Genomic DNA, 72,089 nt, shown 5'->3' on the forward strand with positions numbered 1-72,089 from the left:
TAACCTAAGGACAACACACACATCCATGCCCGAGACAGGATTCGAACCCGCGACCGTAATGGTCGCGTAGTTCCAGACTGCAGCGCCTAGAACCGCTCGGCCACTCCGGCCAGCGACGTTGTAGTTATTTTGTCACATGGTGCGAATGGATACCCACTACAGGAGGTGCTGCATGTTCTGTCCACATTCATCGAGGCACGCCTAACGCCGATGCCTCATTGAACGGCGCACCTTCTCCAAGATACCTGTTGTAGCTCGGAGGCATCCTGCTGCCGCATCAATCCTGCCCTCTAGGTTCTCCAGCGATGTAGCAGGTATTTCACGCATAAGGCTCTTCAGAGACCCCCGATATGAAAGAATCGACTGGGGACAGCTAGGGTGAGCGTGGTGGTCTTACGACTGGACCACCGCGACCAACCCAACAGCTGGGAAAGGTTTCCCACAGATGTACCTTCACTTGTCTGCTGGAATGCCTGGGGACTACGTCATGCTGAAATCAAATGCGGCGACGAACAGGCATAGGAACATCATTCAGCATGTCCGGCGCCACATCTCTCAGGAATCCGAGATATGTGCGACCGTGTACAGCCCAAATTAACAGTCTTAGATGCTTCCAGCCCGCATACTAAATTTGCGTTGTGAGACGCGCGTAAATGTAGCATGTGGCTTCACATCCGCCAACGTATGCATGCTGTGAACGTTCTTCTCACCCTCGAGTACGAAAGCAGCCTCAATGGTAAAGAGAACACTCGCTGTGAAGTTTCGGTCAACAGCGTATTCCTGCAAAAGCCACCACGCAAATCCCATGCGCTTGTTGCAGTCCCGCGGCTGCAATGAATGGGCACGTTGGAAATGAAACGGATGCTGTCCTTTGTAACGCCGGAAATGCATATCCTCCTATTTCCATCTATTGTACTATAATTTGTTTTCCTTATTTTTGCTACCTGAATATATGATATTTCTGTGTCTTTACATATTGTAATTGTTTTACTATTTGTATATATATATTTATGCATTTATGTCGATGTATAACTGGTTTGTTGTGTAAAGATTATTTGTATTTTTACGCTGGGTCTTGCCTAGGGAAAACTGCTATCGAACGATTACATCGATAGGTCGTGTGAAGAATCAAAGCGTGTAGGATCTTTGGTAGTGTTAACTCTGCCGCGTGGAGCGCGGGCAGAGCATGAGAGAGTCTGGCTGGAGTAGCGAGTGGAGCAGGTGTGTGGTGTGAAGCTCCCGCGAGTTGCCGCGCTTTCGGGGTTTGGCAGCATGTAATTGCGCTCGACTTGCGATGATAGTTTCTGACATGGTGTCGCGGACGGGAAGCATTAGCTGGCGCACATCAAGAGCCCATTTCGTCTGGTGACCGTGTCGAGAAGAAGGCGCGCCAACATCCAGCTTCTGCAACAGCGACGGCCGACAATGAGTGACTGTCGCCACCTCCTCGATCGACGGCTTTAAACCTTCAATCAACCAACAAGGAAGACTGGAAGCACGGAAAATTTTAGAACTGTATGGCAGACCTCAGCTTTTCAAACTTTTAAAATTGTTGCATCACAAAATTACAGCTACTTAGCATGAACCTTTGTTGCTCATTGTCCCAATTGCATTACCAAGCAGGGTCCCTTCCTTTTCCGAAATGAACCCGAGTGTCGTTGAAATTCAAACGCCAGCATAATTCCATTTCAGTGCTTTAATTTCAAAGTTCAGTTAAAGTATTCATAGCTGGCTACAATACTTAGATTACACAAGCACAGATTAAGAGTGCTAGTTTTGTTACCATATTTTAGCTTACCTGTGACTGCAGCTCAGCTTGGCACGTACTAAATTTTACTATTGTTAATTGTTCAGAATCATTTAATTCAAGTTCAAAGTTAAATCTCTTATTTCTAGATTGCGTAGATTCAAGTAGCTTTTGAAATGATCGTTGAGGTAGTCCAAGACTAACCGTATTTTACTGAATTTCGATGTGCTTCAGAAAGAAAGCTCACTATTAACTTCAGTCACTAAATTAACTTTCGATTTTCCGGTTTTGTTAATTCTTTTGCTAAATTAAGACAGAGTGTAGCGAAATTTATTACTTCTGACAAACTTTCAGTTTTCACACTACACGTGTCAACCTCCAGTTGCCACGCTTCTAGTGCTAATTATATGTGTAATAACCTTTCTTTTTCAGTTACTATAGTAATTGTCCTTAGGACTGGCGACCGTAATTTCCCCCAAATCTCAAATATCTAATTACCGCTAGTTAATTGTTAACGTAACGGCCGCACATTTGCTTTCTTTATTAACTTTACCCCTTTTCAAAATTAATTTCCACCAATTTCATTTGCTTTTTTCCTTTCATTTAGATGTAACCCTTTCCTCCCTCTTTACCGACAGATTAACTTCGGTGACGATTGCTTTTCCCAAATTTCCATTAGGCACACGCGGTTTAATTTCTCACTGTCATTAAGGTCGATAAGTGAGGGGGAGGTTACACCTTCATCGTATACAATGCCCCAGACCGAGGGTTGGTGAATGTCAGTGGTGCGAGGTACACCTCGTGTACTTTTTGATGGCGTACGCTGCACCCTTTCGAGAACGCTTTCTTTAGCGCAACGGTCCATGTTGTTCGTTGGCGACCAGCATCCGGCTTGTGCATAGGGAACGAGCTGGTTTCGCACAATCGGAGATGCGGGATGGCGAATGACGTGTGGCACGACACCTATCTGTCGGGATATTTCGCACGACACAATCGCACGGCTTCTCTTCCATTGTAGTTTGTCGCGCCATAAATCAAAAGCATCTGGGCCGTTTCGCGGTAGGTGTGGGTAGCCGTGTTACTTCCAAAGCTTCCACGGTGTGGATGCGCTCCGTCCGTGTTTGTACAGCAACGCATTCTCGTGACAGTAGCGCCCTCTCGAGGCGTTCGCGTCTGTCCGTTCCTACGTGATTACTGATCCTTGTAGTGTGCCCTATGCGCCACGTCAGTTTGTAAACATTGTTTAACCGGCCCTACAGAAGGAAACAGTTAAACTTTAACTAACTAATGCGTGAAATAATTTGTAAAACTAAATGTAATGAAATTCATATGTTTTTGCTCGATTCCAAAACAGCACACACATCACTAGTTGTCATTAATAAATTTTGTTACGTTTGAATAATGCAAATGTATGATATTTTTTTTAAGAAATGTAGAAGTCCGACATCCTTGAAGAACACTCTTTAATTATTATTATTATTATTATTTTCGATTATTCCCATTTAAGAGAGCGTTTGAACTTGAATTCCTTTTTGATGATTGTTTATGTTTTCTCTGAGCCCAAATTTTCTTCATGTGTTCACTGTGTTGTTTCTTTCGCTCCGCTGTCCATTTGCACCCTGATCTCTTCTGTGTTGTGGTGTCAAATTTACGTTTTTTGATGATGTTCCTGAATTCAGTTCTATTTTCTGCATCGTTTACTGTTATGTGTGCTTGTCTGAGGTCCTCTTCAACTTCTTTTATCCATTTTGTTTTTCCCTTGTCTGAGTTGATGACTTTAAGAATTCGCTTTGAAATTCTGTTTTCATTCATCCTGTGGATATGTCCGTATAACTGCATTCTTCTTTTCCTTATCGTATCCGTAATCTTGTCTGTGTATTTACATAATTCTGATGTTGGTCTCTTCTTCCAGATTCCTTGCTCTTGTATCGGGCCAAAAATTTTCCTGACAATTTACCTTTCTTGTTTCTCTATTTCTTTGATTTTAGTTTTCCCACCTATTTGTGTTGTTTCAGATGCATACAGTGCCTCCGGAAGTACGACAGTGTTGTAGTGCCTTAATTTTGCGTTAATGGATATGGACTTTTTGTTATAATAGTTCCACGTGAGTTTATATGCTTTCTGTAGTTTTTTTTTATTCTTTCCTCATTGGTCTTTAGGTTGATCCCTGATGGCTGGATGATTTCTCCCAGGTACTTAAAATGTGGTACTTGTACGATTTTCCCATGGGTTGCCACAATAGGCAATTTGTCTTGTGGCACTCTTTCTATGTACTGGGTTTTCTCATATGAGATTTGCAAGCCAGTTCTTTGTGCAATTTCGTGTAACTTCTCTATGGCGTTAGTGGCTTCTTTTCAATTATTATTATATATCTTTAATTATTATTATTACTATTATTATTATTGCTACAACTGACAGATGCAAAAATTAGAGAGGAGTAAATAGATATAGTGCACCCATTTCATGCCAATTATGGGAAACGCTGAGGAAGGGAAGGAAAGTAGGCGGTGGGGGAGGGGGGGGGGACAAGTTACGTTTCAGGAGAAGGGGGGCATGATCCAAAATGTTTTAGAACTCCTGTTGTAGTAGAAGGGAAAACTGCAGATTATTAAAAATACTATTTTAATGATATAAAATTAGATAATCGTTTTGCGAGCATGAATCTGAGTGTAAGTCTTACAGACAGAATTCTTCGCCATAATTGGAACCCAAATAACTTAGTGTCACCTGAAACCGTACATCATCGTTGAAACAGAACCTTCAGAATCTGGCTCGAAAAGTTGCGGCCTCGAAACAACATCCTCCATAAACTGTGCGGAGCTACCTGGAGTTCTTCAGCAACCATCTCGCGATGTTCAGCCTGAGTTTGGTGTACTCAAGTGCCGAGTATTGTAGCATATGTTTGGATGAATGGTCGCCATACCGGGTTTGTCGTCACTCAGCCAAATACTGAAATACGCATAACATCTGCCGCAGTCAGATCTACTCCAGTTCATTGGATTCTATTCTGAAAGGTATAATGCCTCCTTTTCATCAAATTTGATTACTGAAGAAATAAAATAATGGTTCATCATAAACAAAATGAAGATCAATGAAGAAAAAACCCAACATTTGATATGCAGTCTAACCAACATTGAAGACCAAGAAAATATGGAGACTGTCAGATCACTGGGCTTCAAGATTGACAGCAAACTCTCCATGAATGATCACATTGCGTATGTATGCACCAAACTTTCTCGTGTGATATACCTCCTGAGGATGCTGAAGAGGGTAATAACCGACCAGTTTCTGACAATAGTCTACCATGCACTCTTCCACAGCCACATTAGCTATGGAGTGTTGTTGTCGGGACACTCCTCAGGCTGCAAAGATGTGTTGCTATTACAAAAAAAAAAAAAAAAAAGCCATCAGGATCATATCCTCTAGCAAAATACTGGACCGCAGTAAGCCTATTTTCACCAGGCTGGGCATAATGACTGTTTTTAGCCAGTATGTGTTTTCCTGCCTCATTTATATAAAAGAAAATCAAAGGAATTTTAGAAAAGACAAGAAATACATAATCATGACACTCGATGTAAGAGGAACATTGAAGTGCCATGGTGTCGCCTATGAAGAACACAAGACAGCTTTCCAACAGTCGCCCTAAAAATGTACAATCAACTGCCTCCAGAAGTGAAACCACTGCCACCTGAATTATTTCGGAAAAAAATTGCTCAGGACTTGAAACAACATCCACTATATTCCTTGGAAGAGTTTTTCAACAGTGGTTCTAGTGAATGGACAAAATAATAAATATTGTTATGTTTTGTATATAATTTTGCCTAAATTTAATCTTCTTTTTATGTTCTCAGTTAACTGCACATTTAATTGTGTGTTTTACTTAAAGTACACATTTTGTCAAAACGAAACTTTATGTGTGTGATCCATATGGTTGTGCAAACATTTTGCTTTATGGTATTTTCATTTGCTGCTATGAAGTTTTACCTTCCTGTTTAGTTGTATTTCATTTTCTCTATGTTCTATGTGTTTTTGTGCACTGCATAAATATTTTCTATTATTTGTAATATAAATTTTGTATGTGGTGTTGTATAAATGTTAGTTGATAAACATTGTATTTGTGACGCAGTCTGTCCAGCCATAGCCAGTAAACGACGAAGATATAGTAATAAAGTAATAAAGTGATGTGCTGTCCTTATGAGGGAATTCTACAGTATGTCCAAGACTGCTAGTCTACCTGTGTTTAGTGACCTGGCACGATTTAACCTTAAAACATTCAAATCGCGGCACTCAACCCTGGGTGAGGATGCTGAGTGGATGCCCAGCATTTTAAATCTCTGGAAGAATGGAAAGGTCGACGGGAAGCAGTAGCAGATGACATCTTTACAGGTGCTAGACTTCCAAGAAGGTCACACAAGATCTGGCCTACCCTGAACAGAGTCAGAACGGGCTACGGCCTGTGCGCAAATGCTCTCCACAAGTCGCCTAATCCAGGTTGCGACACCATACTATTCACCGCATTGTCAGTGGCTGCAAGATTCGAACCTTTCTGCTGGCAACTCGAGATTCTGTGAGCTGGACTGAAGGACTGGATATCCAGCACAACCAATACAAAGTTTCTCATCTGTAAAAATATATATGTATGTATAGTATATGTAATCACTGATATGTCTGTTCTAGACACACGCTAGATAAAAAAAAATGTGTTTCTAAATGAAGGGGACAGTTACAAATTTAAAATGTGTTTGCCACATCTAAACGCATTACAACTTACTAAAGAATAATTTATGTTCTGCGAGTGTAACAGAATGGAGGAAGTGGGGGTGGACGGTAAAAGTTTGCTCCTCTTCTTTGTAGATCTAAGAAATGAAGAGCAGCGAGTAGACAAGTCCCCACTCTCTCTGCTTCATTACGCTACAAAAAACCACTGCAGGGTGGTTCACAAAGTTTTATTAACTTTTCCGCAGCTCGTTTTCTGAATCATTGGCGCCGCAGTGCCCGACATTCTCAGCTGTTTATTTTCCTCAAAGTTTTTTAGCACAACGTTCAAAACAAATATTAGATATTAGTTGCTAATAACAGTAACACACGAACAGCATATTGACAGATGCTGTGTGGACCTCTGCACACTGTTCTACGCTGCTAGAGGGGAAATTGATTCTCAGTGATCCTGTTCGGATGTTGTAGCGTTCTTCCGGGAAAAACTGTTTCCTCCGCCGCGAGTGCTGCTCGCTTTTCAGTTTACAGACACACTATAATTTTCAGCTTGTGTGTGTGTGTTTGTGTGTGTTTGTATGTGTGTGTGTGTGTGTGTGTGTGTGTGTGTGTGTGTGTGTGTGTGTGTGTGTAATTTCAAAGGGACCAAAGTGCCGAGGTCATACTTTTCAGCATTCCCTGGCCAGTTCGGCTATGTGAGTAGGCAAAATAAATTCAATGAGCTCGTATTTATATGGTGGAATTATTTCCAGTTTGTTATAAGAGTACTCATCGCAGATGTTCAGATAAATGTTATCTAAAATACACTGAAGAGCCAAACAAACCAGTACAACTACCTAATATCGTGTATGACCCCCGTGAGTGTGCAGGAGTACCGCAACACGACGTGGTATGGACTCCACTAATGACTGAAGTAGTGGTGGAGGGAAATTACACCATGAATCCTGCCGCGCTGTCCATAAGTCCGTAAGAGTACGGGTGGATGGAGATCTCTTCTGAACAACACGTTGCAAGTCATCCCAGATATGCTCAATAATGTTCATGTCTGGGGATTTTAGTGGCCAGCGAAAGTGTTTAAACTCAGAACAGTGTTCCTGGAGCCACTCTGTAGCAATTGGCCGGTCGGTGTGGCCGAGCGGTTGTAGGCGCTACAGTCTGGAACCGCGCTGCCGCTACGGTCGCAGGTTCGAATCCTGCCTCGGGCATGGATATGTGTGATGTCCTTACGTTAGTTAGGTTTAAGTAGTTCCAAGTTCTAGGGGACTGATCACCACTGCAGTTAAGTCCCATAGTGCTCAGAGCCATTTGAACCATTTGAATTTGTCTTATACAGGCATTGCCGGCGGCAGCGTCATATTCTGCTTCTTTACGTATCTCTGTATTTGAAGAAGCATGCCTATACCAGTTTCCTTGGCGCTTCAGTGCACGTTCCTGTAAAAAATGGTTGAGAAGTGTTTAACTTGTTTGATGTTGTCAGTGGCCTACGTAAATATCGCGTCTTGCTGTTATCAACCGTTGATAACGTGTTGTAAAGTCGTGTGACAGTGCTGTAGCCACTTGGTGGTGAATCGACGAATCACCAGAAAGGTACTGCACTTCTCTCGCACTGAATAGTGTTACTAGTAGGTTACATAAATCTTTTCTATTCAGAAATTGCGGCATTTGTAGAGTAGGCTGTACTGAGTGGAGCCACTTACCAAACGTCCGCAGTACATCTTGCAGTGTGGATGTGGATGTGTCTGACGGATTAGAAATCTTGAAGTTCCAAACACCTAGGTAACGTACTTCTCTTACAGAGGGATCCAATTTAAGCCTGTTATTCTCATCAAGTGCTGGAAGAACTGAGGCTGAGGTCAAGTATCTGTTATCTCTCATTCAGCGTTAATTATTCTGCCATTGACAATGGAGACAATGAAACCAAATTTGTCGAATGCATATTGCCAGAATGTTACACTAGCTGTAGGCGCTTCAGTGTCGTACACAGTTGAGAGCCCCACTGAGGAGCTTTCGTACATTAAAGCTCACTAACACCTGCAAATAAATACTTACTTAATAAACTGGAAATAATGGCACTATATAAACAAGAGCTCAGTTAAGGTAGCCGGCCGCGGTGGCCAAGCGGTTCTAGGCGCTTCAGTTCGGAGCCGCGCGACTGCTACTGTCGCAGATTCGAATCCTGCCTCGGGCATGGATCTGTGTGATGTCCTTAGGTTAGTTAGGTTTAAGTAGTTCTAGGGGACTGATGACCTCCGATGTTAAGTCCCATAGTGCTCAGAGCCATTTGAACCATTTTTTTCAGTTAAGGTATTTTGTCTGTTTACTTGACAGAATTGGGCGGGAAATGCTGGGTAGGTATAGTCTGTCTGGGAAATCGAACAGCGCTTGTGGCGGGGGAAGTTCCCTTTTCCGGTAGAACGTTACAGCTGCAGTACAGGATGACAAACAATCAATTTCCCTCTAGCAGTATAAAATTGCACGCGGAGACGTATGTAGAATCTGTCTACATGCCTTTATCGGATTAACATTATCAGTAATTCATATTTTTATTCCTTATAGTACTATAGCACTTTGTGGAAAATAATCACCCGAGGACATGACCGCACAGTGCGAGCCAATGATTCATAAAGCGAGCTGCGGAAGGGTTGGTTAAACTTTGTGAAATAGCCTGTAGTGACTCCTTGTGACGTAGTGCAATGGAGAAATGGTTCAAATAGCTCTAAGCACTATGGGACTTAACATCTGAGATCATCAGTCACCTAGACTTAGAACTACTTAAACCTAAATAACCTAAGGACATCACACACATCCATGCCGGAGGCAGGATTCGAACCTGCAACCGTAACAGCAACGTGGTTCCGAACTAAAGCACCTAGAACCGCTCGGTCACAGCAGCCGGCTGCAATGGAGAGAATGGAGAGTCGCCTATTTATTCTTCAATTTGCAGACCTATGAAGGAGGGACCGCATGACTGCAATCAGGAGGCCTACGCTTCCCTCACGCCTCTAGCCATCACTCTACCCCTTTCCACACTATTATTCCACCGTCACATTACTTTTTCCCTCTCTTAATACGGTTCTTCTGCGTTTAGCTGTGGTAACCATATTTAATATTTGTTCTTAACGCACTTAATTTGACAGTGAACATTATTTTTATATCATTAAACACTATTTTTAATAATCTGCTATTTTTTCATGCCCTATAACACGGGAAAAGTCCTAGAGGAAAATGCGTAGGACCATTTTATAGGAAATGTAATGTAGTATAATATCTCACTGGGAAATGTTTTTTTGCTAGACGCCGGGGTTTTCGAGCTTTTCAAGAAAAACGTAAAAAAATTGCCTTTAAACTCCCTCACACCGACGCTCGTACCCCACCGGTCATAATTTTTAGTATGTTGTTCATTACATTTCCTCCTACCACTCCACAAAGATTGGCAACTACGTGCTGAAATACAACGCAGCATAGATTAATCCAATTTTGTTCTCTTACTTTATTGCAGATTCACCATTCATTTTCGGACTACAAAGCCTGACCAAAAAAGGTAAGCACTTACACACCATCGGTGGATAGATAAAAAAACCTAAAAACTAAACTCCGTCCGAACAGGCCTCCGAAGATCTAACGGTACCGACCGGCTGCCGTGTCATCCTCAGCCGATAGGCGCCACTGGATGCCTATATGGTCAGCACACCACTCTCCCGGCCGTTGTCAATTTTCGTGACTGGAGCCGCTGTTTCTCTCTGAAGTAGTTCCTCACCTGTCCCCACTAAAGAGCTAGTGCAACCCGCTTGCCAACAGCACTCGGCAGACTCGGACCAATCCAAATGCTAGCCAAGCTCGACAATGCGTAACTTCGGTTATCTGACGGGAACCGGCGTTACCACAAGACCGTTGGTCTAGGTAAATAACTAGATTTGCAATTCGCCGCTGCAGGTAGAACGGCCACCAGAGTGCATTGCTGTTGCTCGCGTTTAGTGCTGTTACCGACTGTGGTAGGACATACAAGGGGTGTTAACAGTGTCAGTTGTTGAGTGGTCACTGCGAAGGACACATCGCTAACCCTCCGCATCTGCGCTGCCAGCGGAGGACAAGAACGGACTCCCTGCGACATTCTATTTCATCCGACACCATTCGTCGGATACTAGCAGCAGCCGGTCTAGGAAATCACCACCACGTGAACCACAACTTAAACGGCAGCGGTTGGAGTGGGGCGTGGACTACTGATAAATGGAGTCACATTGTGTTCAGCGATAAATCGCGGTTCTGAACTACCTTGGATAATCATCGGCGAGCATAGCGGCGACCAACGTTTGGAAGGGTGTACGAGGTGTGGCTAGAAAAAAACCGGACTAGTACTGGTGAAACAATAAAACGAATGCAATAAGGCTGAAAGTCGCGTGGCCTGTCACGTGACTCTCGCTCCGCCTACTGCTCGAGTTTTATCTGCCTCCTGCACTCAGTCTGCCCGTGGCGTCTGTTTTAAGTAGTTGGCGTTTTGTCTGTGCGTCGGAAAATGTTGAGTGTACAGAAAGAACAGCGTGTTAACATCAAATTTTGTTTCAAACTAGGAAAATCTGCAAGTGAAACGTTTGTAATGTTACAACAAGTGTACGGCGATGATTGTTTATCGGGAACACAAGTGTTTGAGTGGTTTAAACGATTTAAAGATGGCCGCGAAGACACCAGTGATGACACTCGCACTGGCAGACCATTGTCAGCAAAAACTGATGCAAACATTGAAAAAATCGGTAAACTTGTTCGACAAGATCGCCGTTTAACAATCAGAGCAGTGTCTGAGTTAACAGGAGCTGACAAGGAAAGTGTTAGGCAGATTCTTCATGAAAGTTTCAACATGAGCAAAGTGTGTTCAAAAATGGTTCCAAAGTGTCTCACAATTGAACAGAAGGAACGCCGAAGAATGATTTGTTCTGACATCCTGGAAAACATTGAAAGTGATCCCACCTTCTTACAAAATGTTATTACTTGCGATGAATCGTGGTTTTTTACTTACGATCCCGAAACTAAACGCCAATCGATGCATTGGAAAACTCCTGGTTCTCCACGACAAAAAAAAGCACGAATGTCAAAATCGAAATTCAAGGCAATGATGATTGTTTTTTTTTTTTTTGACATCAAAGGGATTGTGCACATTGATTGGGTACCAGAGGGACAAACAGTAAATCAGCATTACTACATTAGCGTCCTGGCTACCCTACGTGAGCGAGTACGGAGAAAACGGAACGATTTGTGGAGAAAAAAGTCATGGATCCTTCACCAAGACAATGCCCCAGCTCACAGTGCGTTGTCAGTGAAGACGTTTTTGGCAAAACACAACATTCCCATCTTAGATCATCCACCCTACTCACCTGATTTGGCCCCCTGTGACTTTTTTCTTTTCCCTAAAGTCAAGTCGGCTTTGAAAGGAACTAGATTTGAGACTGTTGAAGCAGTAAAAGAAAAAGCGACGGAAGTAATGTATGGACTTACCGAAAATGATCTGCAGCATTGCTATGAACAGTGGAAAATTCGTATGGAGCGGTGTAGAGACCGAGGAGGAGAGTACATTGAAGGAGATAACATGAAATTGTAAATAATTGTAAATAAATGTTTTTTCCAGCATCAGTCCGGTTTTTTTCTAGCCGCACCTCGTAGTAGTGTTACCCCTGGCGTCGTTGTGTGAGGAGCCATCGGGTATGACTTCACAGTGATTCAGGGAACTCTGAGGCATCTCGCCAGTCATTCTCCATCCCAATATGTGACCCTTCACTTGACAGTATAGTGGAGCCATTATTTTAACATAACTATACTCATCCACACATGGCACGTTTGTCTATGAAATATCTGCGTGATGTTGAGGTACTCCCTTGTCTAACGAGATGCGCAGACATCGGGGGATGAGACATCTGCGGGACCAGCTGGGATGTCAACTACGGCCCAGAGCCAGTATCCAGTTGTGTGCCATATTGCCTCAGGATATCATAAAACGGCTTTATGACACTTTTCCCAACCAAATCAATGCACGTATCCAGACCAATTGGAGTGCAAAGTAGTACTGAACAGTGGGCTCATACTGCCAAGTTATTTGTAAACGTGATACGATTATGTAACCTCAGAAACAGCATGAAATACCCTCTCAATTCATGAATTTTTACTTCGTTCCCTTCTCCCTTTCTGGTTGATTCAATTTTTTTCTCTTGTAGCGTATACTGACGTGATATTTTTTATTTTATTCCTTTTCCTCTCAAGAACCACCTCCTGAATTTTGTCTCCGTACTAAATATTCGCCTTGTATAAGCTGACGAATTTTTAATCTGAGTGACTCCACACCAAGCTCCACACCACAATTTGCACAGTGGTATGAATTGTCAACCCCATCAGCCACTTGAGTCCCACTACCGGATGAAAGCCTCTCCAAGACTATTCAGTTTATGGCGGCATTCAGTTGTAAACATCGACATCGCTAATGCCTGTTTTGTAATCTCATCCCTTCACTTTTCATTATCTCTGCGCCTAAATTTTTTTTCTCTTGGGATGTAGCGAAGAACTACCTTTAAAAATTTACTGTCTACTCACATGGTTACATGTCCCCCCTCACCCCCTTCTCAACGACCACCGTTTCATTTTCACTTGGTAGTAAGTTACACATCATTCTGTTCCCTTATCAACATCTTTCTTTTCGCGTCTCTGCTATTAATTACGAACACGTATCAAATGATTGCTCGCTCTCCACCCGTCATATACTGGATACTCCGTACCTCACTTTGGTAAAAAAAAGAGAGAACTGATAGTAAAAGCTATTCACAAAACTTCGTTTTTCGATATATGGGGAACCTTGCTTTTGAAGACAATATAAATTGCCTAGAGCAATCGATGACATGTTTACTCTCATCAATTTATTTTGCTACCCATCTACCTACTGTCTTTTATTGTCTTACGTAGAAAAACCACATCAACTTGCTCCAAGCATTCGTGGTTAATTTCTAGTACTTTCTTTTAGATGTGATGGATACACACTATTATAGCCTATTTTCTGAATTCCTTTACTTGGAGGTTCCATTCGTTGTTGAAGTTTATTCTGCACCAGAAAAACAAAATTGGTTCGGGTATGTTCCATTGACACGTGTTCTGTTTTAGTTTTCACAATTTGTGGAGCTAAAGAATTTCTCTAGAAGGGCTAATAACAATTTTAGCGATTTGTGATCTCCTTGCCTGTATCCTGTTTCGATTCTGAGTTTCCCACTAGCCTGATTAAGTCTTCCAGCACAGATGAGCAGGGCGAGTCTGCACTGAAAATATCTTTTTGTGTGTCAAAATCTGCACACTTCGCTAGATGCTATCAGTAAACGAATTGTTTTCATTCAACAGTTTGACTACTGGACTGTTTCACCACACTGTAAGCTTGTGTGCCACCTAACCACTTTCTCCAAAGCTGCATATATTGTTCCAATGTTTTTCTCCTCCAGATGCAGCAAACGAAATACCGCATGATATTCCACCTAATCAATGGGCGCTGAAATTTTGTTACGGCGGCATTTTACGACACTTTGGTGTGAGGGGTTTCAGTGTCTAGCTGTACTACGCAATAAATAATTACATGATTTCATTTTTTGAGGTGATAATTAGAACATCATTAATCTTTTATGCATGAGGTCATTCTACCCAGTTAGATCTCGACAAAATATTGGTCTGAAATAAAGACCGACATCACGAAACACAAAAGAATGGTATTTAGTGACACACATATTCAGTTATTGTCGCCCATCCTCAATATTCTCTGCTCCTTCGTCCCCACAACGCTCAATGCCATTTTACATTGATAAAAACAGACCCGCTTTTGTTCTCACTGCTTCGACGGACTGAAATCTGGTTCCTTTTAATGCAGATTTGACCTTGTGGAATAGATAAAAGTCACATAGTGCTAGGTTAGGTGAGTAAGGTGGAGGGATAATACTGGCATGCTGTACCTCGCTAGAAACCTCGTAACAGATAATGCGATATGAGCCAGCGCGATGTGTTGACGCTAATTTGAGCTCTTTTTTTTTAATCTCCGTGAAGTTAGGTGCTTACACTGCATGGCCTGGCGCTTAGTTTGTGTATCATAAATGAAATATCAATATTCGTCGTATTTCATCACTCTTTACAGAAAATTAGTATCATTTTCAGTGATATTCTAACTGTCAGTACAAACATTTCCGCGACCTTCTTTTTATTCGATCGTGAGAATTTCCGGCACCAGCTTCGCTCATACTTTTTTCAAGTCATGTAAAATTTACGTTACGCATTCTTTTTCAGTTCCTACCATTTCATCACTCGTTTGAATACTCAGTTGATTGTCAGATCGAATCAGATTACCTCCGTTTTTGATCTGGAAAGGCGTCCGAGGCATGGGTCATCCTCAACGTCTTCTCGACCATTTTGGAACGTTTGAACCACTCAGCAACTCGTGGACATGGTAAATAGTCTAGGCTATACTCTTCTTTTAGTAAAAGATAGGATTCAGTCTCAGTTTCTCCAAGTTTCGCGTAAAACTTCACGACAATTCGTTGCTCTATTACTACTCTCATCATTTTTTGGCAAAACAAAATAACAGCCCTTGCACAAACGAAACCCATGGCCACAGTGATTTGTCTATAGATGCCAGAGATGCCTCATTCGACTGACAAGGCTGCACAATTCATCTTTGTCACATGTGTACTTACTCTCTGAGTACATCAGTCCTTCAGTCCTGTTCTTAAATAGCTACATCTCGTATATATATACTGCTTATGGTATGGAATGAAGTACTGTGAATCACAGAGAACCCATGGCAGTGGGATGAAAATGTTTGGCAACCCCTGATATCTAGGCTGCCCTGCATGATGATTGTGCTATGCAGTTAGTATCAGAATGTGTTCCACGGGATATACATGCAGATGGACATGACAGAGCAGACGGAGGGGAGGAGGAAATGGATAATTAAAGCGAGAGAGTGAGATGACAGAGAAAGGGGGAGGAAAAGATGGACTGCTACAGGTGAGAGTAGGAGATGGAAAGAGAGAGATGGGGAGGAGGAGATGGATGGGAGATGATGTACAGTCTCAGGTGACAAGGAGATAAAAAAAGAGATGGGGAAAGACCAGATGGACATAGATGGGGCTACAAAGACTGAAATAAATCAATACCTGGACAATGCTGGATATTCAGTTAGTATATAAAATTTGGGGAATCACTAAATGTGTAGATATGAATTGAGAAGACCACATAGTCTCGGCTGTAGCTAAAATAAGTCGTATGTTACGATTCATTTGTAGAATTTGTGGAAAATAACATATCTTTACAAAAGATATTTCACACAAAACTCTAGCATACCCATATTTGAGCACTGCTCCAACTAACATGATCCATATCAGATCAAACAGGGAACACATTGCGTATATGAAGAAGGGTGGTGCAAATGTTTGCAGGCTTGTTTGTCTGGTGACAGAGTGTAACAGAAATAATGCAAAACTTTTAGTCTGGTATACTCGTATAAAGACGCTGTGCATCTCGTGATAACCTGCTTAGAAAATTTCAAGAACCAAATCTCTGAGACGAAAGTATGAGTATTATACAACTCCTAACCATATAGATATTCTGCAGATAATATTCGAGAAAGAAAAGCTTCCATTGAGGTGTAAATGCGTGAATAAAACGGGAAAAACCCAAATATATAGAACAATAAAATGTACACTTTTCGCACTTCACACTGATCCATGCAATACAGTTTTAGGTGTAATGAGAAAAGCCACTTGTGTCATGCGATTGCTAAGCCATACATCCCTCGCAATTATGCGCTTGCCTTTCTTAATAGGTGCCCTGCCTCTGTTTGTAGGAATGTAGTGCCGACAACATTGAGAGTTTTGTTTTTAGAAACAACATCGACTGTATTAACTGGAAGTATTTCTCTATGGATGAAAGGCGTGTTCCGCCTGTTGTAAACGCGCAAGTGGCTCTACCAAATAGAACTCAGTATAAATTGAGCTGCCTTGGCAGTTTGCATTTTCAGCAGGAAATTGCGAAACCGCGGCGATGCTTCACGAAGTGCACAGTACCTCAAATACATCTCCAGCGCACTGAGCAACGGATGAGGCGGGGCTGCTTGGATGAGGCGGGGTTTCTGCTCTGACAAATCACCAAAGCAGTCCCCCAGCCACTTCCGGCACTAAATTTGTGGCTGTAGAACACTTCATCGCTAACAGTGATGGACTGCGATGCTTTGCGGTGACATACAGGGTATTTACAAAAGATTTCTTTGATTTTAACCAATTACTTTTCTTAGAAAACATTACAGAGAACAAGGACAAACTGCAAAATTTTCGCTACATTATTCAAAATACTACGTGAGTCCACCACAAGCAGCAACGTCATCATTTAGACGATAGCAGAATTTGTCATACATACTACGAAAGTTTTCTTCACAAGGGGGGCCTAAAACAAGTTATAGACGTATCCCCGTACGAAAAAGCTGTGTGTCGTTGAGAAATTGTTGTATGAACCAGTGTGGTGGGGTTTCACCCTAGTGGAACATGAAATTATTAGCTTCAACCTAAAGTTGTGGAAATATCACTTCTGTAGGATTTCGAAATAGGTTACTGCAGTAAAAAATATATGACTGGAACATGATCACTTTCGGAGAATGTACTTAATTCATTGGACAATAAATTATGGATTACTGGGATATTCTGTGATCTGTAGACGGCATTTGACTGTGTAAATTACTATATTCTTTTAGGTACATTAGAATATTATAATATAAGAGGAAATGTTACCGAGTCGTTCAGATCTTATATCGCTGAAGCGTAACAAAGGATTTCCGTACTGAACTATCAGTCATCCTCCAACTAGGAACGGATTACAGGTGATGTTCACAAGGCTCCATCTTAGGCCCCTTATTTTTTCTTGATTGTATTAATTACCTTCCATCAGTAACATTATTTGATGTCACCTTTCTTTTAGCTGCAGACGATACAAACATTACAATAAATAGCAAATTAAGTAAAATCTTAGAAAGATCACGTAATGGCCATTTATTTGCCATTAAACTGAAAAGACATGCAACATGCAGTTCAAAACTTGTAACACGTTTCCCCTTAGTACATACCTAACAACGACAGGCAGGTAGAAGACATTCATAGAGTTAAATTCTTAAATTACTGGGATTACAAACTGACAATAAATGCAATTAGGATTAGCATACCACAGAGCTGCTGCAGCGCCTAAACAAATATTAATTTCGATGTGGATGTTGACAAATATAGCTGATGTAAAATAAGAAAAGGCAGTATACTTCGCTTACTTTAATTCTGTGAAGTAATAAAAGATCATTTTTTGGGGTAACTCGGCATGGCAAGCTAAAGTTTTCGGAGTCTATAGCGCGTAATGCGAATTACTTACGATGTGAATTCATGAACGTCTTGGAGAGATTTTTTCAAGGAAATGTGAACCCAAACTATTGTTTCCCAATATCCTTATTCCTTAATGAAATTTGTCATAAATAAAATACCTCTATTTCCAACCAACGGCTCAATCATGAAGTCAGTACTAGAAGTAAAATAAATCTGCACAGATATTTAATGTCAGCCACTGTGGTCCAGAAAGACGTGTATTATTACGGTGCTCACATTATCAATAACTTGCCAGCAGAGGTAAAAATTTTAGTTATTTGTGAAGTTCAGTATAACTGGAGCCCAAAGGACTCTTCTTAGCAGAACCAAGTGGTGCATGACAACAAACAATGTGAGTGTTACAGAAAATCTAATTTTGTACATCTTGGTCAATGCATATGAGTATTGTAAACTGCTTTCTATTTGATGATACGTGGTACAACATGCTAAGAATTATATTCTGCTCCTCTGTCTACATACATTTACGTATCTTTTATATAATGAATTTAATTCTGCTGAAGAGTTTGAGCTAATCTGAAAGTTTCTGTGAGTTTAAAACTCTTGCAGGTAGTGACTCGACCCAGAAAGTTACTGGCGGAAGTGAGTCTGTGAGGAGGAATCGCAAGTCTCGCACGAATAGGTCAGTAGGTAGGCAAAGGTTCCGTCAGACAGCTTCGATTTGCAGGAAGTTCTAAGTTTGTTATTAACTCTTAAATGAATATATACTACAGATTTTTTCAAGTATTCAACGTAAAAGAGGACCATTTCAGGTACATTAATAGATCCCACGTTTTTAAAATGTGTATTATTGTAATTCTTGTTTTATGAAATGTTGGCATGATTGAGGATCTATCACTACAGACCAATGTAATTAAAACTTTACTTATTTAATATTCCGTGAACAACGATTACCTGAAGGTTGCAGAGTCCCCATACGGGGGTGCTATGTAGGTTAACTTTATCGCTAACATACGTAATTGTATAATTACTGAAAACCAGCCGCGGTAAAAATCTATCATCCTCAAAGAGAGGACAGCTGTTGTAACACCTTTCCTTTTATCACGAACACGAAAAGTATAGAGATTCTACCGTAGGTATGGTTTGTAGACTGAAAGTCACCTTAACATCCTTCAGAAAGTAGTATGAAGAGTGCCAAGTTTTCTGCTTGCACGGCTAGTGGACTTTGGAGGGCCCCCCTGATCAGCTTCCCAAGTGCTCTCGACTGTATCATTAGAAATGCGAAATCCATTTGGACCGTTAGCTTTGCACAGACATCTTTTCTCTTCCAATTGCCGCTACCAGTGACAAATGTTTTTGACTATGGGTGGGAGAATACCGAAACGCCAACGAAAATCATGTTAGGCAGTAAGCACTGTCTCACACTTGTTAAACTACAGCACGAAAATAGAATTCTGTTGTGGAAATGGTATCTTACTTTGGACTGTTGCTAGAAATGCAGGAAGTGGTTTGTAGGCCACGTCTTTTCTGTTAACACACATTCCTTTCTCAGAAAATTGTAGTGTTACAATTTTTTTTACGTTTGTAATCGTATCATAGCGCTATTGTAGTAATACAGCCTTACGTTGCAAAATAATATCCGAAATGACGTTAAGACTCTGTGAGTATTTTACACCTCTCCCATTTATAGCATATGCCTATCAATAAATAAAAAACAGATCATTTTCCTTGAAGCAACTTGTATAATGCCTTGAACTTGCCACTTATTAGTATACTGAGAACTGTAGCAAGCACTTGAGCTATATCTTGATTGTTTATTGATTAAAAGTTCTTTGTTTCTATACCTGTAATTTTCAAATACTAAAATTTGTTTGTGATGTAGTGTAACATACACCTTCGGCTACAGATCTGTAATGATCAGTGCCTAACCTACATCGTAATTTGAAATTTTCTGTTTTCTTTTCATATTTATCATTATAGTTACATTTACTCTATCAGTCAGTCGCCGGTTCATCTGCTTCCGGCAGGAAAAGGCCTGTTAAGCTGCCGACAGGGGCAGATAGAGAGAGCTAAAGGCTACAAGAATATGTGGAGAGGTGGCAAACTCATGCGGTTATAGCCTCAGGAAGTGTACGCCGATCGTTGAAGAGTGTAATTAACATGTAGCCGGCTCGTAGGCACCTCCTGCTAACTTTCGTGTGCGAACTGCATGCTTCTGACTGGTAAACAGAGTAGATGTCTCCGACAATCTACATAAATTCGACGAAATGAATTCATTCCACCTTCGATTTCACCTATACTTCGAAATTAGTGGAAACCGTAATACCGTTGATCACTCCTGAGATTACACCAAAGCAGCCAAAGTACTCTTGTGCACAAATGCATATAACTACGAACCAGATCTAAATGGCGATAGATAGTACACAGTTTGCAGCAGTTGTTGGTAGCAGTCACATATTTGTATTAGGTCTGGTTTCTGTGGGAAAGCGATTTTAATTAATATAGAATCAATTAATCAAGGCAGAACACACATAATTGTACAGAAACAGCACATATTATGAAAGCAGATCTGTAACGATCTGCACATAACCTACATCCTCACGTATTCACATAATTGCGAGTTAATGTAGTGAATGAAATTAATGACTGACTAATTCGCTATTAATATAATTGACTGTTACTGAAATTTGTCGGCAGTTAGAATAAATGTGGATTACTATGCATGGGAGCGGTCAACGTTTGGATGTCTGCCCGGTACGAGAGCGCAAATTTTCAACTGACAGAATTGTTTTCGTGTTTCGGACGTTGCCGGATTGTCATTGGTTACGATGTAAAAATCTCACATGAAGTCTGGACGAACTTTGGAAGACTATTTGGCAGTTTTATAATCCTTTGGACTTGGAATAATCTCGATATTTCGGAAACTGAAGTTATATTCCATTTCATTATATGCTACAGGCCCTATAATACATAGTAGCATTTCATTATGTTAATTTTTTCTGCGTTAAGACGATTGAGACATTGTATTTAAGAGCCTATCATATGAATCAAGGCTGGGGATTCTGTACATATTTTAAAATATTAAACTTTTCTGTATGCTGATTCAGTTCTGCGAATTCGTAACGTTGTCCGTTTCCACACAAGTAAATTTATAATAGGAGCCGTTAGTGTCATTTCTATTGCTTGCTAAGTAAATAGAATATGTTATTTCAATTTTTAATTAGTTCAATTTCGTATTATTTTCTATTGAATAAACTTTTCCCACATTTTATTAAAAGCAGTTACAAAATTACACAAACTGTCTCTGAGATGTTTATTGTCTGCTACAGTACAAATAGTGGAGCTCAGACTAAGAGCATGCAAACAGCTTCTCAGGTATAAATTATGTTTGAGGTTCATTAATACAGTGTCTGAAATATGCCCCGTTTCTTATGCAGCTTGGTAGAGGGATCTGTTCTCAACGATTTCCATTTATAAAATGAAGAAAAATCACCTTGAGTCACACTTGTGATTTTATTTCAATTCACAATGCATTCCAAGCGCTTGGAGCTCATAGTCATGCACTTTAACAGTCCACATCAATTTTCTTTCCTCTTCACACATTTAGATTAATTCTGGTCCTGTAATAGTATAATACAAAGTGGAACATTTTGAATATAAGTTTACAAAGCTCAGACAAATCGAAAAATAACTTAATGTTTCCAGTATTGAAGACAAGGTTTTGAAGCACAGTATGAGTAAATATGTCCATGTACGTATATATACTTTGTGAGATGGCACAGCACTCTCTCACTTAAATAATACTGCCAGTCAGATTAAATATTCGTATTTGAGGTCATGATCTTGGTGCTCCCAGTTACTACCTTTGGTATATGTGGTTTATGACTTTTTACATCAGGAAATGCATCTGTATCCTGTAGAGAACTTGTACCCAAGGGGCCGTAGTGGACGCCACGGGGAACAGGGACAGAGATGGATTACAGGCCATAAATGCTGAATGCTTCGACATGGCTGTGTGGGTGATTTTGGGAAGCAGCGCCCTGTAGATTGCACATGTAGAGAGACCTCTGGCCATAGCACTCCCCTCTCTCTGCTTAGGCTCAGAGCAGGAGGGTGCCAGCTCACAAAATGTTCTACCTGGGCCAGCCAGTACTCCATCGTGGAGGTGGCCAGCTGGGATAAAGTGGGTAGAGGAAGTCATTTAAGAGATACCGCTGTAAACTGAGCCCTTGTGCAAACACTGGGAAGGTCATAAAACCCATTCGTTCTAATGTTAGAGGCTGGGGCGATATGACAGAATGGCTGCTGCATGTATTTAGTAGAGGCAAGACTGTAACTCCCCTGACATCAGAAAGTCACCAGGTTCTTTTAGCGAGAGGCAATGAACCTAATATTTCACGGGCATGACTGTCAGGGAAGCTTAATAGCCCTCTTTCAGAAATTGGAAATGCTCGGTCTTGAAGGATCTCTCTGTAAATGAGGGACTATGGTCCCATCTAGGTAGATGGTTTTCTCCAATAACATGGCCACGCTTACCATGAGAACCACACATTCCTAGTCTAAAATATTCTTTCTTCAGTCGAGAGATTTTGAGTCACTGATTGGCACCTCTCAGAATTTACAAAGTAGAGGCTTGCTCCCATCGTGTGGAAATCCCTGCGCTGTGTCTGGCTTGACATAACAGTCAAGAGGGCAGATACAATGGATAGGGGATAGTTCACTTGGTTTTTTCAATGTGAGGGCGGTTTCGTTTTTGCTAATTCGGCTCCCGTACTGAGGCTTGGTGGAAAGTGGTTGTGATTCTTTGCCTTCTTTGTCTTCTGGTCCTCGCTTGGTGAAGAACTTCGAGTCTTTCGCTAGTGGGTGAGACTTGTGGTCTGTATCCCGTGGTGGAGTAAGAGCCAGTGGCAGCTTCCAACTGTACCGATAGTGGGACTGCGTATCACCTCAGGCATATCTTGTGTCAAGAGGGTGAACTTACTTGTCCTGAGTCAACCGTCTCCCGTTTGACAATTCCAGCATGCGCCGTCGTGCCTTTGAGTCAAACTGATTTAACCATACCAGCGAACGGGTGCACCTCACACTGAAAATCTGCTGGGATTTCAGGGCTCTAATAGGGAAGTTTTCAGCATTTTGATAATGAGATCACCAGTCCGTGTAGTTCGCAGATTTTCGTGGACGCGTGAGAATTAAAGTTGCCGCAGCGGGCCGCTCCTCGCCCACAGCGCACCGTTTTCTGCCGCCACCTGAGTCGAGGTGAAACGGTAAAATAGCGCTGCACTGGCGTAGGGTTGTTAAGTGAGATTCACAGCTCCCTGTTCTCCGGTAAACCATACTTTGTGATATACTTAGTTGTAGTTAATTCCGTTTGAATAGAGTTGGGCCTCGCTGAGGATTTATGAAAATAAAGTGAGATTGCGTTGTAAAGAGATTAATACAGGAGAAAACTTGTATAGCTTCCATCCCAAAGAATAGTTTGCCAGTCAAGCACCATTCCTTTTCTGATATTTTTTTGTGTAAGATTTCTCAGTTCGTTGTAGTTATAAAGGGATTAATAAAAATTGTCAATTTTTTGTAAACTTAAATACGCCATTGTTCTCATTCATACTCAATCAACTATTCACTGTTTTTATTTTATTGTGCTGGTACATGGGTACACCAGCAATTCGAGGTTCAATCTTATTAAATTAATTAATTTGATTATTAATTTCAGTTCCGAAAATGCCGCAGGCACAGCCAACAAAAGTGCCATGAGTAAGTTCACTAATATCATACATATAAGAATTGAGGGTGTAACTTATGGTTTGAAGGTTACTGAGAAGATAATGTTTTTCTTTATGTGAGTATAATAACATTTAGCGTCACTCAGACATATATTTAAGATTAAAAGCAAGCAGTTTACCACTCTACAGCACAGTGCAGTCCAGTATATCTCTGCTTTAATTGTCGTGTTAATTTGGTGTGAGTCCAGAGCTAGCTTAATAGTGCAATCTGTTTTAGGAACCGCTAAAAGTGGACAATTATACAAACAAACTACTGGCTCAATTACACCCTGGTCGATCATTGCCCATACCCACTCAAAAACCCTTCGCTTGTAAGCCACCGGTATTGTGTATGGACGAACATAAAACTTCATTTGGTTTTGACCTTAAATTTATATTGAAATTCGTTTATCGATCCCAATGACGGTAAAATATTCATACATTCTCCCAAAAAACCCTTAATAACTTTTTTATCATTCACACTGATATTCTATATCCTATCAACCTTCTCTTTAACTTTCTTTTCAGCTCCTACTATCCTTTGTAATTCCCACTCCGTGCACTCATCTGATGAACTACCAAAGTTCTTCCAGCCTCGCCATCTGCCCCACCGATCTCTGTATAAAGCTTCAGACAACCAGGCAGGATCTGTGTACGAACTGAATCGGCACTTCCTTCCATAAAAGAACTCACTGCACTCTGGATCTAACAATGCCTGATATTCCCACATAAAATCCATTCTGAAAATTAATCTTGTTGTGTCTAGACAAGACAGCCTAGACACAATGAGAGGAAGCCAAAAGGCACGCGCTTAAACTCACGCAGGCTGGCGTGAGGTCTGAAACAGGATACGTAATGAATGCTATAAAGAAAAGTACGTAGCTGCTGGAATACTTAACTTTAATCCACAATTGGTGAACATTGGTCTAGTTGATACAGTATTATCATCTCAATATAACTTGGTGATGGCGCCTTGCTAGGTCGTAGCAATTGACTTAGCTGAAGGCTATGCTAACTATCGTCTCGGCAAATGAGAGCGTATTTGTCAGTGTGGCGTCGCTAGCAAAGTCGGCTGTACAACTGGGGCGAGTGCTAGTACGTCTCTCTAGACCTGCCGTGTGGTGGCGCTCGGTCTGCTATCACTGACAGTGGCGACACGCGGGTCCGCCGTATACAAACGGACCGCGGCCGATTTAAAGGCTACCACCTAGCAAGTGTGGTGTCTGGCGGTGACACCACAAATCTAACAGGCAGTTTTGATACTATCAGAAAAGTCCACATTTAAGTATGTCTTTGACACTCAAATTCTAACCATAGCTGTTGACTCGCATCAATACTTCTTTCTACTCGTTCCCCTATTACTTTTGTTCTTTGTAGCCTCAACACTGGCCAGTCACATTTTATGGAACACTGTAGAAATTCCATCAGCCATCATGTTGGTGGATGGGCATTTTATTCTCTTTATGCTCTAATAAATTCTCTCTCGTATCATCATAACATAGCGAATGGATATTGTGTATTTCAAATAAATCCACAGCTTCATCCTGCTCTTTCTTCCCCATCTCATTCTCCCTCCACTGTGCTGGGATTTTGCTCCCTTGTTAGATCTCGAGGTTGGATTTTATGGATTTTGGCTAATGGCCTATTGATTTTGTAGCCATCATCTCTTGGCTCTTCTATATCCTCATTCCTGTGAAAATCATTCCAATTTCGCCTATGTGGCTAATTGGTTTGATGTGGTGCTCAACTAACTTTTTCCGTCGCTCCTAATACTATTGTTGAGGTGTCAAAATAAACTGTTCGGTTTTTCCTTGGCCGCATTGCCATCACTGTTAATGTGCTTCAAGAATTGCGATAGTGATTTGAAATCCTCTACATCTTCCACACACTATCCTACTATAACACAATCACATTAAGCCAGCAGGACTAAATGGAATATCCAGAAACCGATTTTTTCAATATCATCAGTTCAAGATGTGTCATTAGGCCGCGAAAACCAGAAGTCACCAGATTCTCCCCATCGTCAGATGACATGTAACTGGATAAGAATGTGTCTCTGAATTCCTCATACACAGAGTTATTCAAAGCTATCAAACGTATTACCACAGCAGATTCTCTTTCTAAATAACCACATGGGAACTCTAATTGAAAGCACAGTGGCCGTGTTATAGGTAAAAAATGATCACCCAGTTCCACCCAAGCTTTAGCATGAAGGATATTATCATTTTCTCTGAATCTCTGAAATATCCCAACCTTAAGAAAGTATTTTTAATGAAACAAGTTTATCCGCCGATGGTTTGTTTATAATACTAATTGTGAGTGGTGATGATCCGTCCAGTGTGGAAGATTGCTCCAGTAATGATTGACCAATGGACACGTTGGCTCTACTCCCACAGAAAAATCGCTAGGAGAGTGCACACCCCAATGCAGTCCACCTGCAGTTTCCTTCAAGCCTAGCACGTGCATGATCTTTGCCTTAAAATTTCTTAGATCTCCTGTTATCACCGCATCCTGCTGATGATGCCTCTGGCTGATGTGCTTTTGCTGTCATTTAAATGTGAGAAACTCTTGTACCTAGGCTGTTCCAGATGGTGGCAGTGGATACACGTTGTCTTACCTCTCATGCTCATTTTTCATCACATCTGTTAGACTTCACGACTGCTAACTTCAAGTTGCTCCATGGCTTTGCACAGTTTCACCATGTCATCTGGACTTTTGCTAACGAGCGTTCAACCCCCTCAGTTCTCTTCTCTTCACTTGCTATTCAGTTATTTTGTGCTTCTTGGCGGCGCTCCTTATCCTGCAAGTCTCCTTCTTGCAGTCCTCGAGCATCCATCGCATCCTGGAGCTCTCGCCTCCAGCTCCCCCTAGGTCGCCCTCCCTTTCTTCTTTCTACAGGGGTCAGCTGTCACACTTTATTTGGCCATCGGCTATCGTCCATTCTCTTGAGATGTCCATAATACCATTTTATTCGTTTCATCTCTATGGTGCTTATCTATCGACACCTATAGCCTCTCTTACATAGGCGTTTTGTACATTTTCCCCTTTGGAGATGCCACAACTTCGAATGCAAAAGTCCATCTCTAGGGCAATCAATTCGTTTGTGTGACGCTTGTTTTTATTAACAACGTTTCTGCTCCGTGCTGTATCCTCCTGCAAACTTAACAGGCTATAGCGGACCTCCGAAGACTTGACAGTTGCCAACCCTTCATGTACCACTCTTTCCATCTAAAGAGAAAGTAGTTTCTTGAAACAAGTAATTAATGGTCTGATTTACATTCAAAGCCCTGCAAAACTGACTTCCTTAATAAACGGCCTTGTTTTCTGCCGTTGTATCACATAATAATTCATCTTAACTTACGAGTCGGTTGTTTCCGTACATACTGACGTACTAACTTATACCTAAACCATCCGTTCATTATCTGCGAAGCATTTTGCTGACATAAGTCTGTCAGTCTACCGCGATTGTCGTTTAACGCATTTTCCCCATACTGGCCAACAAGGGGGTCATTAGTTCTCCGTCCAGTACGTGCGTTCAAGTCGTCAGCAACTAAAATTTCTTTTCTGTCTCTTATCTTCTCGAGTGATCCTATGAACTCCACATAAAATTTTTCTCTTTCCTCCATTTGGCCTTGTTACTCGCCGCATATACTGCCGTTATCACGACTGAGTGGATTAATAATTCCGTTAGCAGGATCCTTGCATTACTTTGATCTCAGAATTATATATATGAAATTTTTTTCCTAACAGCTATGAAGATCTCACCTCTGGCTCTCTTCTCTTTAGGCACCCCACTGTGAATTTGGACACAGCTATTGTGTTCTTCCGTACCTTTGCCTCTTTTCTTTGTTTCAGTTAGGAAACTATGTCCGTATTATCTCCTCATTTCATGAAAAACCTCCTCAGTTTTAGTGTCTAAGAAATATGTGCTGATATTCATTGCCCTTGTTCGTGCTAAATTTAGTTTTCCAGAAAGACCAGTCTGTTCATCTGAGGCTACTTTAAAGTGAAATTTTGCCTTTGCAATTTTTACAGTTGATGGGGTGCCAGCCCGATGTCCCAGCTCCTATCCTAGAGGACCGGGTGACTTTTACTCATTGTTTTCTTCCATTGACTGCCTTTCTAGGAAGCAGGGCTCGGTCTGTCCCCGCCTCTAGAACTCCTCTTGGCCTCTGGGACACTGCTGGTCCTCCTCTGTCCTTTAGGCAGTTGGCTTCTGTATGCCGAATTGCTCTAGTTATTTAAAGGCGCAAGAGAATCGCCTTGCAACCTCTTCCATTGGCTGAATAACGCACATGCATTGTCCGCCATGCATCGTCCATGGGATACTAAACTCATGTCTTGTTGGACGTGGAAGAAGGACTTATGAGCGCAGCTGACTTGAATCTTGAGCCTTCAAGTTATGACCCTTCGCCATATATCGACGCACATTAGTCGGTGTCTTATCCTACCCAACCAAACTTTCCCAAAATTTGCGATACCACATCAAAACTAACCATGATGTCCGAATCTGTGATTTGCAGTTGCTTGAGACGTTGCAGGAAATCTTCTGAGTTGCGGATGTGGTGAATACATTTCCCCACATATGGAGACAGGAGACCTATCAAGTACTTGGCTGTTGTGTACGTAGGTGCCCCAATATTACTGAAAATAGGACGTAGGGGCACGCCCTACTTGTGTATTTTGGGCAGACCATACAGTCTGGGTGGCACTGGCGCTTGTTCCCAAAGTTGTCTCATGATCTTATCGGGCATTCCTGTTTCCTTCAAGAGAGAACTAGTCTTCTTGACCACCTTGTCCGTGGGGTCACACTCCAGAATTCTGTATGCAGGGTCCTCCAGAAGTTGGCGTACTTTCTCATCATAATCCACCTGCTGAAAGATGACAGTGGAGTTCCCTTTGTCTGCTGGCAGTACCACAATGCTGTTGTCTTCCCGTAGTTTCTTGAGTGCAAGCCTCTCCTCGGTTGTGATGTTCGATTTCGGCGGCCTGGCCTTGGTGAGGGTTGGCTCTGAGCACTATGGGACTCAACTGCTGTGGTCATCAGTCCCCCAGAACTTAGAACTACTTAAACCTAACTAACCTAAGGACATCACGCACATCCATGCCCGAGGCAGGATTCGAACCTGCGACCGTAGCAGTCGCACGGTTCCGGACTGCGCGCCTAGAACCGCGAGACCACCGCGGCCGGCCCTTGGTGAGGCCCCTGCAGGTCTCTCGGCGGACTTCCTCTGCCACATTAGGTGGAAGTGTGGCTGCAACTTGCTCTACTGCACTGACTAAACCTGAAATGGGTATGTTTCTAGGGGTCGTAGCAAAGTTCAGACCGTTGCTGAGTACCTTTAAGGTTGTATCATCAAACTGTATGCCACTCAGATTCGTCACAGTGCGTGTCTCTTCCATCTGCTGTGCTTTCTTACTCATGCGGTCAAACTTTGCAGATTGGCAAGATGAGGTGTTCCTTCTAGCACACTCAGCTAAAGACCAGGAGGCACGGTCTACCCAACCCCAAACTTCTCTTGTTAAGGAGGCTGCCATGTACAGATGAATGTGTAACAGCTCCCTGGCCACAACATCTAACCTGTGGCGCATATCTCGAATCCACTCTCTCACCAGTGCCATACTGGCTCTGCGTTTTATCTTGTTCGCCGCTCTGGAGTTGATGTGATGTTTAATTCTGGCAACGGGGCCAGCTGCAACACTACACAAACAGAAGAACCAGAGACATGGAGATGGAAAACGAGCCCCTGACGGACTGCCATGCGCACCAGACCGAAGATGGAACACCCAGAAGGGGGACTGGTGGGCGCGGACCGCAGAGGGAACATCCATAGCCGCTGCGGACGAAAAACGGAGCGGCAACGCTCCAACAGGTCGTGGTGAGCGGGCGCGGACCGCAGGGGGAACGCTTGGTACCCCAGACCGTAGATGAAACCCCCAGGAGCGGGTGTGGTGAGCGCGGACCGCAAAGGGAACACCTAGAAACGCAGCGGACGGAAAACGGGGCAGCAACGCTCCATCAGGTCGCAGGGGATGGGCGCGGACCACAGAGGAAGCGCCTGCAGCCGTTGGTGGAGGGGGAAGGCCATAAGCATAAATACTGGACCAGGTCCACTCGAGGAGCAGTCTCAGGTCGCACCTGATGAAGGTCACGAGCTACGTGACCGAAATATCGTGCAAGTACGACGCTCATATCCGGCAGAACACCCGACATCCCAAGATGTCATTAGATCGCCGGGAAAGCCTGAAGAGTTACATCAAGTTCAGTATAATTATTAACGAACACTCTAGATTGATATGATGAAACTAAATTGAAAGAAAAAGTGTATTACATGTTTTCTGCTATCAAAACAATGAAGTTGGTTAAGAAGTTATTTACATGAAACATAACTGCGGTCTTCCGCTGTGATAACGTTTGTGCTACTTACTGCAAAGGTAAGATATACTTTCTCAGGGCAAAAAAAAACGACGTACTGCCCATACACATGACTGCCTTTTACATTAATTTTAATAAGATGTACCTTCTCGGGGAAAAATACATCACATACCATCATACACATGGTTGTCTTTCAAATTAATATGAAGCTACTTTTAACATTTCTATGAGCGTTTTCTCTTTCTTTCTCTGTCTCTTATTCACTCTCTCTTTCTCTCTTGCTTCATTTCTATCACTCTCTCTATCTCACTCTTTATTTCATTCTTTCTCTTCTATCCCTCCCTCTTTTTCTCTCTCCGTCTCAAAACACACACACTTATAGTATTATACGACGATCATTCTATAATTAAACAGACAAATTGGTCTCGGGAAAAAACTGTTAGTAGGGCAAGTTTGGTACTTTTATTGCTTTAAGTTTCCATCACTGGGATGAGCCCTGATCAATTGATGTATCAGTATTGTTTTCTTTATGACCTCAAAAATTGATTTCTAGATGGCAAGTCCGCCTGAAACGTCCACATTAGTTGAACAACGTTCTGTTATTCATTTTTACTTGCTGAAGGCGAGAAACTAGTGAATATATACTGTAGAATGTCTAAATTTTATGGTCAACCTTGTATGAATCGTGCAAATTTTTAGAAGTGTGTAGGGCAGTTCAGAACTGTTTGGGACTCAGTGACTGACGAACACCGTTCTGACCGACCACTTGCAATTTCAATTCACTCACTTGGAAGTCAAATTGATGACATTATTTGTGCCGACCGCCATGTGACTGTGGAAATGATAGTTGGTAAGGCTCAAGTTAGTACTGTTACAGTTCATAGCATTATCTGTAACAAGCTGAAGTTCCGCAAGACATGTGCAAGATGAGTCCCAAAGGAGTTGACGCGGATACACAAGGAAACAAGGTTTAGAGTGTGCACAGAGCTAAAGGAACATTATGAAAGAGAAGGTGAGGAATTTCTCAACAAAATTTTAACTTTTGATGAAACTTGGGTTCACTATTATGAGATAGAATCAAAAAGATAAAGCATGAAATGGAAGCACACCAACTCACCTGTCAAGAAAAAATTCAAAACCCAAGCATCAGCAGCAAAAGTCATGTAGGTGGTGTTTTGGAATGCAGGAGATCCAGTTTTTTGTGATTATCTCGAAGAGCAGCGTACAATGAACAGCAAATACTACTCTGCTTTGCTTTTAAACAAGGCGAATCCAGCCATGAGAGAGAGACGTCGTGGATCCCAGAGGAGATGTGTGATTATCCAGCAAGACAACACACGTCCTCTTTTGCTCAACTAAACCTAGAAACCACCGACAAAATGGGTGGGAATTTTGCATCTAGTGATTTCCATTTCTTTGGTGCATTGAAGGAAGTATTACGTGGGACGAGGTTCCAGGACAATGAGGACGAGAAAACGTTTGTGGGAAATTGGTTCAAACATCAGGATAAAGAGTTCTTTGCAACTGCAATAAAACTGCTTGTAGCCCGTTGGAACAAATGCATAAATGTTCAAGGGGATTATGTTGAATAGTATAAAAAGTATTTTTGTAAAAATAAACGCTTTTTTCACCAGACCAATTTGTCTCTTTATTTATTGAATGACCTTCGTACATCCATAAATTCTTCTTGGCACAAAAAGAGTTGCCAAGTAAATGTAATTTCAGTTTGTGGTTGAAGGTAAATGTTATATTCTTCATTACACTGAATAATAGCTCAACGAACTTTGTATCTGAATATCTCCTTTCTCCCAGTGCACACTTACAATGATTGATGAAGACTGTAAGCCACTACTGCTTCCAGTGTTTTCTTAGTTAATACTTCTGTTCCTCGAAGTGCAAGTAACACTTGTTTGTGTGTAGTTATGCCGTAATTTACAAAAAATAATAATTTATGGATTGTCGCGTCATAACGTGTATCCTTACAGGTACCTTATTGTCCCTTTCCCGATAATTTTGTATTTACTACATGATAAATGGATTTTTTTGTTGAGGTGCATTTTACTGGTACTTTTCTGGTCGCAGGTCACACTTTCCTTTGTCTTACCCTGCATAAGGGCTACGTATCACATACAGGTACACGGCTTTCGTTGTTCTGATCATGATGAATGTCGATCTAACATACTGTGTATGTATTTCATTACTCTTCTTTAGACTTACTTTATAGTTCATAGTTTGGTATACTGCGTAGCCACATAGCTATCTACTAACAAACTTTTCATTTTTATGCGAATCTTGGTTGTGATCTCTTCTATATGATATTTCAGTACTTCCAGCTTAGCAGGAATACGATAGGGTATATAATATTAGAGTCTCAGGTTGAATAATTAAATATTTTTATTAAGTAGGTGACACCTTATGAATCTGTAATAGACAGATGACGTTGACGTAACTTTATATTTTTGTTTTATTAGTTATTGTTAGTATGTGAAACATGGTGATACTGGTAGTTAACGGGGGGTTGATCTACAGTAAGTTGTTTTACGTTTTGCTAGTATATGACAACATAGAAATAAATATTTTACCTTCAGATTGAATTAATCAGTATACGACTGTGGTCGTTTTGCTCCAGAAGATTCACGGGCATTAACATTACCATTACACCGTGGTTATCTATGCGTAACGTACAACGTTGACCTCCGATTAGTATCTTCTCTTTTACCATTATATAACACATATTTTGTTTCCTAGTTTATATTAATACGATTTGCAACTGTCCTCCTATTTTTGTCTTCAACTGACCGTTAACTTTGGTGTCACTCCGTGTACAGTTTGGTTTTTTTATATGTTTACTACGTATTAGCACAGCATTTAATTTGATTTCTTAAAATATTTACACCGCCTCTTTTGTCGTGTATTTTACACTGTTATTATTATTGTCTGTACACAGGGGTCTGACGACTGCTTAATGTAACAGTAAAAGTGCTAGCACAAGTAAAATAAAACTGGAAATTACAAGACTGAACGTGTTCTGACTTGATATTTTATACCGAAGAGCTGAGATCCCCGGACTAACTTGTATAAAGATGGACTTACAGAGCATTACTGAAGGTGTTGTCAATTAAAATAATCTAGCACAACTAACACAGGTTTGTATCAAGATGAACCGACAAATCCTACACTTCAGAAACAGTTCTGTGGAAAAAGTCAGAGCATTCAGTCGATATCGACTTAGACTGTTTAGGTAAAGGGCTTTTAGTGTTTGGTATAAGAGATGAAACTCGTCCAGAGCTATTGACCGCTTTTATAGAGGTAGATATTAAAGACAAACAAGCGCCGAGTAAGAAAAGCCAGAGGAGGAAGTTCCTGTCTGTAGCAGACTATAACCATAATGAAATTCGATATCGAAAAAAAGTTTAACGAAGTTCGAAAACCAAACAGAAAATAATGGGGCCCGACCTCTAAAACGCGTGCTTCTTTTACGAACAGTATTAGATGGGAGACATAAAATCCAGTGGTAACGTAACACACTGTACACACCGAAGCGATACTTTGGCTTTATTGAAATGTCACCACAAGCGTAAATAGCAACAGCAAATATTATTATGATTAATCATTTTTCTATCACGGAAATTTATGTAAGTGTGAGGTAAGCTAATCAGGTTCAAACACAGCTTATAAATATATTATCAATTCAAAAGTATTCGGGTACTGTTATGTAATGTGACATGCGGATGTCAGAGGAGGAGGATTCGCCAGTATAAACGGAGGAGTGGGAGCATTGCGTTGTAAGTAGAGGAATAGTAATAGCAGAACTGATCGTTCGTGAGAGCTCGGTGATTTTGAAACACTCCCTTATTAAACCAACCGTTATTGACTAGTGGGTTATAGCCTAGCAGTTTAGAATAGTTGGACCGTATGCAACTGATAAGGCTGATCGGTAAATATTTGATCGGGAGTTGTTTCGTATCAAGTCCAACAAAGCTAATTAGGATATCAAGTAGCAATAATCTGTTCATACTTTGTTGTTAATGTTCTGTATCTATTGTCTAAACAATACGAATGGGGCAGTTACCCCCTTCGTCTGACAAAGTAATAACGGTTGACTCGTCACAGGTCACCTATTGATGTCGTCACACGCCAATACTCTTCATGTAGCGCTGAATGCACAATCCTCACTGCAATCCAAATCGTGGGTGCCCGACGCGGTTGTCGCGTAATCACGGTGCACAAATGAACAAATCACTCAATTATTGCCATTTACGTATTTTCTAGAGGTCAGGCCCACGACGTTGGGTGACACACACAGCCGTTAAACAATTGTAAATGCGGTCGGCCGTCCTGCCGAAATCGGCCCTGCTCGCAGGTCGTAGGTTGTCTTCGAAAAATGAACAGCATAGAGACAGAAGTGATGACACTTTCTGCAGGACCTGACCATCGTTTTACAGGACAATGCTCAAGCAGGTACAGTGCAAGCTGTTACTGATCTATTTGACTGATGGGGCTGCTAAATGCTATACCACCTACTGCACTCCCCTGACTTAAACTCTCGTGAGTTCAACTAGATTTCTAATCTGAAGGAAACACTTCACGGCATTCGCTTCAGTACTGCTACAAATTCGTCGGGCAATAGACCGCGCCGCTCGAACTGCCAACACAACTGGCACTGCTTGATCCTCTGTTGCCTTCAATATTTCATCTTGCAAAGCTATCCATTCGTCTTGTACTATATTACATTCCCATGTTTTGTCAATCGTTCCCTAAAGCTCCCTCTGAGACCCTCTACAATCTCCGGTTCTTTCGGTTTATCCAGATCACATCTCCATTACTTTCTGCCTTTTCACAGGTTCTTCAGTTTTAATCTGCAGTTCTTAACCAATAAATTGTGGTCAGAGTCAACATCGGCCACTGGTAATGTCTTAAAATTTAAAATCTGTCTTAAAATTTAAAATCTGGTCGTTAAATCTCTATCTAACCATTATATTATCAATCTGAGACCCCCTGGTGTCTCCCGGTCTCTTCCATGTGTACAACATTTATCCACGTCCGCCCCCGGTAGCTGAATGAACAACAAGGGGGCCAAGAACAAAGCACCAGGACCGAATGGTCTCCCCGCAGAGTTTTACCGGGCGTTCACCACGTTAAGGCTTCCTCTCTGGACGGAAATCATTCAGGAACTCTTTACTCCGTCCTTCCCAATTCCACCTGAATTCGTCACTGGCATTCTCCTTTTTTTTTTTTTTTTTTTTTTTTTTTTTTTGTCATCAGTCTACTGACTGGTTTAATGCGGCCCGCCACGAATTCCTTTCCTGTGCTAACCTCTTCATCTCAGGGTAGCACTTGCAACCTACGCCCTCAATTATTTGCTTGACGTATTCCAATCTCTGTCTTCCTCTACAGTTTTGCCCTCTACAGCTCCCTCTAGTACCATGGAAGTCATTCCCTCATGTCTTAGCAGATGTCCTATCATCCTATCCCTTCTCCTTATCAGTGTTTTCCACATATTCCTTTCCTCTCCGATTCTGCGTAGAACCTCCTCATTCCTTACCTTATCAGTCCACCTAATTTTCAACATTCGTCTATAGCACCACATCTCAAATGCTTCGTTTCTCTTCTGTTCCGGTTTTCCCACAGTCCATGTTTCACTACCATACAATGCTGTACTCCAGACGTACATCCTCAGAAATTTCTTCCTCAAATTAAGGCCGGTATTTGATATTGGTAGACTTCTCTTGGCCAGAAATGCCTTTTTTGCCATAGCGAGTCTGCTTTTGATGTCCTCCTTGCTCCGTCCGTCATTGGTTATTTTACTGCCTAGGTAGCAGAATTCCTTAACTTCATTGACTTCGTGACCATCAATCCTGATGTTCAGTTTCTCGCTGTTCTCATTTCTACTACTTCTCATTACCTTCGTCTTTCTCCAATTTACTCTTAAACCATACTGTGTACTCATTAGACTGTTCATTCCGTTCAGCAGATCATTTAATTCTTCTTCACTTTCACTCAGGATAGCAATGTCATCAGCGAATCGTATCATTGATATCATTTCACCTTGTATTTTAATTCCACTCCTGAACCTTTCTTTTATTTCCATCATTGCTTCCTCGATGTACAGATTGAAGAGTAGGGGCGAAAGGCTACAGCCTTGTCTTACACTCTTCTTAGAACGAGCACTTCGTTCTTGATCGTCCACTCTTATTATTCCCTCTTGGTTGTTGTACATATTGTATATGACCCGTCTCTCCCTATAGCTTACCCCTACTTTTTTCAGAATCTCGAACAGCTTGCACCATTTTATATTGTCGAACGCTTTTTCCAGGTCGACAAATCCTATGAAAGTGTCTTGATTTTTCTTTAGCCTTGCTTCCATTATTAGCCGTAACGTCAGAATTGCGTCTCTCGTCACTTTACTTTTCCTAAAGCTAAACTGATCGTCACCTAGCGCATTCTCAATTTTCTTTTCCATTCGTCTGTATATTACTCTTGTAAGCAGCTTCGATGCATGAGCTGTTAAGCTGCTTGTGCGATAATTCTCGCACTTGTCAGCTCTTGCCGTCTTCGGAATTGTGTGGATGATGCTTTTCCGAAAGTCAGATGGTATATCGCCAGACTCATATATTCTACACACCAACGTGAATAGTCGTTTTGTTACCACTTCCCCCAATGATTTTAGAAATTCTGATGGAATGTTATCTATCCCTTCTGCCTTATTTGACCGTAAGTCCTCCAAAGCTCTTTTAAATTCCGATTCTAATACTGGATCCCCTATCTCTTCTAAATCGACTCCTGTTTCATCTTCTATCACATCAGACAAATCTTCACCCTCATAGAGGCTTTCAATGTATTCTTTCCACCTATCTGCTGTCTCCTCTGCATTTAACAGTGGAATTCCCCTTGCACTCTTAATGTTACCACCGTTGCTTTTAATGCCACCAAAGGCTGTTTTGACTTTCCTGTATGCTGAGTCTGTCCTTCCGACAATCATATCTTTTTCGATGTCTTCACATTTTTCCTGCAGCCATTTCGTCTTAGCTTCCCTGCACTTCCTATTTATTTCATTCCTCAGCGACTTGTATTTCTGTATTCCTGATTTTCCCGGAACATGTTTGTACTTCCTCCTTTCATCAATCAGCTGAAGTATTTCTTCTGTTACCCATGGTTTCTTCGCAGCTACCTTCTTTGTACCTATGTTTTCCTTCTCAACTTCTGTGATGGCCCTTTTTATAGATGTCCATTCCTCTTCAACTGTACTGCCTACTGCGCTATTCCTTATTGCTGTATCTATACCGTTAGAGAATTTCAAACGTATCTCGTCATTCTTTAGTACTTTCGTATCCCACTTCTTTGCGTATTGATTCTTCCTGACTAATGTCTTGAACTTCAGTCTACTCTTCATCACTACTATATTGTGATCTGAGTCTATATCTGCTCCTGGGTACGCCTTACAATCCAGTATCTGATTTCGGAATCTCTGTATGACCATGATGTAATCTAATTGAAATCTTCCCGTATCTCCCGGCCTTTTCCAAGTATACCTCCTCCTCTTGTGATTCTTGAACAGGGTATTCGCTATTACTAGCTGAAACTTGTTACAGAACTCAATTAGTCTTTCTCCTCTTTCATTCCTTGTCCCAAGCCCATATTCTCCTGTAACCTTTTCTTCTACTCCTTCCCCTACAACCGCATTCCAGTCGCCCATGACTATTAGATTTTCGTCCCCCTTTACATACTGCATTACCCTTTCAATATCCTCATACACTTTCTCAATCTGTTCATCTTCAGCTTGCGACGTTGGCATGTATATCTGAACTATCGTTGTCGGTGTTCGTCTGCTGCCGATTCTGATTAGAACAACCCGGTCACTGAACTGTTCACAGTAACACACCCTCTGCCCTACCTTCCTATTCATAACTAATCCTACACCTGTTATACCATTTTCTGCAGCTCTTGATATTACCCGATACTCCTCTGACCAGAAATCCTTGTCTTCCTTCCACTTCACTTCACTTACCCCTACTATATCTAGATTGAGCCTTTGCATTTCCCCTTTCAGATTTTCTAGTTTCCCTACCACGTTCAAGCTTCTAACATGCCACGCCCCGACTCGTAGAACGTTATGCTTTCGTTGATTATTCAATCTTTTTCTCATGGTAACCTCCCCCTAGGCAGTCCCCTCCCGGAGATCCGAATGGGGGACTATTCCGGAATCTTTTGCCAATGGAGAGATCATCATGACACTTCTTCGATTACAGGCCACATGTCCGGTGGATACACGTTACGTGTCTTTAATGCAGTGGTTTCCAATGCCTTCTGCATCCTCATGTCGTTGATCATTGCTGATTCTTCCGCCTTTAGGGGCAATTTCCCACCCCCAGGACAAGAGAGTGCCCTGAACCTCTATCCGCTCCTCCGCCCTCTTTGACAAGGCCGTTGGTAGAATAAGGCTGACTTCTTATGCCGGAAGCCTTCGGCCGCCAATGCTGATTATTTATCAAAGTTTAGGCAGTGGCGGGGATCGAACCCGGGACCGACGACGTTTTGATTATGAATAAAAGACGCTACCCCTAGACCACGGCATTCTTCTACCCGTGCCTAAACCGAAGGGAGGGTCTCATGTCTCTGCATATCGCCCCCTTACATTAATGAATGCAGACTATAAAATCTACGCATGCCTCTTTGCAGCGCGCATACGCACCGTCTTACCTACGGTCCTTTCACCGCAGCAGACTGCACGTGGTTGTGGGGCCACCTTACAAACAGCCCTAGGAGAATGCCGTGACGTCATCGCGCTGGCGGCAGTTTGTCGCCTTCGTACGGTACTGGTATCCATCGATTTCACGCGTGACTTTGATCGCGTTCGACACCCATTCCTTCTCATAGTGGCGACACGTATGGGGTTCCCATTACTCTCTGTCGATGCCATTCGCCGGTTACTACTTCCCGTGGTCTCCATGGTACAAGTTAGTGGGAGGCTTGTCGGAGCGATTCCTATACGCCGCTCTGTGCGTCAAGGATGCCCTATGTCTCCTTTACTATATTCCATTGCACTTGAGCTCCTCATCACTGGTCTTACCTCTAGACTGCAGGGTCTCACTTCACGTGACAACACCTTTCACTGCAGGGCTTATGTGGACGATCTCCTCTTTCTCACCTCCACCTCCACGGAACTCAATGACGCCATCCAATGGATCCACCAGTATGGATGTCTTTCGGGTGGCATTCTTAATGTCCACAAATCGACTATGATGCACGTTGGGTGCGACCTCCCGGTTATAGTGCCGACCCCACTCCCAGTCAGTACCACCTTCGTTACTTGGGTATCGAATTTACGAGCTGCACACACCGCACAAAGGCCTCCACTTACCGACGGCTTTTGCAATCGGTTCTGAACTATGCCCGCGGTCAAGTGCACCGTGACTTAAACCAACTCCAACGTGTGTCCTATGTCAACACGTATAACGTCCCTAAACTGGTACACGTCGCCCAGATCCTCCCAATGCCGTTACTCATTGGCCGCCGCATCCAATCAGCCTTTCGACATTTAGTGTCAGCAGGGGCACTTTACAAAGTCCGCTACAACACTCTAACACTGCCTCCCGCAAAAAGTGGCCTCGGACTCGTCAACGTGCGGGCATGATCTTCTGCACTCTTTGTCCATACTATGTTGCGTCACTGGCGGGGGCCGATCCCGTCCTTAACACGCAGTCTCTTAGACATCCTCCGACCAGATTCTCTCGATCCACCGATCAATGTGGCACCTATTTCTCCATTACTGTACCATGTCGTCAATTGTTTCATAGAACTCAGCTACGGTTGGGTCGATTTTCCAGTCACCCGTTCTCCCGGTACAAAAGACTATTATCGTTTGTTTATGGTATCCAACCCTTGCGACCCCATGGTGCTACAGCACCCTGACATCAACTGGCGAACGGTTTAGGAATTAGTGCATGCACCCTTTTTACCGTCGTCTGTGTCTGCACTCTGGTATGTTTTAGTCTACGGCAAATTGCCGACTATAGTCGACTTTATCGCATAGGACTGGCCACCTCCCCACTCTGCCCTATCTGTCAGCTAAAAGACACCGACGAGCACCGTCTTACGTGCCCCCTAAAACGAAACGTTTGGCTTCTCATCCAGCGAATCGTGGGCTTTTACTTACGTGCCGCTCCAGCGACGGTAACCCCAGATTTCTTGTTGTTGCCCCAGACATTTCACTACCCTCTCGCTAAGCACCATACACTCATCTGGTTTCGAGAACAGGCTTTAGAATACCTCTTCCAGAGTGATCCGCATACGGTCGTCGACTTCTGGTACAAAGTTGTGACAGCTCATAGCACCATCACCCGAAAACTATCTTACCGACAAACTTTTGCCGGTTATCTCCGCAGCGTCCTCCTTGACACCCCTCAAAGTTGGGGTGTGAAATGCCTACCCATCACATGATGCAACACCTTTATCCACGTTCTCATGCATCGAAAAAAAGGGAAGAAGGCAGAATGTGTTATATTTTGTTGTATTTAATTTTTTTCTAATAATTCTTCCTAAACTAACAGTCATTTGTATACGTTTAAATTGTACCTTGAACAACTGTTGCATTGTGTATATATATGTACTGTGAGTTTGTTCAATAAAGATTAAAAATAAAGTAAGCGAGGAGACCCGGGTTCGAGCCCTGGCCACCGCACAAATTCTAAAAAAAAAAAAAAAAAAAAAAAAAAGAAAGAAAGAAAGAAAGAAAGAAAAGGTCAGCGCGACAGAATGTCAATCCTAAGGGCCCGGGTTCGATTTCCGGCTGGGTCAGAGATTTTCTCCGCTCGGGGTCTGGGTGTTGTGTTGTCCTAATTTTCATCATTTCATCCCCATCGACGTGCAAGTCGCCGAAGTGGCGATAAATGGAAAGACTTGCAAAATCGAAAGACTTGCACCCAGCGAACGGTCTAAGCGACGGGAGGCCCTAGTCACACATTTACATTTTTAGCTTCCTTCATGATTCTTAAACCAAGTGTTAGCTACGATTAAATTATGCTCTGTGCAAAATTCTACAAGGCGACTTCCTCCTTCATTCCTTTCCCCCAGTCCATATTCACCTACTACTTTTCCTTCTCTACTTTTTCCTGCTGCCGGATTCCAGTATCCCATGACTATTAAATTTTCAGTTGCCTTAACTATCTGACTAATTTCTTTTTCTCATCATACATTTCCTCAATCTCCTCCTCATCTGCGGAGTTAATTAGCGCATAAACCTGTGCTACCGTGGTGAGTGTCGGCTTCGTGTTCATCTTGGCTACAACAATTCGTTCACTATGCTTTTCCTAGTAGCTTATCCACATTTCTATTTTTTTACTCATTGTTGAACCTACTCCTGCATTACCCCTATTTGATTTTGTATTTATAACCCTGTATTCACCTGAACAAAATCTTGTTGCTCCTGCCACCGAACTTGACTAATTCCCACTATATCTAACTTTAACCTATCCATTTCCCTTTTCAAATTTTCTAACCGACCACCTCGAGTAAGGGATCTGACATTCCACGCTTCGATCTGTAGAACGCCAGTTTTGTTTCTCCTGATAACGATGCCCTTCTGAATAGTCCCCGCCCAGAGATCCGAAAGGGGGACTATTTTACCTAAAAGGTTGCTATCATCATTTAACCACACAGCAGAGCTGTATGCCCTCGGGAAAAATTACGGCTGTAGTTTCCTCTTGCTTTGGAAACGAACTGCTTTCAAATAATAGAAGGGCCGGTCGTTGTGGCCGAGCGGTTCTAGGCGCTTCAGTCCGGAATCGCGCTGCCACTACGGTCGCAGGTTCGAATCCTGCCTCGGGCATGGATGTGTGTGGCGTCCTTAGGTTCGTTAGGTTTAAGTAGTTCTAAGTCTAGGGGACGATGCCCTCTGATGTTAAATCCCATAGTCCTCAGAGCCATTTTTTGAAACAATAGAATTAAGTAATATAAAATTTCGCATAATTAAGTTATACATATGTCATAGGATATTCAGTTTGTTGTTGGATTACAAAACGAGTATCAGTTCCAAAATTATTTGGTTAAGTTGAATTCCAAAGCAACTTCCAATTTAAATTTGTCTGGTCAGTCTTGGTCAATTTATCGCAACCATGTGGTAAGTAAAATGAGAGTAACGCATGTAATGCTTTCTTACGTCTCCCAAATCCTCTCATCACAGTGGTAAATTTACATTTTTTGATATATACTTTATTTAAGTGCGAAAGTAATTTTCATCATCAACGGACACACTTATAGCATATGAGATGCTATATGAGTAAAGCACAACATATTCTCAATATTCTGACATATAAGGAACATAAAACGTGAATCGTACTGGCCTGAATATAATAATAAATGTAATCACACAACATGTTGCAACTGATGTAATTCCGCCTTGTAACAGTGGACATTTCAAGTATTGCAGAATGATCAATTCCACTGAGGACGACGAATTATCGTTGAAACTAAAAATTGTGGTGATATTTATAATTTAAGGGTATTAATCCTCTGGGAGATCTGTTCTTTACTCTTTAAACTAATTTTATAGCAGTTAACGATTCTCATCGAGTCGATTTTACAAACTCCACATTGTTAGTATGCTGACACGAGTCAGTCAAGAGGACAAGCTTAAGTGTACTGCGATCGATAAAAGAAAGGAGAAATGCTGCTCAAGGAATTCATGGAGTTTGACCTATGGTTAAACAAATTTGAAAGGGAGATAGAAGTCTGACTAGCCGGTGCTGCGAGTAGGATACATTTGAGAGTGTAAGTTGCTAGGGTTGGAGCGACGTTCTACGGGTAGAGCACAGAAGTGTGGACGGCTGTTTGCCTCTGTTTATTCGGTACACATTCCGCAGAAAGCTGCTCTCGGTGTGGGCGGCGGAGTGAAGGTAAACATCACCGCCAAGAGAAGCAGTAAACGCGGCGTCGTTTCACGTCGTTCACGTGTTGACTGCTTCCAGGCGTGCCTCGCCTCTGTTCCCCACACTGATTCTCAGGTACTCATTTAAACGCCTTGCGTCTTTCCATTTACAAGTTGCGACATGGACGCGAATTGAGCAGTGGCCCGAATATAGAATAAATTTCCTTTGGTTCACGTCTACAGTCACAATTTTTTTGTCATCAGACTACCGGTTTCGGTCTACAATAACCATCTTCCGATCTGTATTATAAAAACATATCCTAGCATACTGTAACCATAGTGGCATCGTCAAATGCTGGAACTGATTTTGTGGTTACCACTTGATTATGCCACTATGGCTCCGGTATATAAGGACACGTTTTTATAAAACAGATCTGAAGATGGCCATTATAGACTGAAACCGGTAGTCTGGTAAGAAATAATTTGTGACCATAGACGCGAACTAAAGGAAATTTATTTATTCCATTCGGGTTGTTCCATAATGCTAATCTATTTATTTATTTTATCTGTTTTGATGAGAAACGGAGATAGAACCTTTATCGCTGCAACAGACAATCTTCGTAAGCATGGTCGTCATATTCTTCCCACATCGACGAATGAATTTTTACACTACTTATGTCGCAAAACGACGTTTAAGACGAACAGCGTTGTGCTTTTTACACAAATATCTTAAAAATTGACTTCCTTCTCCTTCTTTCTGCTGTAGTGTACTCTAGAGAACACATCAAGTCCTCATCTACCTTAGTTTCTTCCTTTTATTCCAGAGTTCCTGACATGTTTTACTGTGTTTTCTTTTCATTTCTTCAGACTGCTTTGTGCGCTGTTTCATTTACTTCGTCATACGGAAACATCATTTTTACGACATTCTTACTAAACTTTTCTCTTACTTTTACGTATTGTTCTCTTGCTCAGTTTCTTTCCAAGTCTGTCATGTCCTCTCGAATCCTGCTTTTTGTTGACTTTTTCCCAAATATACGCAGACGGAAAAAAATTGCGACACCAAGTAGGAGTTTTGCGACATAAACGAAAGTTGGTGAGCGTGTTTCTATACCTGAAAGATTTAACGCCACTCTGATCGGTTTTGTTTTAAATACACGCTGTAATGGTCATGAGCTTTAGATATTTTCAATGATGTGCCTTTAAGGAGAATTGATGTGCCTTTAAGGCGACAAGGACGCTATTGTCAACACCTAAAGGGATTTCAACGAAGTCGTGTGTAGGGCCGGCCGCTGTGACCGAGCGCTTCTAGGCGCTTCAGTCCGGAACAGCGCTGCTGCTACGGCCGCAGGTTCCAATCCTGCCTCGGGTATGGATGTGTGTCATGTCCTCAGGTTAGTTAGGTTTAAGTAGTTCTAAGTCTAGGGGACTAATGATCGCAGATGTTAAGTCCAATAGTGCTTAGAGCCATTTGAACCATTCGTGTGTAGGGTTTGGGAAGCTGAATTTTCCTTCAGCGATATTGCAGAAAGACTTGAGAGGAATGTAACCATTGTACATGATTCCTGACAGCGGTGGTCACGAGAACATACAGTCACAAGAAGCCCGGTGTCCTGATAGCCACGTGGCACTACCAAGAGGGAAGACCATCGTGTTCGACGTAAGACTCTGGCGCATCGTACTGCAACTGCAGCAGAAATACTAGCAGCAGTTGGCACCACAGTGAAACAGGGAAGCGTTACAAATCACTTACGGAGGGAACAGCTCTGAGCCAGCGTGCACGCCATTGACCCCAAACCACCGCCATTTGCGACTTCAATGCTGTCAAGCGAGAGCTCATTCAGGGGATGGTAAAGATATGTTGTGTTTTCTGATGAAAGCTGGTTTTGCCTCGGTGGCAGTGATGGCGGTGTGTTGGTTAGAAGGAGGCCAGGTGGGCGCCTGCAACCAACCTGTCTCCGTACTAGACACGTTGAACGTACAACTGGAGTTACCGTGAGCAGTGTGATTTCGTATGAGAACAGGAGCACTCTCGCGGTTATCCCACGCACCCTGACGAGAAAACTGAATGTCACTCTGGTGATTAGACCTGATGTGCTGCCATTCATGAGCAGCTTTCCATGGGGTGTTTTCCAACAGGATGATGCTTGCTCACATACCGCTGTTGTAACCGAATATTCTGCACAGGCCATCTACATACTGCATTGGGCTGCTCGATCACCAGATCTCTCTCTCTAGTCAATCACATATGGGACATCATCGGACGACAACTACAGCGTCATTCAGGAACAACATTAACCGTTCCTTTATTGAGCGATCAAGTGCATTACGTATTGAACTCTACCCAACAAACTGACATTCGACACCTGTAAAATACAGTGCACGCACTTTTCTGTGCTTACATTCAACATTCTGGCAGTTACACCAGTTATTAATGTATTAGCATTTCATTTTTGCATCGCTTATCTCGCGGGTACATTAACCTCTGATCTTGCGATGTTGATCATTTAAATATGTTACCTGCACAAATGTATTCCTGAAATGTCTTTACTCTATACTACTCATCCTTCAGTGTTGCGATTATTTTTTCATTAGTGTATTTCGCGATCCTTTGGTCAATCTATTGTCGTACATTATGCAAATAAGCGAAAAGTGTGAGAATATCGTTTATGGGAATTCAGGTCCATTTACAAGGCTAACAACTGTTCTTTTTGTACCGAAGAATACTTCAACACATTTTTGCCACCATCAATGGGTACTTGTTCAGGCCTTACTCTATGGACTGTTAGGTGTGGTGTCGCCTTAACATTCTAGAGAATAAGACATGTATAACAATACCTATTGATGATGATAAAAAGGCTCTGAAATATGTTTGGTTATTTAACTGACCCTGAATTCCGATAACGTAATATGTAAACACGGCTACTGGTAGAATTCCAATAGCAAACGACGATGAACTCCTTCATTGTTTCCGATATGTTTTGTATGTTCTCATACATTTCATTGTTATTCGCCAGTTTACGAAATTCTGAAGATTTTAGAGGACCTGGTACTTTCCATATTGCTTTTCTTTACAAATTTTCTATTTTTTAAGTTTATAATTCGGTACTAAGCATTCGCTGGCATATTGACATTCTCATTTCACTATCGTCTTGTAGTGCTTCATTTTAAGTATTTTAGATATCTACATCAATGTTATGCCCGAGGGCTCGTCTCCACATGTAGCTTTCCACGTAGTATTTTCATCTGCTTCTCTCTTCGTTTTCTTATAAATGTTTTCAGTCCTTATATTATCCACCATTTGGTATCTGCTGCGTTCTCTTCCTCTTTTTCCAGTGACCTTCTTCCTTCAGTAGCATCCATCCGTAAAGTCTCTTCTTATTCAGTGTCCAAGTCAGTTGTGGTTCCTCTTCCTGATTACCTTTTAAAATTTCTCTCTTTTCCCCCACTTTCTCAACACCTCTTCATTTCTCACTTTGTCTGGCCATTTTATTCCTTCCAGCTCCTTCAAATCCACATCTCAAATGTTTGTATTCTTCTTTCTTTCTCTTTCCTTACTGCACATGTGTAACGCCACGCTTCGTATAAAGCACTTCTCGTGTCTCAGTTTTAGATAAGCATCTTTTATCGTAGATGTTCTTAGTTAAATCGTACGCTCGTCCTATCTTGCGCATATTTTCTTCGATAGCAGATATTTATAAAACATTTTCTTAGATTGTTTCCCCGAAATATTTTAATGTCTCTGTATTCTGTATTTGACCAATACCTGCTCAAAAAAAATTGAATAATTTTTACATCATCGTAAACTTTGTTTCCTTTGCAGCGATTCCTAACCCTACCTTATTGGGTATCTCTTCTAGGATATTGAACTGTATCGCTACGTTTTTCATGTTTTCAGAAAATATGGTAAAATAAACTGCTAGTGGTACATAATTTATTGAAACTTATTTAACTTTTATTCCCAGCACGAGTGATAACGTTTTGTATTCTTTAACTTTATAATTCCAAACTTTCGTAGTTTCACCCCCGGTGCAGTTCAAAAGGAGTGGGGACTTCTATTTGAAGGTCGGGGTGTCTCATCAAAAACTTTTACTTTTGAGACAGTATGGTAATAGTTTCGCGGAATAGTTTTGGTAAATTAATTGCATATTCACGAATTATTTTATGTAGCGTTCCTCTATTAACAAAGTTTAAAGCTTGTAACAAATCTGTAAATATCGCGACTGTGTCTTTGGAATTCGTTATTGTGTGACGAATTGTGTTCAGATTGAGAATCTGTTTGGAGCAAAATCTTCCCTTTTTCAACACATCTTGATGTTCGCCCAATTATCTGTAAGTATAGATTGTATCCTGTTCAGTAGGTAACGTTGTTGAACATATTTTAAAATCAAATGTTAACAACTCGCTTGTTACCCTTCTTATGCTAATGACGTATTATGGCCATCTAGAATCCTTGCCAGTTCCGAATTTCCGAATTTCTTCAAAGGTTATTTATAGATTCTTCATGATTTTTTATTTGAACCATTCTAAACTTTCAGCTCATTTGAAGTCTTCCCCACTAGCTATGTTGTATTTTATATTTTGTTACTACTCTAATTTATTCAACAGAAGATTCCAGATTTTGTGATAGAGATTTTAGATTTTGTATAATTATGGGAAGTGTGATTTATTGTTTGACTCTGAAAGCTGAGAAGCTCTTCAATGTGTTTAGCAACTATTTCATTGTTTTCTGTACTGTCGTGGCTTTGCATTTACATCTGTGATTGATGTTTATTTTATTTTTATTTTTTTTATTTGATTTGCTAACTTGTAGTCCAACTGTAGGTCGATTTTTCCTGGTGACCCAGTTGGAGATTCGAAAGTGGAAAAAGCAATTCTATGAAGCAAAATTTTTGATGCTATATTTTAGGTGATTCTCAAGATATATTATTTACACATTAAGTATTCATAATCAATTTACAATGATTGTAAATACATTTTCGGAGTTACGACGGACAGTTTGCAAATAAATTAGTACTGCAAGATTATGTAAACCTGTGACTTGCCAGACTCGCACTCGCTTTCAACAGAGTATTGTTAACTTAAGATTCCTAAGAGAGCGAGTATAACTATCAGTACTTGCAGGCTCCCGCCGTACTGTGTCAAAATCTGTTCAGATTAATTAAAAGCGACTAAAATTAAACTTGTATTTTTAATTATTTATTTAAGGTGGATAGCTATCAACAATGGCTCCCAGAATGAATGCAGCAGAAGTGTGCGCTGAGATGATATTTCGTGGAAGACTAAAACTGTGCGCCCGACCAGGTCTCGTACCTTGGACCTTTGCCTTTCACGGGCAACTGATCGCCTACTGAGTTACCCGAGGCCGACTCATGACCCGTCCACATCTCCTACTTTCCAAGCTTCATAGAAGTTATCCTGCGAACGTTGCGAGGCCAGCACTCCTGGAAGAAGACATGGCTCAGCCAGGCCCTCGGCAGTTGTTCCCAGAATGAATTTTCACTCTGCAGCGGAATGTGCGCTGATGCAAAACTTCCTGGCAGGTTAAAACTAGGTACCGGACCAGGACTCGAACCCGAGACCTTCGCCTTCTGGGAAGTCTGAACGGTAGGATATGAGCTATTGGTGGAAGTAAGGATATGAGGACGGAATATGAGTCGTGCTCGGGTTGCACAGTTAGCTGACCACTTGTCGAGAAAGACTGAGGTGGTACGTTCGTTTCCTGATCTGCCAGAAAATTTCATATCAGCACACACTCCGTTGCAGACTGTAAATTCATTCTGGAAAAAATCCCCCCAAGCTGTGGCCAAGCCCTGTCCCCCCAATACCTTTTCTCACAGGAGTGCTAGTCCCGCAACTTTCGCTGGAGAACTTCCGTGAAGTAAACCTGAGAGGACGCGCCGTGAGCAGCACTCTGGTAATTCAGTTGCAGTCTGCCTTCGGCAGGGGAGCGGCTCGGATGACCTGTTTACGTCCCTGCCGCGAAAGCGTGCAGGCGGTGTTGTTGTGGTTTACAGCCGTCTCCGTTGCCACTTGCTTCGATGCACCACGACATTTTCTTTACGAAAGGCGACACTGAAGTTCGGTTTTACGACCGAGTGTGCGCAACCAAAAGTAATGCAAACCGAACAGGTTTTACGAGCTGACTGTCGCATCGATTATCATGAACTGATAGTGATTTACGTCTCCATCGTGAGTAGCGTGGTCTACGTGAAACTAATGGACGATGCGACTTGTGAAAGGATTCTCAATGAGACGAGCGACCTTCAATTCAGACAACTGGATGGACACATTGCACCTGTGAAAGTGAAACATACAAGTCTCGGCAGAGGATGGTCTGTGTGTTCGAGTTACCATCTAAGGTCCCAGCAGAAGTGGTAATCGCAGCGTTGATAAAAGCCATATGGTGGAAAAGTGAGCACAGTTCTGAACTAGGTGTGCCAGTTGCACACAGATCTTAGTAGACATATCCTATACTATTTGAATATCAGCAGAGCAGTGCCAGGGTAATTTACAATGGCAAGCCTAAGACCTGTTTGGGATGTGGCCAATAGGGCCATGCCAGATAAATCTCTTTGCAATGTCCCATCATGCAGCTGCAGCTGGGGAGGAGAAGATGTCTGATCTGACAGTGCTCACAAGGGGACCCATTAGTCAGTTCCATCTGATCATTACCTGTCAACAGAAGCGTCACCACAGGCTTAAGTCTTGCCATGAAAAGGGGGATGAACCCGCAGGAAAGATTGAACACCACAGATTTGGAGGAGAAAATCTGAAGCTTTTGTCCCTGATGGCAACGAACCCTAGTCGTTGTCGAATGCCGACACTAACGTCCCAAAACAACGAGCTCCAAAGGGACGGAAGGAATGTTGACTGGCTCCATCCAATACCTGCAGGATGATATCTCCAGTAGACAAAGATCCCAGCAGGAGGATGTGATTGTCAGTTCCCCTAACAACACTGGAGCAGCAGCGAATTCGAAGGAGACATTTCACAGCCCCATGCTTCTGGGTGATGAACAGCAGATGGAGTCAGTATCTGACCATGTCACGGACGTGCTGCAATTCTCAACCACCCTGTTAATACATTGCAACACAAACCTGATGCCTGGGCAAATGACTTGAGGACCTGACCTTTACTGCTGTAGCTAAAGCGGTAACAGTTGCTTCACATCACTCCAATTAAATGCCAATACATATAGGAGGGAAACCATTCTTGATGCCGCGTCCATATTTGGGTCTCCCACCTCCACCCCTCCCAACAGGCGCCAACAATACCGCCACCCCATGCCAGGCCTACTGTATCAGCATCATCAACCTCAATACCATCAGTTCGAAAGTCAATCTGCAGATGTTTGTGACAGTTTCGGATGGCGGATCTCGACCTTGCTCTCCTCCAGTAAGTGTTCCTCGACCAGGTCCTGTCTATTAATGAATATAACGTTCACCAGGCATCCTGTCAGGATACTGGTTTCTGAAGCAACGCATCGGGATCGATGGTGTGACCTACCTCTCGTCAGTATAAGGACTTGATATCACATATCAGAGAGTCAGGACAGTGAGTGTATACACTTCCTCTGGTACAGATGAGAGGAGAGACCATTCACATTTAATGCAGAGGTGGTCGCGCCCTTGTTCGAGGGATACTATTATCATATCACCCTAGGGGCCGACTTCAATTGTGTCCTGTCACCACAGGATCAGACATCACACTGGAAAGGACGGCAACACAGATTGCTGAAGTGGAACCGCTAGACCGCTACGGTCGCAGGTTCGAATCCTGCCTCGGGCATGGATGTGTGTGATGTCCTTAGGTTAGTTAGGTTTAATTAGTTCTAAGTTCTAGGGGACTGATGACCTCAGAAGTTGAGTCCCATAGTGCTCAGAGCCATTTGAACAGCAACATCTTGTGCAAGACCTTCGCCTCTTCAGTAACTGGTGGAGTATACACGGCTATAGACAGGGATGCACACACATTAACGGACGTTTGACGAATTGCCTTGATCAGGTCTGTCTCCCAGGGACCTAGGGTGGAGACGCCTTATGCTGAGATGTGGCCTACTGCCTTTACTGATGATGATGATGCCTGCCTCTGTACCATCTCCCTCTCACTACAGAGGGTTTTGCAGAGCAGGAGTTCATGGAAGATGTAGCACTTATCAAGGATCCTGAGTGTCGGCAGAGGATAGTAGAGACCTGAAGGAACTGTAAGAGGCGGCATCCGACGTTTCCTTCCATGATCCAGTAGTGGCTCGATTGCACATAACCAGCATTGTGGCGTGTGGTGCTGAATTGCAGTCGAGAGGCTATGTGTTGGCAACAGCACACTGCGGGGGATATCTACCCGACCACCGTCGCCAGGACGTCAGGCTGAGTTTCAGCGACTGTGAGCAAAGATTACTACATTTACATGACATCGTCTTAAGGGCACACTTGTGCGCGCGCGTTGTCAGGACCAGACCGGGGGTGAATCGCCAGCCAACCATGCATCTGCAATCGTTGGAGATGTCGAAGTGCACTGACCTCCATCCTGGATATGCTCGATGCCTGTCGCCTTACATCTACATCTACATCTACATCTATACTCCGCGAGCCACCTTACGGTGTGTGGCGGAGGATACTTATTGTACCACTATCTGATCCCCCCCTTCCCTGTTCCATTCACGAATTGTGCGTGGGAAGAACGACTGCTTGTAAGTCTCCAAGTATCCAAGTATCCAAAAGGATATCGCCACTGACTTTTTGTTTCATTACCGACGGTTCTACGTTGCCGGAGTCCATGATGCTATGGAGACGGGTGAAGCCCTCCACTTGCTAACTTCGACCTTCGATAATGACGCGTTGGCGATCCTCACAGACCCCATAACGGCACAGGAAGTCGTCGACTCTCTCCACAAATGGGCGACCAACAAATCACTGGGCTCATGTGATCTCCCGATAGTGCTTTATCCTATGTCCCTGGATATTATGATACCCCAATGGAATTCGATCTACCAAGAACTGATCAACCATGCAGTGCAGATGCCACCTGCCTTCCTCAACTACATCTAAGTCAGTACCCCCCAGCCCGCCTTACTGAGAGTGACGGAGGGTACCCCATACCACTACTAGCCATTTCCTTCACTGTTTCACCCACAAACAGAACGAGGGAAGAACAACTTCCTATATGCCTCCGTATGAGCTCTTATTTCTCGTATCTTCGTGGTCTTTACCGGCAGTATAGTTCTACAGTCAACGTCAAGTGCCGGTTCTCTAAATTTGGTCTGTAGTGTTCCTCGAAAAGAACGTCGCCGCCACTTTCCAAAACATCACCGTAACACTTGCGTGTTGTTTAAACCTACCAGTAACAAACCTAGCAGCCTGCCTCTGAACGATCTCGATGTCTTCCTGTAATGCGACGTGACGACAAACACTCGAGCAGTACTCAAGAACATGTCACACTAGCGTCCTATATGCAGTCTCCTTTACATGTGAACCGCTCTTTCCTAGAATTCTCTCAATAAACAGGAATCGAGCATTCGGCTTTCCTACCACAATCCTAACATATTCGTTCCGTTTCACCTCGCTTTGTAACGTTACGCCCAGATATTTAAACGACGACACTGTGTCAGGCAGTCACTGCTAATGCTGTATCTCAACATTACTGGTTCGTTTTCCCTAGTCATCCGCATTAACTAACATTTTTTACATTTAGCACCAGCTGCCATTCGTCACACCAGATAGAAATATTGTTTAAATTCTAGAATTGATGCTGCAGACGGAGAACGATGCGCCACAGCCATACGCGGAACACGAGCTTCTTCCCTCTCGGTGCTGCCACGTGGTTGTCGAGAACCCTGTCTTCCTGTGACCATACCTTGCTACGACAACCGCTGCCAGCAATCATCTACAGTGGTTACATTCCTGCCAAATCTGTCTGAAATACCACGGAAGGAGCATCCTGTTTCTCGAAGCCCTATTATACGACCTCGTTCAAACTCAGTCAGGTGTTGATAATGGCATATTTGTCACCTTAACAGCATTCTTGTGTAATATCAACTCACCACGTCCAACGTCAAAGGTAACTAACGTTCAAGACCGTTACAGCCCTATTTAAAGCAAACCTATTTTGTATCCTCATGGTGATGTTGGCGCTACTAGCGACTGGCGCGAAATTTCGATACACTGCTTCTCTCAGATGAAGAAACATGCCTACCGACTTTTCTTTATCTCGCACATCTCTTTCTTGATGTTGCGATTTATTTTTCTGCCAGTCCATTTACATCAAGAGCGTCTACAGTCTCCACAATATGAAAGCAGCAGTGTGGTGGCCAGTTAATGCAACACGAAGTGCCGTCCAAGCCATAACTATATGTCGACATTACAGGGTGTTTCTCGTATCACCTTTCAAATCTTCAGCTTCACGCTGCGCATACAAACTGAGAAGAGGGAGCCGTGGTCAGTCCCTGTTGTAATTGTAACATTACACTTTATTTTTGTACGACTGCGAGAAACCGGCATTTTTCGCAACTACGAAGGTAGACTGTGATGCTCTACGGACGCGTCTTATTCTTGTCTCTGGAGAGAACATCTTTCTACGGCGTTTCTATATGCTGTCATAAAAACAGCAAAATACAGGGTGTTTCAAAAATGACCGGTATATTTGAAACGGCAATAAAAACTAAACGAGCAGCGATAGAAATACACCGTTTGTTGCAATATGCTTGGGACAACAGTACATTTTCAGGCGGACAAACTTTCGAAATTACAGTAGTTACAATTTTCAACAACAGATGGCGCTGCAAGTGATGTGAAAGATATAGAAGACAACGCAGTCTGTGGGTGCGCCATTCTGTATGTCGTCTTTCTGCTGTAAGCGTGTGCTGTTCACAACGTACAAGTGTGCTGTAGACAACATGGTTTATTCCTTAGAACAGAGGATTTTTCTGGTGTTGGAATTCCACCGCCTAGAACACAGTGTTGTTGCAACAAGACGAAGTTTTCAACGGAGGTTTAATGTAACCAAAGGACCGAAAAGCGATACAATAAAGGATCTGTTTGAAAAATTTCAACGGACTGGGAACGTGACGGATGAACGTGCTGGAAAGGTAGGGCGACCGCGTACGGCAACCACAGAGGGCAACGCGCAGCTAGTGCAGCAGGTGATCCAACAGCGGCCTCGGGTTTCCGTTCGCCGTGTTGCAGCTGCGGTCCAAATGACGCCAACGTCCACGTATCGTCTCATTCGTCAGAGTTTACACCTCTATCCATACAAAATTCAAATGCGACAACCCCTCAGCGCCGCTACCATTGCTGCACGAGAGACATTCGCTAACGATATAGTGCACAGGATTGATGACGGCGATATGCATGTGGGCAGCATTTGGTTTACTGACGAAGCTTATTTTTACCTGGACGGCTTCGTCAATAAACAGAACTGGCGCATATGGGGAACCGAAAAGCCCCATGTTGCAGTCCCATCGTCCCTGCATCCTCAAAAAGTACTGGTTTGGGCCGCCATTTCTTCCAAAGGAATCATTGGCCCATTTTTCAGATCCGAAACGATTACTGCATCACGCTATCTGGACATTCTTCGTGAATTTGTGGCGGTACAAACTGCCTTAGACGACACTGCGAACACCTCGTGGTTTATGCAAGATGGTGCCCGGCCACATCGCACGGCCGACGTCTTTAATTTCCTGAATGAATATTTCGATGATCGTGTGATTGCTTTGGGCTATCCGAAACATACAGGAGGCGGCGTGGATTGGCCTCCCTATTCGCCAGACATGAACCCCTGTGACTTCTTTCTGTGGGGACACTTGAAAGACCAGGTGTACCGCCAGAATCCAGAAACAGTTGAACAGCTGAAGCAGTACGTCTCATCTGCATGTGAAGCCATTCCGCCAGACACGTTGTCAAAGGTTTCGGGTAATTTCATTCAGAGACTACGCCATATTATTGCTACGCATGGTGGATACGTGGAAAATATAGTACTACAGAGTTTCCCAGACCGCAGCGCCATCTGTTGTTGAAAATTGTAACTACTGTAATTTCGAAAGTTTGTCTGCCTGAAAATGTACTGTTGTCCCAAGCATATTGCAACAAACGGTGTATTTCTATCGCTGCTCGTTTAGTTTTTATTGCCGTTTCGAATATACCGGTCATTTTTGAAACACCCTGTACATGCAGGCGGAATGAAATTAGCGAAGCACGGCATGTGGGCGTCATGGGTAAACGTATTATCAAAAACCATTAATTTCGTAAAACTTCTTAATACATTCAATCACAGACGATATGCGTCGTACAGACATATTATGGTAATTTTATTAATGTGAATTATTATCTATTATTTTTCAACATATCGAGGAGACACTATGCGCCGCTCTTTTCTTGCTCGTTGTCTCTCTTGTTCACGTAAATGTGATAACAGCTTACGTAGCCTATCAGGTCTGTAACTCTATATGTAATGAATTAACTGTTAAAATAGATAATGGTTTGAGCATGATTATTACGTAGTTTTGATTGTCCTGTGCTATATATCCGCATTATTTCAGCATCATAGCTCGCCGACGGCAAAACAATGAAGCAGCGTTTGGTCGACCAGTTCACCGCCATTAAGCGACAAATTTAATTTAAATCTTTCTCCTTCCAGCAAAACGCGTATCAAAGCATCAAACACTAATAATTTCTTTCACAGAACTAGGCGGACCTAGCGCAGCCAATATTTTACACGAGGGTCATTCAATAATTAAAGAGACAAATTAGTCTGGTGAAAAAACTGTTAGTAGGACGAGTTTGGCACTTTTATGGCTTTAACCATCACGCGCTCGCGCGGGCGGTGAAGTGACCGCCTCTTTACAATTTCGCGCCATACTTACTCCACAAAGATAACGAGGCGGCGGGAGGAACATGTATTCTCTAGTTGCACCTTTTTCCGACAGGTGCTGCTTAAAGTTCGTCCAAGTCGCACCTCTCTGCCTCTCAGGACAACTTCAAGTAGGTCCGAACACGTTCGGCGGTCAGTTTATCGCCTTGCAAGCGCTTACGACACTTACAAGAACGGTCAGTTACCAAAAATGGTTCAAATGGCTCTGAGCACTATGGGACTCAACTACTGAGGTCATTAGTCCCCTAGAACTTAGAACTAGTTAAACCTAACTAACCTAAGGACATCACAAACATCCATGCCCGAGGCAGGATTCGAACCTGCGACCGTAGCGGTCTTGCGGTTCCAGACTGCAGCGCCTTTAACCTCACGGCCACTTCGGCCGGCGGTCAGTTACCGCCTTGCGAGCGCTTACGAGACTTTGTTCTACTCGTCTACTTCGGAATATAAGTATTTCTTTATTAATTCCTCTATAATTCCTCAATTTTATAGACTCTTCCAATTCTCTACCGAATGTGCATTACTTTCTATAAATTTTGCCATTCACAAATTCTGTTTTTCTTTCTACTTTAGCACTTCGTCATTCTAAGAAATTTCTGTTGGCAAAAGTAACAATTATTGTTATTTTTATAGGGAACGACGAAACCTCTTACGTCTGATGACATACATAGAATCTTGGCTGAATTGGAGAGAGAGGAAGCAGAGGGGAAAGACCAAGAGGAATCCCTAGAAGACGACGTTTCCGATGACCCAGATTATGAACAAGACGGGGTTGAAGATGATATACATCAAAGTGAGTCGGAAATTGATTTGGAAAACGGGGGAGAAAATGACATAGATCAACAGGAGCTACCAACAAATGACATCAGATTTTATATAGGTAAGGACATGGAAACTATTTGGGCTAGTAGTGCCAATATTACCAGCACAAAATCAAAGTAAAAAAATATAATCAAAACTCTACCAGGTCCTAGAGGACAAGCCATACAGTGTGAAACTCGACTGGAAAGGTTTCAGTGTATAATAACTCCCGAAGTGGTAGAAGGGATCGTAAGGTACACGAATATTCATACTGAAAGGAAAAAATTGGCACGTCAAGCACTGGCAGAAGGAAGCAGCGACTCTGAAGTACGTGAAAGGGATTGTAAGCCGACAACAACGGCTGAAATGCTAGCATTGTTTGGTGCTCTGTTTTTATTGCGGTCAAAAGAGGAACCCGTGCAAATTTCTCTGAATATTTAAATAGCAATGGAACAAGTCTGACAATTTTGCGAGCCAATTTCAGCCTAAACAGATTTAGATTTTTGCTACGAGCTATAAGATTTGATGACCTAAACACGAGATTGGAACGTCAAGCAACGGACAAACTTGCTCCTATACGGGAAATTTTGTCTTCTTTCATTGCTAACAGCCAAAACTCATACAGATTACGGGAATTTGTCACTGTTGATGAGATGTTGGTTGCGTTTAGAGGACGATGTTCATTCATCCAGTACATGTCTCAAAAATCAGCGAAATACGGGTTAAAAATGTTTGCATTGTGTGATGCACGCACTTGTTATACAAATTGTGGTGTCACCGCCAGACACCACACTTGCTAGGTGGTAGCCTTTTAAATCGGCCGCGGTCCGCTAGTATACGTCGGACCCGCGTGTCGCCACTGTCAGTAATTGCAGACTGAGCACCACCACACGGCAGGTCTAGAGAGACGTCCTGGCACTCGCCCCAGTTGTACTGCCGACTTTGCTAGGAAAGGTTCACTGAGAATTACGCTCTCATTTGCCGAGACGATAGTTAGCATAGCCTTCAGCTAAGTCAATTGCTACGACCTAGCAAGGCGCCATTTATCCTTTGCTATGTATCTAATGAAGCATGTACAGTAACAAGACCAATGTTCACCAATTGTGGATTAAAGTTAAGTATTCCAGCAGCTACGTACTTTTCTTTATAGCATTCATTACGTATCCTGTTTCAGACCTCACGCCAGCCTGCGTGAGTTTAAGCGCGTGCCTTTCGGTTACCCGTCACTGTGGATTGGGTGTCTTGCCAGTCCACAAGACAAATAATTTAGAAGTGTACTGCGGAAAACAAGTGCTAGGCCCTAACGTACTCTCCAACAAACCATACGACTTGGTCGCTAGATTGGTTGAATGCATAGAAGGAACGAATAAAAATCTAACAACTGATAATTATTTTTCAGGTTACCCGTTGGCAGAATATCTCCTTAGCAAAGACCTCACTTTTTTAGGTACAATGAGAAAAAATAAAAAAAGAAATTCCCCCAGAATTTGTGACAGTAAATGGAAATGCAGTGGCAGGAGACTACATGTCCGGTTGTCAAGATGACAAAACTTTGATTTCTATGATTACAAAAAAAAGGAAAGCTGTAGTAGTGCTCTCCACAATGCATGATACCGACATAATTGATGAAGATACCAAAAAACCACAGACTATAATTCTACCAAAGGTGGAGTTGATACTGTAGACCTCATGTGCTCCAGAATTTCAACATCAAGAAGAAGACAAAGGTGACCTGCATGTATATTTTTCCGCTTACTTGACTTGGCAGGAATAAATTCGTTACGCATTTTTCAATTCAACACAGGTAATATGAAAGAAAAAATGAGAAGACAATTCGTACATGCGTTACCTTTGGAACAGATGAGCGAAAACCTGAAAGAAAGAGCTAAATTGAACCATTTACCAAAAAATTTGTTAGTATTTTTGGAAAATTACAGAGAGAGTGACGTAGCTTATCCAGCTGTATCAACCCCTACAAGGAGAGGAATATGTTATTTGTGTGGCTCAAAAAAGAATACAAAAACAAAGTGAGAATGCGGTGAATGTCCAAGAAACGTCTGTCTATGACATTCAACCACGACAGTTACGTGCAATAATTGTTGTCAGCCTCAAAACGAAAATGAAATGGATACAGATTGATCAGCATTTTTCATCTGACAGAAATGTTTGTGACGTTTTCAATCAAAAATTCTTTTTCAAAGCAAAATTAGCTTTTCTTGTGACGAGTTAAGACAGTGAATAATTCTAGTCTTAAGTATTACATTATGTGGTCCCAAAACATTCCAATTAAAAAATGTTCTTATATTTCATTTGGGTATTTGGCTTCCTTTTTGTATTCCATTGTATATCTTATTGTTAAATAAATAATTTTGATTACAAATGTTTTCGTAATATTGTGTGAGATATCCTATGTCGATATGTTATGGAAATATGACCTTTAAAAACGGGAAACCTCAAGAGATTGATGAAAACTCTCGAGCGGTCGGCCGACCGCCCGCGCGAGCGCTCGCGTGACCATTTCTAGCGTGAGCGCATGAAGGTTAAGTTAGCATTGCTGGGATGAGCACCGATCAGCTGATGTATCAAGATTGTTTTTTCTATAACCTCAAAAATACATTTCAAGATGGCGAGTCCGCTAGAAACGTCCACATTCGTTCAACAACAGTCTGTTATTCGTTTTTTACTTGCTGAAGGCGAGAAACCGGTGAATATATACTGTAGAATGTCTAAAGTTTATGGTGAAGGTTGTATGTATCATGCAAATTTTTACAAGTGGGTAGAGCAGTTCAAAAGTCGTTGCGACTCAGTGACACCGTTCTGGCCGACCACTTGCAGTTTCTACTCCCTCACTTGAAAGTAGAATTTATAATGTTGTTCACACCGACCGCCGTGTGATAGTTGATAAGGTTCAAGTTAGTACTGGTACAATTCATAACATTATCTGTAACAAGCTTAAGTACCGCAAAACATGTGCAAGATGGGTCCCAAAGGAGTTGACGTGGCTACACAAGGAAACAAGGTTGAAAGTGTACATAGTGCTACAGGAACGTAATGAAAGAGAAGGTGAGTACGTCAACAAAATTTTAAATTGTGGTGAAACTTGGGTACACTATTATGAGACATAATCAAAAAGACAAAGCATGGAGTGGAAGCACAACTCACCTGTCGAAAAAAAATTCAAAACCCAAGCGTCAGTAGGAAAAGACATGTTAACGGTGTTTTGGGATGCTGAAGGTCCAGTATTTGTGGTCATCTTGAAGAGTAGCGTACAATGAACAGTCAATACTACTCAAATTTGCTTTTAAACAAGGTGAAGCCAGTCATGAGAAAGAGAGACGTCGTGGATCTCAGAGGAGAGGTGTGATTCTCCAGCAAGATAAGCCACGTCCTCATACTGCTGAACGATGCCGTGAAACCATAGACAAAATGTTCTGGGAAGTATTGCCTCATCCCCGTTATGGTCCTGATTTAGCACCTAGTGATTTCCATTTGCTTGGTGCACTGAAGGAGGTATTACGTGGGAAGAAGTTCCAGGACAACGAGGACGTGAAAAAGTTTATCGGATATTGGTTCAAACATCAAGATAAAGAGTTGTTTGCAGCGGAATAAACAAGCTTGTAGCCCGTTGGAACCAGTGCATAAATGTTTAAAGGCATTATGTTGAAAAATAGAAAAAGAATTCTTTTGTAAAAATAATCGCTGTTTTCTCCAGACCAATCTGTCTCTTGTATTATTGACTGACCCTCGTAGTTTTTTCCAGTTAGGAGGACTTCAAATAATTTCTCGTGTTGCTGTCCTTCTTACGCGCAACGAAAAGCCGTTACAATCATTGCAGCAGTTAAATAGTGTGGGAGCAACTAAATCAGTGCTGAAGATAATCTTAACTGTTACTTATTTAATTTCGGTGAGTGATTTCAGATGGAATTTACTGTTATAATCTCTCTACGACATCATGTGTTGGGACTAGCCACAGATGTGTGTTATCCGTTGATTTTAAAATCATGCTCTTATATTAGCTAAGGCAGAAAGTATTATTAATTTCAATAATTCATTACAAGACACAGTGAAATAATTCGGTAGAAAGTTAGTAAACGGAACGTTACGTACGTAGGCTAGAACCCAACCAAAATACATCAGCCGTAATTTCTATTAACGAATTAAGGTAAACCTAAAATGCTATATAGTAATCAAAAGTAATAATCAATAATCATTCAAATAAATGCTCTTTAATATTAACATTTTTAGATACGTCATAATACTGGTGCTCAACGTGTGGCCGATGTAATTGTTGTACAGATAAACGGACACTGTTGTATGTGACAACATTACATGGTGTATTCATTGCTTAAATGTATGTTTTTTCATGACTATTGAGCGACATCACATGTGAGAAGAAAGAACAGAACCTGAGAGGAACACTGAACCCACCAGGTACGGACGGCAGTGTGCAATTCCGATCGCTGTATAATAGCATGGGCGTAGGTAGAGGAGGCATTTGGTCCAGGTATTGAAATCAATAGTAATTGCGCTGCACTCAATCGTTTAGTCCTATTGTGCTGTCCACATAGTAGTGTTCCTTCCTTTTCTTTGTGTAGAGATTTGTGTATTTTGCCTTAATTACTTTCAATGTTACCGAGCGAGGTGGCGCAGTGGTTAGACACTGGACTCGCATTCGGGAGGACGACGGTTCAATCCCGCGTCCGGCCATCCTGATTTAGGTTTTCCGTGATTTCCCTAAATCGCCCCAGGCAAATGCCAGGATGGTTCCTTTCAAAGGGCACGGCCGACTTCCTTCCCCGTCCTTCCCTAATCCGATGAGACCGATGACCTCGCTGTCTGGTCTCCTTACCCAAACCAACCAACCAACCAACTTTCAATGTTGTGTGTAACTTAACTGTGGGCAGACCAAAGAAGCAGATAGACCACGAAGTTAACCAACGCTTAACTCTAATTGTAGTTATGCATGAATCTAACATAGATAATTTATCGTAACTTTTTGAAGCCGGAATTCGGCGTGACACAGATGTAGTAAATGAAACAGGTTCAAAATGGTGCAAATGGCTCTGAGCACTATGGGACTTAACTTCTGAGGTCATCAGTCCCGTAGAACTTAGAACTACTTAAACCTAACTAACCTAAGGACATCACACACATACATGCCCGAGGCAGGATTCGAACCTGCGACCGTAGCGGTCGCGCGGTTCCAGACTGTAGCGCCTAGAACCGCTCGGCCACCATCGGCTGGCAATGAAATAGGTGCTCCGTCATTCGTGGAAAGTGAACAGATGGGAAGCACGGGTGAACAGATACCTAAAACACAGGATTTAGGAACATGAAGTAGATAGGTAACAGAGTATACCTATATGTTCACCTGTTTCTGATCCATTTGCGGAAATTATGATGGTAAGGCTACTAGTTCTGCAGGTGAGTCGAACGACACAGCTAATAAGCAAAAGCGTATCAACACTCTTTTTCGATGTGTTGCGGGGGAATGTTTCGGTGAAAATCATAGCCCAGTAGCTAGCAATAAACACACAAGGAACAGTGATGTGCCATGTGATGGCATGTACAGCAATGCACGAAGCTTTCTGTGCAATTGCAGACCACAATATGCCGGTATGTCAGAATGTAATAGCCATATAGAAAGCCAACAATTCATAGGTAGGGAGACAGCACCTCCACTTTCAGATAGACTGATGGAAGAAAAACGTAATTAAGCACAAACACTTCCTGCCATTTACAGATGACAGAAATCGATTCACCAGGTAGTGTTTATTTAAGGCTTTAGAGATATTTTGCCCAGTGCATGGAGTGAAAAGCAGAGAATCACGTTCATTCTCTCACATATTCAAGGCGAACAAGCTATGTTGGCAACACAAGAAACAGAATCGTGCACTACATAAGACCAATTTGAAAAAGTATTCCTAGCCAAATTTTTGACATCAAGGATTCATAAACGTTTAAAAAAACAGGTCAACAGTCCTGAATGGTACAATCCAAAATAGGGGTCACTACGTAAATATTTCGACAGTTATACTAATAAAATGCGGTATTGGGAAGAGCCCGCTCCAATAGGGACGTGATCCGCTAGTTAAAAGGTAGATTACCACCCAATATTCGTCAGAAAGTAGTTAATGTAACGGAAAAGGGACTTAGATCAGTTCTTGTCTGTGCTGGATTCAAATTACCTAATCCAGGAAGACTTACAGAACGGGGGCGAGCATGGAAACCGTGTTCATCTCCTTCGAAAAGAGAAAAACGTAACCATTGGCCACATGGTAATGGTAATGGTAATGGGAACAAGAGGAATGATCATAGTTGTAACGGAAATAGGCAACATAATGGGAATGGCAATCAATCATTCAACAGAAAACGAGGACACGAGGAAAGGAACAACTCGAGTCCGAACCACAGTGAGAAGTGACGAAACATGCGGCAAGGAAGCTATTCAGGGTCGTAGAATAATAACCAGGGACCGCCGAATAAAAACCCAAATGCATCAAGTAACAATAATCGAGAGAGAGCAAATGTATTAAACCCACATGCACAGTAGAGGCAGCAGTGTAACCAAAATATGTGGATTGTAGAAGTTACATGTGACAGCCAACCAGACCCACCTGTTCCGTTAAACTAAATACGGCCGCAAGCTGCTCTGCATTGTTCGTCGAATTGAGTAGCGAGAGAAATGTTATGTACGTTATAGGCAATGACATATCTATACTAAGATATAATGATGATGTTAGCACGTCTGAAGACTTAATCAACGAACGCCGTTCATGTTCAAGGTCACATACAGAACTTGTGCCAGCCACTGTGGTAGGAGAAATATATGGCTTACCTGTAAAGTTAATTATAGATACAGGAGCTGCAGTTAACGCAATGAGTTTAGATGTCTTTCGGAAAATCTCACAGGCCCAGAGACTACCCACTCTGGCGGTAAAAAACTGTGGATTAACAGGCGTTATTGGCACACAGTAACAAATAATTAAGCAGCAAGTACGGGTGGTAATTAGAATAGGTGGGAAAGCTATAAAATGCACTTTACTGGTAATTCGGGGACTCTCAGTTGCTTATATATTCAGCTGGGATTCCCCCATGAGAGAGAAGGAAACACGGACCTCTCGAAAGGAAAAATTAATATTATGAATGACGAGAGGACGATCTTACTTGCAATGGTTAAAACCAAAGAGGTGCATGACAAATACTGTCAGCGCATTTGGGTGATATGCAGGGGACCAAATGTGCTGAAAATTTGTGACACACAATACAGCGAAGAAATTTGCTACTTTGAATCTGAGTAAAGTAACTTACCATAAATTGAAAGTTCGATTGCCTAGGAAACTGAAGAGTCAGAATATATTAACACAGGCCAGCAAGTTCAATTATCACAGCTGTTATGTAAATTCAGACCAGTGTTTTCTGACAAACCAGGCACTGTCAAGGGGTAACGATACAAAATAGTGGTAGTCCCACACAATATTTACTATCATGCCAACTACTCTGCACCGTGAGCCAAAAAGGATTCTGTTACGAAAGAAATTCGGAAGATGGCGGAATGTGGGATAATAGAACCACCCCTGTCACCATGTAGCAGGCCTGTAGTAGCGGTAACGAAAGCCAGAGCAAAGACCCGACTGGTTTTAGATGCCAGGGAGATAAACAGAATTATCATAACGTTTCATACCAGGACAGAGAACTTGGACGAACAGATACAAAGGTTGTGTAGGGTAAAGTACGTTACCTCCACAGATTTCAAACTCCCTACTGGCAAATTACCTTAACAGAGGATTCTAAAAAATGTAGAGCCTTTATATTCAGTGGTAGAAGTTAGCAGTTTAAGATACTACCATTTAGCCTGAGAGCACAAACGTTTTTATAATAGCTCTAGATACTGTGTTGCGCCCAGAATTGTTGGACAGAGTAACACTGCATGTAGACGATCTATTGATCATAACATAGATATGGGAGGAACACCTAGAATAGTTTCTAAGAAAATTTGTTGCGATTGGCATAACTGTGACCCTCGAAAAATCGAAGTTCAGCAGGTAGCAAACAAAGTTCTTAGAATGTATCATTTCACCATTGGGTGTTACTCCTGATGAGAAAATGAGAGCAATTGATTTTCCTTCATCAAGCAACTAAATGTATTTGTCAAATTCATGTCAATTTGTAGGCGTTTCGTACCCCATAAAATCCTAAACAGCGAACCATATTGGGTTTACTTAAGAAAAATGCACTTTGGCTATGAGGAACAGATTGCCAACAAGAATTTGTAACAATTGAAATATCATTGTTGGACACAAACTAGTCATACCAACCAAACATGCAAAAAGGATTTTACTTACCATCTGATGCTTCTGCTTATGGGCTGCGATGTTGCTTGTTTCAAATACACCACTGGCCATTAAAATTGCTACACCAAGAAGAAATGTAGATGATACACGGGTATTCATTGGACAAATATATTATTCTAGAACTGACATGTGACTACATTCCAAGCAATTTGGGTGCATAGATCCTGAGAAATCAGTACCCAGAACAACCACCTCTGGCCGTAATAACGGCCTTGATACGCCTAGGCATTGAGTCAAACAGAGCTTGGATGGTGTGTACAGGTACAGCTGCCCAAGTAGCTTCAACCCGATACCACAGTTCATCAAGAGTAGTGACTGACGTATTGTGACAAGTCAGTTGCGCGGCCACCATTGACCAGACGTTTTCAATTAGTGAGAGATCAGGAGAATGTGCTGGCCAGGGCAGCAGTCGAACATTTTCTGTATCCAGAAAGGCCCGCACAGGACCTGCAACATGCGGTCATGCATTATCCTGCTGAAATGTAGGGTTTCGCAGGGATCGAATGAAGGGTAGAGCCACGGGTCGTGGCATCTGAAATGTAACGTCCACTGTTCAAAGTACCGTCAATGCGAACAAGAGGCGACCGAGACGTGTAACCAATGGCACCCCATACCATCACGCCGGGTGATACGCCAGTATGGCAATGACGAATACACGCTTCCAGTGTGTGTGATGCAGCGTCAAGGGTAACCGCAGCCATGGTCTCCGAGCTGATAGTCCATGCTGCTGCAAACGTCGTCGAACTGTTCGTGCAGATGGTTGTTGTCTTGCAAACGTCCCCATCTGTTGACTCAGGGATCGAGACGTGGCTCCACGATCCGTTACAGCCATGCGGATAAGATACCTGTCATCTCGACTGCTAGTGATACGAGGCCGTTGGGAGCCAGCACGGCGTACCGTATTAACCTCCTGAACCTACCGATTCCATATTCTGATATCAGTCATTGGATCTTCACCAACGCGAGCAGCAATGTCGCGATACGATAAACCGCAATCGCGATAGGCTGGAATCCGATCTTTATCAAAGTCGGAAACGTGATGGTACACATTTCTCCTCCTTACACGAGGCATCACAACAACGTTTCAGCAGGCAAGAGGCGGTCAACTGCTGTTTGTGTATGAGAAATCGGTTGGAAACTTTCCTCATGTCGGCACGTTGTAGGCGTCGCCACCGGCACCAACCTTGTGTGAATCCTCTGAAAAGCTAGTCATTTTCATATCACAGCATCTTCTTCCTGTTGATTAAATTTCGCGTCTGTAGCACGTCATCTTCGTGGTGTATCAATTTTAATGGCCAGTAGTGTAGAAGAAGTTTATGTGGAAAAGAGACACGGGCAATCTGTTTCACAGGTAGGATACTAACAAGCTACGAGCGCTTGTATTCTGTGATGGAATCAGAAGCCTCAGTGGTGGTGTGGGCAGCAAAGAAGTTACACTTTAACATTTACGGTGAACCTACACGGGGTAGCCGCGGAAGTTGTAGTCCTCCCTCGGGCATGGGTGTGTGTGTTGTCCTTAGTGTAAGTTCCAGTTAGATGAAGTAGTGTCTAACCCTAGGGACCGATGACCTCACCATTTTGGTTCCACAGGAACTTACCACCACCAAAATATTCTGCAGTACTGATCCTGAATGAATAATAATAAATAAGTAATCTTCGTGCGTTTCCTCCGCAGCGTGTAACATCTGAATTAAACTGTGTCTAATGCCACGTTTGAATGATTTCGTGAACACGAACACCGCAGATGCACGGAATAGCAGTTCCAGACAACGGCACACTAGCTGCAGCAGCCAAGCTGTCGTCCGTGGATGATGTGGAGCTCGACCTTCGGTTCCGGACGGGCGTCACGCAACATCTCGACGGATCCAGCATCACACCTTCAACATCGTCGGAGAAGACTCCAGTGATGGAGGAGATCGACGTAAAGAAACTCCAGTAGAATAACCACTACGCACTCAATTAATTCCTGTACATGGTCATTCTAGGGGGCTTTGTGGCATCGCTATACGTTGTCACAAAATGTACTTCGACGAAATATATATGAGACTGAATGAAATCATGTGGACTTATGGACGATCCTATTATCAAGAATAATAAATTTTGTAAAACTTATTAATATACTGAATCACAGACGAGATGCGTCGTGTAGACATTTTATGGTAATCGTATTAAAGAGAATTACTAGCTATGATTTCTCTGTATATAGAGGAGACAATGTGCGCTCCTCTTCTCTTGTTCGTCTTCTCTCTTGTTCTCGTAAATGTGATAGTAGTTTACGCACCCATATCAGGTCTGTAACCGTGTATATAATGAATTAACTAATAAAATCGATAGTTGTTTAAAGCTGATTATTTCAGGACTTCATCCGTAGTTTTGTGTGCCCTGCGTCAGATATCTGCATTATTTCAGCGTTCATAGCAGGCCGACTGCAAAACAATCCAGCAGCACGTGATAGACCAGATGGCCGCCATTTAGCTGCGAAATTGAATTTAAACCTTTTTCTTTCTAGCCGGCCGGAGTGGCCGTGCGGTTCTGGCGCTGCAGTCTGGAACCGAGCGCCCGCTACGGTCGCAGGGTCGAATCCTGCCTCGGGCATGGATGTGTGTGATGTCCTTAGGTTAGTCAGGTTTAAGTAGTTCTAAGTTCTAGGCGATTGATGATCTCAGAAGTTAAGTCGCATAGTGCTCAGAGCCATTTGAACCGTTTTCTTTCTATCAGCGCAACAAATACTAATACTTTCTTTCACAGAACAAGGCGGACCTGGCCCTGCCAATATTTTATGTTTTTCCAGTTAGATGGACTTTATATAATTTTTTGTGCTGCTGGCCTATGTGTGACAAAGAGCCATTACAATTATGTTCCCAGTGAAATAGTATGAGAGCAACTAAATAAACACTGGAGTTAATCAAAACTGTTTTCTATTTAATTTCGGCAAGAGATTTCACATGGAATTTAGTGTTACAGCCGGGCGGAGTGGCCGAGCGGTTCTAGGCGCTACAGTCTGGAACCGCGCAACCGCTACGGTCGCAGGTTCGAACCCTGCCTCGGGCATGGATGTGTGTGATGTCCTTAGGTTAGTTAGGTTTAAGTAGTTCTAAGTTCTAGGGGACTGATGACCTTAGATGTTAAGTCCCATAGTTCTCAGAGCCATTTGAACCATTTTTGGTGTTACAATGTCTGTCTACGACGTAGTGCGTTAGGACTAGCCACGATTGTGTATTATCCCCTGATTTTAAAATCATGCTCTTATGTTAATTAAGGCAGAAAGTATTGTAACTGCAATAATTCCTTACAAGTTTCAGTGAAATAATCTTGTGGAAAGTTAGTAAACGGCATGTTACTTACACAGACTCGAACCGAACTAAAATACATCAGTCGCAATTTCTATTAATGAACTTTAACGATGGCAAACCTAAAAAGCTAAATATTAACCAAAAATAACATTTGCATTCAAATATCAGCTAACACACCGTCATATTTCATTGTCGCTTCTCATTGATGACTTTTTTTGACTTTTTTCCTCTCTCAACGGTGTCAGCGATACTATGCTACACTCTGAGAAGACTCTCATGTTGAACTTTTTGCGTTTGTATTTTTTATTAATAAATGAAACCTCGTGACCAGCACTAAGTCACTCATTTTTTTTATCTCTGTACGAAACATTAATTTCGAAATGACTCCATATCTATTTGCTACTGTGAACTTTTTCGTTTATTCTCACTCCAATTTCGACCTTAAATTATTTTCAAAACGATGGATGAAAAAAGGTGAATGCCGAGTTTTACTTGATGAGAAACAATGTCATGCTCGCTTTGTCCACTTTCTTGTGTATAAGTCCGCGTCCTGACACTGCCACATTCGTGAGAGAAATACTGTATTTGGTTGAAACTGTCAAGTGTTACCATTTGCAGTACGCAGGAAGGTTAAAGTCACGCTTATTTCTACGTAACAAACATTCAGACTCGTCATACAAGGTGTGTTTTCCACTTTTCACTGTTGAGCGCTTGCTGCGCCTTTGTTTGTCGCGTGGTGTCCAAAGCCCGTACTGCTCATGAGGGACAATAGGCTTGAGTGATTCATACAATAATTCCTGCCAAATATTTCTGTTCTTTGGTCAGAACTTCCAAGTCATTGAAGCGTCATTAATAATGATAAACCATTACCCTATTTTCAGAGACGTTTTAGACTCAAGAAATGGAAATTCATCGTTTTCTCCTTTATAGGCGCAATTTTTATTCAAACCCGTTTGCTACTGACGAATTTCTGGATGAGTATCTTTGTCAGCTAGGTTTCACAGCACAGGAGCACAGCCCGTAAACATAGCTGCTTACCAAATTGTGTGCTCATATGTGTAATGACACATTTTCAGTCACTATACGAACCAGAAGAATGCAGCAGTAGCAAATAAATAAAGCTGGTATACTTCACAGCGTACAGTAAATCTCAGAGTAAATATGTCATGACTTTCAGCGACTCTAACGTGTGCCTTTTTTAATTTCGTCTTGTAACGCTGGCATACTTTTTCGTTCCCACTCTTTGGCCCCTAAACTTCATACTTGTGAAAACTATGGAATCTGAACTCAGTCCCGCTTTCTCATTGGTGGAGCTGATCAAAGCCGTACGACCAAAACCACTTTGCCGTAGTTTTTCCTGCTGCTCAGCTTCCGCAAACCGTCAGTTACCTGGAACCGAAAAGCCTATGATTGCATCAAACACTTTTAAAATTTTTCCTTCAACATTCACACGATAAAACTCACCTTGCTGAGAGATAAAAAGCAGTCAACTATGGGCTTTATTTTCCGGCTGGCGTGCAATCGAAATATCTGTTCCATTACACATCGTGCACCCTGAGGACTGTTTTCCAGGAAGTCCCCGGCATTCACACCCGTTACAACCACGTTCTTCCTGATTATCTCCGAAGAGGCTATATTTCCGCTGTTCCAAGTCGGTTTTCCCAACCAACACGCTTTTGGATATGCAGCTGAGCTGTTTGAACCTGAAAAACCAATTAAATTCAATATTTCATTCGCAGCCAATGTTACAAGTTAATAGCACCGACCACTAATAAGCGACATGTTTTCCGAGTAGTTCAGTTTAGTCAAGTCCGATTAATTAAGATCTGCGAGGAGACAACTTTCTTCCTCTTTCCAACTGTATGTGTGGTGTGCATTTGCAAGTTCAAACCTGTGCAGGACAGAGGAGTTCAGTTCCGTTGTACTGCAACATCACAAAAATCTTTTATCACAGCTACGTTAATGATAGTTCAGTGGCATTTAACAGTAAGCATAGAGAAGCTAGAGCTGTTGTAACTGCCGGCCTCTGTGACCGAAAGGTTCTAGGCGCTCCAGTCCGGAACCGAGCTGCTGCTACGGTCGCTGGTTCGAATCCTGCCCCGGGAATGGATGTGTGTGATGTCCTTAGGTTAGTTAGGTTTAAGTGGTTCTAAGTTCTAGGGGACTGATGACCTCAGATTTTAGGTCCCATAGTGCTCAGAGCCATTTTTTTCTATTGTAATTTGATTTCGGAAAATACAAATACAATGCTCTGGTAAACTTAAGAACGAGCTGGATAAAGTAACATTACATATTAAATATTCAGTGGAAATGAATCAAAGTGCAGGACCATGTCTCCAGAGGCCTCCCAGTTGTGCACAGAAATCTGGACGTCACATGGCGTGAGATCAGCGTGATAGTTTCGCCAAATGAGATTGGTCCCACAACACGAGGAAAATGAAGGAACGGGAGAAGACTGTGTTTGTTAATCAGCGAGTAGTTAAGACGTATTGTGGTGGTGTTCATTACAACACGGCCCAGGGACGACATTTCACACGGGGAAGAATCATCGGGAAAATGGAAGAGGGACGCAGTGTGACGAGTGCAGCCCAGGAGTTTGGTATTGTTCACAGCAATGTTTCACGTTCATGAGTTGCGGTCCAAACCACAGGCACTCCTTAGCCGAAGGTGAGGAGGCGGCCGACCACAGTCAGTTACAACAGAGATGACCGCTACATTGTGCACCTGGCAAGAAGAGATCCACATTAAAAAGCAGCTGCAATTGCAGCCACATTTAACAGAACAGCCAGATTTAACAGCGACTGTATGTGGGTGGTCTCTTTGGCTAATGACTAGTACGTTGTGTTCCATTGATACCTCGTCGACACCTTTTGCGATGGTGCCGATAGCATAGCAACCAGCGGAAAGTGGGATCATGCGCTCTTGTCGGATGAGAGGAGATTCAGTCAGAATAGTGATTCTGGACGCATCCTCATATGGCGAGGGGCGAGAATACGTGATGCAATCAGGAACTTTGTCTAACATGATCGTTTTGGTTGTCCAGTGGTTATGGTTTGGACGGGTTGAAGATGCATAGTGTCGCACGGACGTACCAAACTCCTAATCTTTCAACACAGTACGGTGATTGGTCAGTTATATTGTGTCACTGTACTCCTTCTCCCTGTACGTCTTTTCAGGGTGCATTCGGCCCTAACTTTATGAAAATGCGCGACAGCGTCGAACAGCACAGGTGAAGAGGCTTCTGGAAGAAGATAATGTTCGGCGAAAGGACTGCCCGCACGTACCCCCGACCTAAATCTTATCGAGCACGTGTGGGATGAGTTGGGGTGACGTACCGCAGCACATCCACACGCATCAGCGACCACCCAGCATTTCTCAACCGTGCTGGTGGACGAATGGGACACCCTACACAGTATCATTTCTGTTCATCTCACTGAGTATTTCTTTCAGTTATATTCCGTACAGTACTGTACTATACTCTAACAGTTCTCGGTATGATCCAAGTTTTACCGAGCTAAGTTACTTGGCAATGGCACATCACACAAGTTAGTTTTGTCTTCAAGCTTTGCACTCCAGTGAAAATTATTCTTCTAGTTCCGTGGAAATAAGGGAAATTTGTTGACACTCAAAGCTCTACTGACTTCGTTATGTTGACATTAATATAGTGTCAGACCTATTAACAAAATACAACAACTACTAAAAATAATAATAATAGCAGAATGTAGTTTTCCTGCTGAATTTATGAACAGTCTTGAAGTAGGTGCACGTGTCTTGTCAGTCTTTACCATGGAAGTCTCCAGATATTTGTCCAAAAGGGAGAATTTTGTGAAATCATCCTATTAGATATAAGTGATGTGGTGTATTTGAAAACGTGTCGCACCCGAGAATTACACTACTGGCCATTAAAATTGTTACACCACGAAGATGACGTGCTACAGACGCGAAATTTAACCG

This window comes from Schistocerca americana, chromosome 4, assembly GCF_021461395.2.
Source record: "Schistocerca americana isolate TAMUIC-IGC-003095 chromosome 4, iqSchAmer2.1, whole genome shotgun sequence".
Lineage (NCBI taxonomy): Eukaryota > Metazoa > Arthropoda > Insecta > Orthoptera > Acrididae > Schistocerca > Schistocerca americana.